A 60,037-nucleotide genomic window follows, 5' to 3' on the forward strand; every position below is an offset into this window, starting at 1 on the left:
CTCGACCTCACGTGCCAAGGCTCTGTCCAAGGTGCCGAAGGTCCGATTGTCCGACACGGACGATGTTCTCGTGAAGACCGTCCAGGTCGGAGCGGAGGCCTCCCAGACCACCCGCATTGGTGGCAATTTGGGAGAGAAATAGGAAAGCGCGCTCATCGCCTTCCTCCAGGCAAATGTTGACGTGTTCGCCTGGGAACCATCACAGATGCCCGGGATCCCTACGGAGATGATCGAGCACCATCTGAAGATCCACCCCGACACCAGGCCAGTCCGGCAAAAGCCACGCAAGCAGTCCATCGAGCGGCAAAACTTCATCCGTAAGGAGGTCCGCAAACTGCTGCAGGCTGGCTTCATTGAGGAGGTCTACCACCCAGTGTGGTTGGCCAACCCTGTCGTGGTCCCGAAGGCAAACGGGAATCTTCGGATGTGCATCGACTACACCAATCTTAATAAGGCATGTCCAAAAGACCCCTATCCACTTCCGCGTATAGATCAAATTGTAGACTCCACCTCCGGGTGTGATTTGCTGTCCTTCATAGATGCCTATTCTGGTTTTCACCAAATCAAAATGGCTAGTGATGATAGGAAGCACACAGCTTTTGTAACAGTGGATGGTCTTAATTGTTACATAGTAATGCCTTATGGATTGCTTAATGCTCTGCCCACCTTTGCTCGTGCAATGAACATCACTTTGGGTGATTTGGTTAGAGATATAGTTGAGGTGTATGTTGATGACATCGTTGTCAAGACCAGGGAGTCACTTTCCCTATTAGAAAATTTAGCTCAAGTCTTCGACAAGTTACGAGCGACCTCCACCAAGCTTAACCCTGAGAAATGCGTCTTCGGCGTATCAGCGGGGAAGCTCCTTGTTTTCCTCGTCTCCCACCGGGGGATCGAGGCCAACCCGGATAAGGTCCGGGCGATCGAGGCAATGAGGCCCCCTGTGCGCCTCAAGGACGTCCAGAGGTTGACGGGGTCCCTCGCAGCCCTCAGCCGTTTCATCTCGAGGCTGGCGGAGAGGGCACTCCCTTTCTTCAAACTAATGAGGGGGTCCGGTCCATTCACATGGACTGAAGAGGCAGAACGTGCCTTCCAGGAGATGAAGCAGTACCACACCTCCTTGCCGGTCCTGGTTGCACCGGATCCATTGGGGTTCCCGCTCTGGCGAAAGAAGACTTCCATGCCCTTTCCCAGCGGAAACAAGCTGTCCACCCGGCGCGGTGCTGGGATCTGGCCCCACCTGCGGGTTCGACCCTCTCCCGAGGTGGGCCCGGGGGCCTATGTCGGTACATACAGATAGGGGTACCTCCTGTTAGGGTGTCCAGGCCCTTGGCGTCTCGCAATTCGTGATCTCCTCTTTTTGCCTTCTGGGGGACGTGGCATACGGCCCGGGTCTGACAGCTGGGACTGTGGTCTCCGGACCCTCCCCGTGCTATTCCGGAACCGGGGCCCCCACGTCCCCAGGAAGGCTGGAGAGATCTCGGGTAGCCCCCGACCAGGGAGGTCCGGGGCCACCACGTGTGATGGCCGGACCATCACAGGCCAGACCGCTCCGACCAGCCCCGGGGGCCCGGACCCCCCTCCCCCCGGGAAGGGGTCCGGCGCCGCCGCGTGCCGTCCTGCGGTGGGAGCTTGGCTGGCCCTGCCACATGCCTGCGGCTAGAGGCCCTTCGCGGGTCTCCAGCCCACCTACCAGCATTTAATGCGGTAGCTGGGCCGGGCGCGTCCAAGTCAAAAAGAGCGGCCTGCCACTGACACACGGAGCAGGTAGGCTGACACCACGGTAAGCCCGCCTGTTTCCAAGGCGGCGCGTCGTATCACCGTGCACAGTGCGCGGACTGTGTACAGTCCCATCGCGGCGCTGCGTGCGTGATGATGGCCTGTAATAGGCGAGCCAAGGCGTGCGCTGCAACAGTGCGCACGCAACGGGTCAGCGCTGTTTCACCGCCTGGCTGAAGGTTACATCCCAATAGTGACAGGACGGCTTCGCTGTTGGGCAACACTGACACCGGACGCTGTGCAAGACAAGGCTGTGCACGGCCATATCCTGGCCATGGATACGCACATCAACTTCCCGACAGAGAAGACTACGGAGAGGATCTGGAGATGAAGATCTCCATATCTCACATAGAGTAGGCTCCTGTTGGCTGGGCCCACCTGTCGGGGCCCCGCACAGTGTAAGCACCTCCCTTGAGCTATAAAAGGGAGAGTGTACTCGTTAGAAGATAAGTTCTTAGACATACAAGCTGGGGCCAAGTTCCACCCAGGCTTACACAATCAATACAGCTCCCAAGTGGACGTAGGGTGTTATGCTCAGGCGGCCCGAACCACTCTAAATCTTCGTGTCCTTCCTATGTTTATCGGTCCGCCGATCGAGCGCTCCTAAGTCTCCTCCAAACCCATCCTTAACTAGGATTAGGCGGGTGCTTTCCGCCACCCGGCTGGATAATTCCTCCGACAAAGCCTTTACAAAGACACATAGAAAACTAAATAGTCCGCTAGAGTTTTAGTAGCGGTGTGGACCATAACCCTGCCTAGTGGTTCAGTATTTAGCAAAGGCTACTACCCTAAGAGGACCGGGCTATACCCCTACACCGACCCCCTCCTTGCCCTTTCGGTCGGTCTATCAGCTATCCACATGCCTAATTAATTTGCTAAGGTCAGAGCCATGTGATAATTGTGGTTGTACGGTTTTCTTGGGTGGTTCTCCATATTCCAATTAAACAAAAGTGATCTTGTAAATTATCCAGGTATAACACCAAAATAAAAACATGATTATCATTCTCAAAAGTTTATGATAACACAATTTCCAAAGTTAAGCAAATAAGCATTTCTACCCAAAAAGATAACTAAACCAGGTGCTCAAGGCTTGGGTAAAAAGACTAGGTCAATCCTTAACAGGTATTCCCATCAAGTTATGCAATTTGACGAATAAAGTAAAGTGAATTTTCATGCTATTATTGGGACATAAACAGAGTATGTAGGGGGAAAATTCTACTTGCCTTCCTCATCAAATTGCTGGTTCTTTTGCTCGTACTGCTCTTGTCCTTCCTCGAACGTCACGTCGTCTATACAATCACACAAGCAAAAATATACACAAAATAAAAAACAGAACAACACAACAAATAGTACAAACAGAGAAAGATAAGGTGATAAAGATATAGAGCATGCTGCAAGGATCGCGTGAGCGCAAGAATCGCTGAAAACGGAGTTGAAACAAAGAAGATATGGCTAAAACAAGATTTCATGGGCTTATTTGTGAGAGATTTGAACTTCCAGAGGCTAGATCTGAAGAAACCAGTGGCTAAAACCTAATTACATATATAAACAAACGGGCTAACACGCAAAAGAATGAAGACAGGACGGCGCGCGAAAAAACTAGAAAGTTCAGGGACCTAAATAGAAGTAAAAGGACCTTTTTGCAAAAACTTTTGAACTGCGCAGGACGGTGGGTTGATTTGTAGGAAACAGAGGGGCACTTTAGCAAAAGTAGCTAGGTTGACCGATATAGGGTTTTGTTGACTCGGGTTGATTTGGATATGATCTGTTGGATCAAGATCCAACGGCGGCAGGGGCTTGTCGGCTCGGCAAGGTGGCGCTAGGGCGCCGGCGGCCGGGTCTGCGTCGGTGAGCTCGCCGGAAATTTGCGAAAACGTGATTTCCGCCACGATTTGGCTCGCGAAAAGGACTGGGAGAGAGGGGAGCACAGGGAAGGTGATGGCGGGCTCGGGAAGGCAGCACGGTGGCCGCAGGGAGGTGGTCGACGGTGAGCGGTGGAGCGAGAGCTCCGGCGAGCAATTTCACCCACCGGAGAGAGGGAGAGAGGGGGGGGGGTAGAGAGGCACTACCTCGCTTACCTCAAGGCGGAGCTCCGACGACGGCTAGAGACGAGTAGGGAGTAGCGAGGTGGCAGCGCAAGGGTGAGCCGAGGGCTCGGGTGGCGGCGAGATTCAGGGGTGTGGCAGCACTGCGCAGAGGTGGTGGGTTGGAGCTCGAGAGCGGGAGGGGGGGAGTGAGGCAGGGCTCGGGTGTGGCTTTTATAGGGCAAGGGAGGGAGCGGAGCGGCTGGCAGGGGATGGGGCGGCACTTGGTGGTGGCCGGTCATCATGGCCATGATGGTGGCGGTGGTTTCCAGCGAGAGAGGAGGAGGCGTGAGGTGTGGTGATGGCGGGGATCATCACAAAGCCTTGAAGGCGGAGTAAAGGAGGGAGGGGCGTGCGGGTGCGGCTCAACGGTCGGCGCGAGGCGTGCACGCGGGGGAGGATGCCGGATGGCTGGAGGTGGGGGATGACAGGTGGGTTTAGGGAGAGGCGGGTTGGGTCGGCGTGGCGAGCTAGGCCAAGCGACGGGATTGGGCCGAGCGGGGAATGGAGAGGAGAAGAGAAGAAGGTGGGCTGGGCTGGTTGGGGAGAGAGGAGAAGAGAGATGGAGAGAGAGGGATGGAGAGATAGGCCGATGAAACATTTTATTTTGTTCTTTTTGGTGTTACTCAGGTCAGGTACTTAGGTGTGACATGACAAAATCTTTGGCAAACTTTCAAAATTTCAGAATATTAATAAATTTGAACTCCTGATGCTTGGCTAGTTGGCTTGAAAATTCCGAGGTCAAGCTTGCTTGATGTGTAGCCACACATTTTCGATTGGTGATAATTCTCTTTTTATTTTTTAACTCAACGTTGACTCACTTTATGTTAGTTAAGAATGAAATCAGTACCGGGGGTATCTAATACTATATTCTCCATCTGTTCTAATTACATTTCAATTTAACTTTATGCTAAGTCATATATCTAACTTTGACAAAATTTATAGAGTTCGATAGTGTAACACCCTAATGTAATTTTCCCTAATTTTAAGGAAATTATTTGGGCTCAAATAAAATTTCCAGAGTTTTCCCTAATTTATCTCGCATTTAAAGTAATTTTATAATGTAAGTAATTAAAATTTATTATAGGGTCAACTTGCTTGTGCATTCATGCTGGTGCATTGTTTTATTTGTGTTGGGTTTGAATTCAAATAAATTTGAATTCAAATGGAATAATTTGAATGGTTGAGGGTGGGAAAGGAAAAAGGAAAAGAAGAGGGAAAGAAACCAGCCCAAACCCTCTCAGCCCGGCCCACTCCCCTCTCCCTCTCTCTCTCTCTCTCTGGCCCCTTTCCCCTCCTCACTCCTGCATGGGCCACCCGAGGCCCAGCACCCTCCCCTCTTTCCCTTCCCCCGCGTGGGCCGCACCCCGGCCCAGTTCCCCCTCATTCCCGTGCCTCTCTCTTCTTTCCTCTCTCTGCCAACCGGGGCCCGCTAGTCAGCTTCGTCCCCTCCTCTCCGCAACGGCCGGGCAGCACCGCCGCCAGGACCTCCGCGCCACCCGCGCCTAAGCCCGCACGCCGAGGGTGCCGCCGCCCTATAAGTGGGCTCCCCGACCCCTGCGCCCTCATCTCTCCACTCCGCGGCCGCCGCCTTCAACCCTAGTGCCCCACCTCTGCCTCGCCGAGGCAGAGCTCCTGCGCCGCCCGCATTCCACCGCCTCAACGCCGCCCACCGCTCGCTAAGGGGGTCCGGAGTTCCGCCGCCTCACCACACTCACGACCACACCTCACCACCCTACCCTGGCCGTGGCAGGCCGGCCAATTTCACCGGAGTGCCTCCACGGTAAGCTTGCTGGCCGCCGAAATTTCTTCACCGACAGCGCGTCATCGGCCTCGCTGACCTCAGTCTACCCTTCGCAGCCCGAGTGCGCAGCTGCTCACGGTACCAGGGCGCCCAGGGCGCACCCCGACGCCCACCCTCGGGAGCACCGGCCGTCCCGCCGCCCGCTGTCGTGGACGACCGCCCTCCGCGCCGCCCTGACCAATCCAGACCCTAGGTGAGCAACCCCTCGATTCCCTCTTCCTCTTGCGCTGGTCGTCGTGCACTTTAGGGCCACCCCGAGGCGGGGACGCTACGCGCCGGCGAGGCGTCGCCGCGGAGACAGAGCTCCGGTGGCCACGCCGCCGCTCCAAGAGCCATGACCCGAGCCGTGATTTGAGCCGCCCGATCGGAAGAGAACGCTCCCGATTACATCTTAGCCCCATCTCATCCTGGCCCTTGAATCCCGATCCAGCGGATCAGATCCACCAATACCGTTTCGCTCCTCTTTTTAAATCCAAGCCGCACAGTTCGAATCCAACCGCCAGGATTAGATCCAGATCGTGATAGATCCAAACCGTCGGATCCAAATCCTTCGGCCCAGAACAGAAGATACCGTTTCAGCCGCCAGTTTTGCTAAAGAGTCCCTGCGCTTTTCAAGAATCAACCCGCGGTCCTCTTTAGTTAAAAAGTATTTACAGTTAGGCCCTGTTTTATTCGTTTAAGCCCCTGAGCTTTCCAGTTTTCATACCCGCAGTCCATGCCGCGTGTTTTCACATGCTAGCCCCTGAGTCTATGCTTTAATTACGTTTAGATCCTCAGTTTTCGCACAGAACCCCCTGGAAGTTTTGTTTTTCTCACAAATAGGTCCCTGGGTCTTGTTTCAAGCGTAGTTTTCGCGTCTTAGCTCCGTTTTAGGTGTTCTTTATATCCCCGCGATTGTTGTAACGCGTAGAATATTTCTAGCATAGTTTTGTATGCTGTTCTATTGTATTGGAGTACTGTTTTCTTATAGTTTGTTATTGCTTGTGCATGTGTGTATGTGTGGGCTATGCTTGACGATCGTGAGTAGACGCGGAGCCTTTGGACCAGTACCAGGAGCAGCCGTCTTCCGAGCAGTTCGAGCAGCAGCCGGGAGAGTACGAGGAAGGCAAGTATAACATGAACCTCCTATCACGTTTAAATACAATTTCATACTGCATTTTAATCCTATATGCCTATAAGGATTTCCTAACCACTATTATCCTGTATATTATACCTTGGGTTGCATTTTGGTTAGTTGTGCTAGGTTGCTGCGCTATAACACATCTGGGTCCTTTCTAATTAATTTGATTAATGGTCTTATGCAACTTAATTCTGGAGCCGACCTCTGTGCTGTGTGCTTGAGTGGTTTGTGCGTCCTTAAAAGATGTTTTTGTTAGAAACATGGTTTAGGGGGCCAGCACGGTGCTTAGTGCTTGGTTGGCCACTCTCCATAAGGACCGGTTCATAGAGCGACAACCTGAGACAACCGCGCAACCACAAGACTGGAATGGGACGATCTTGACTTACTAATTAGGTTATTTTGGTTCGGGAGTAACTTACCTGCGTGGGCAAGAGGGGTGGTAGGCTTCAATGGTCCCTGCTCCTCCGGCTTGGTCTGTGCTGTGTGCTTGTACCCCCGGAGGTGGGCCCCATCGTCGCTGATCCAGAATCCTTAGCGGTTACACCTTACCAACGTGTCCTTTGTAACGGTCTCGTAGTGCGCTTGCTAGCCATCTCATCTAAGGAAGTGTGATGAACAATTAGCGTAGCTCATGGCTTGTGGGTAAAGTTGTGCAACCTCTCGAGAGTGTAAAACTGATATATCAGCTGTGCTCACAGTCATGAGCGGCCCAGATCTTCCGTCTGATTAGTGGGGTTATCAACCTTTGATTAGGGAGATTCCCCTGGGTGGTTTTGGTTTGGATGGTTCTCAGTAGTTCTTAATTAATATTGATTAATTCTTATGGAATTTGGGTTAAGGTAATTCATCCACTTGTAGTAATTAGCTTTAATAAAATTTGCCGAGATTAAAAGCTAATGCAGTTGAGTCAGCTAACCTTAGAGCCTCAAACACGTGTTATATTTGTTGAGTACGAGTTTGTACTCACTCTTGCCTCTCTACTTTTCTGTTCTATTTCGGATATCTTCGACTGCTGCTCAGTGCCCGGCAACGTGGAGGATTACGTCAGCGGCTTCGACGACTTCTAGGCGTTTATCTCCCAGTCGATGTCCCTGTGGCGCCCAGCTCTTCATGTATTTCTTTTACGCTTCCGCAACTCTTGAACCGATTCTTGATTCGGTTGTAATAAAATAATTCATTTATGATTCATTTACGATTTATATTAATATTATTCGTGATATGTGTTGTGATATCCTGATGATTCTGTTGTATATATGCGTGACTTGATCCTGACGCATATATGATTGCTCGATTTATGTTCTTTATAAATCGGGTGTGACAGATAGGATAGTATGTAGCAACATAGTATTTGCAATCCGAATTGCATCGGAGGAAAAAAAAAAGGTGATGTGCAACACCAGGTTATAATTCATTGTGTGTTTGAGCCATCAACATTCAATCATAGAAGCACAAATAAAAGAAACTAAAAGATCACTACACCACAATAGCAACAGACCTCAGTCGGTAAAATAAAGTTTAGCATTATCAATGAACAATCAGTCGATAAAGCTTCCTAACTTGTGGTCAGTCGGTGATTCTTGTTTTGCAAATCAACCATCAGTCGATAAAGATATTTATATTTACCAATTAAAGATCAATCTATAATTGTATTTGCTAAACCGAACCATCAGTCGGTAAATAGGGCCTAGAGTTTTCACTTTTCTAGGGTTGTGATGTAGTGGATACGAACATATCTCAATCCATCATTTTTCTAAAAGAAACACATCGCAGAACACATCGCAGACCACCACATGTACACACCACAACTTGTATGAGCACAGTTACACCTATAAATATCTAAAGCAAATTGGGTGCCCAGATCTTGAGATAGAGCCTACATTTACCAAATTTTGTACACTCGTAGTGCTTCATATAATTTTTTTATTTTTTTACCAGATAGGACAAGCTCTCTTGAAGCTTCATGCCAGCATATTGAAACGAAGGGTGCTTCTTTTAACACGTGTTTCATGAGGCACATTGGGGCATATCATGCCTGGTTGAGCATTGCAACAGTCCCCCCTTTGTTCTTATGTATCCAGATTACTTTTCTTGATCTATCAAAAAGTCGAATTCATATTTTTCTTGTAAAATATAATTATAAAATAATACATGATAAGATATTTGCATACTTTATAGAGTGATAACAACCTTCTTTTGACTCATAAGGAGTCTAAAGAAAGCATCATTTCGTGGGTGTTGGGATAAAGTTAAAGAATTTTTATGGGCAATGCAATCAAACATCATTTGCATATACGCAAATGTTCTTCACCCCTTTTGATCTATCACAGATAGATTTTCCTTGACTCCATACTGAATTCTTGGATCAGACACGATACATGATCATCTATTGAATAATATACAAATTATGTATATATATGCAACCACTCCATAATGGGATGAGGAGGGTGCATTCCACGAGCTTCCTTTTTTAGTCCTCGTGCCCTTGATCGAGTTCCGAAGGATTTCATCCAACTTTGGAAGGAACCTTTGAAAACACTTGACATCTCCATCTCGAGGATACTTAATTCTTACTTTGAGCTCTTTCCAAGGTTTATAAAGTTCTACCTGACAATGAATTCACAAATAAAACTCATGAAGGGTTGTTGTAGGCGATAGTAAACGGATAACATAGACATCCGAAAATATATTTGTGAAAAATGCATGTAGGGTTACAATATACGTAGTAGCCTGAGCATGTTGCAGGAACTCCGGGAGCTCTCTGAACATCGCTGGAGTTAGCCAACGAAAACCATGGGTTGGTCAATTATTAGTCGTTATCCATATCATTTGGTTGGTAGATTCGTAAAAAAAGTCTGTTAAAGTTTCTGGTAACGGGGGAGGGTCATCTGTATCAAATCAACACAACAGCGTACACCTCATCTCCGAACAGGAAAAAAAAATTAAAGCAGCTTTGCGACCTTGAAACAAGCGGTACGGGACAAGAATCCGTAACAAAACCATCGAGACGGGTGACGCGCCGCCAACCACCAAGCTGAGAGCACCCCTCCGCTTGCGTTGCCGGTTGCCGGCCGCTCCAGCCCCCAGACCTCTGGTGCTCTCTACCAACTCCGCCGCTTGACTAGACTACTACAGCTGGCCCCACCCTCCAGATAAGCGCCCCCCGCCACGTCCCCACCCCGCACCCGACGGCGGTGACGCGGCGGGCACGCCACATCATTCGGGTGGGGCCCTCCCCCGCTGCCCTCTCGCGCCGCACAGTGCACCCCGCCGCCCGCGTGAAGTCAGCATCCTTCCCTTTCCTTTCTCTTTCTCCTCCTCCGCCGCTGCAATCTGAAACCCCCCCACCTCCCCTTGACGCTCCCTCCCGGCCCGTCGCCTCCGCTTCATCCGGCCGAGGCCCCCCGCCGCTCCGATCCGAACCCTAGCCGCTCCCGCACCCGGGCGCGCGCCGCCTCGCTTCGCCCCGGTCGCCGCCGCTCCCGTCGCCGCACCGGCACGGTTTTCTTCTGCTGCTGGAGCCGCGAATCCGGGCCCGCCCCCGTCCTCCCGCCCGCCGGTCAGTCCTTCTCCCAAGCCTCGATCGATTATTCATCGCCTCGCCTTCACGTGGGTTGGATTGGCCGCGCGCGCCCGGTAGCGGGATTGGTTGCTATTTGCTGTCTGCTGTTTGAATCGTGAGACAAATTTACCATTTCCGTAGCTCAGGGGGAGAGCTTCTCGGGTCCTCCGGGTTGCCCGATTGCTTCCCTGGGGGACCTAATAAATGTCTCGTGGGGAGTTTTTAAATTCGGGGCAGCGAGTAGGGTGCTCGGTGCGGTTTACTGACGAAATCTTCCGTGGGGAAGCTGAGGGAACACACTTCTCGCCTGTCGGTACGGTCAGTACCGGCGCGCTGGAATCTTAGTGGGTGTGCTTACAGGGGCTGTCTGATTTTCGCACTCGAACTCATGGGATAAATGGTATATAGTTGGTATCGAGTTGGTTTTGTCGACCAGTACCTTGTTACTTCACTATCGCGTTTTTTCTGTTGCGCCGTTCAGTTTAAGATAATCTTATCATAAAACGTCAACCAATCTGTGGGTAGAGCTGCTGCTAGTCATCAGCATATTCTCACTGACAACGTTTGTTCATGCTTCAGCTGCTGATACTTGGGGGAGCTTTAGAGCTTGCAAGTTTGTCGTGCTGAAGTAGTTTTTGGCTGAGTATTCTTTTGTCATCATTAACTTCACTGCAATTCATGCTCTACCAGAGTACTCTGTCTGCTGCCACACACAACACGGTGTTTGTTTGTGACCTGGACACTTAGACTGGTATTTATGTCTCATGATCCTTGTTAAGCATTATCCTTGTGTGCTTTTCTTTTGCTGTAGGTTGAACTGCTTTTACTAGGTGCTCTGTGCTCTCCAACTACTGGCACGCTTCGCTTTGCCAGATAAAAAAGGATAGAAGGAAATGTACTATTATCAGCAAAATGGATAGCATGGCAATGAACTGTGTATCCTGTTTCATCCATATACTTTAGCCAAGAAAGCTTGATGGAACCTAGAAAAGATGATGTTCGCTCTGCAGCCCAAGGTTCGGTGCATGGATCCTCAAGCTCAGCATGCACCAGTTATCCTGTTCCAGAATACCCTGTTGCAGGCAATGTTAAGCCTGTCCTTAATTACTCAATTCAGACTGGGGAGGAGTTTTCTCTTGAATTTATGAGAGCTATACCCAAGAAGCATCTTGTTCCTGGTATGCCTCATAATCAGAATGTCACTTCTGGTGCTGGTCACAAGGATTCTAGAGTAAGCCTTGGTACCAATCGAACAGGACCAGAGACTAGATTTGATGCATCAATATTTTTGACCTCAGATACTCATCAAACAAATGAGATTGAGAGAAAACCTTTTTCTGAAAATGAAAACAGAAGAAGGCACATGTCAGGTACGTCAGTTTCACGAGTTCTATCCGGTGGTGGCAGTAGTCAGGGATTGTCCCGTGGCTATGCTTCTTCTGAGGCCTCAGAAACTTCCAGAACAATTAAAATTCTCTGCAGCTTTGGGGGTAAAATATTACCCAGACCAAGTGATGGAAAGCTTAGATATGTCGGTGGTGAGACACATATAATTCGGATTAGTAGGAACGTTTCCTGGCAGGAGCTTAAACAGAAGACAACAGCCATCTATAATCAACCTCATGTTATCAAGTATCAGTTACCCGGTGAAGATCTTGATGCCTTGATCTCAGTTTCAAATGATGAAGATTTGAGAAACATGATGGAAGAATGTGGTTTCCTTGATAATGGGGATGGTTCCCAGAAGCTTAGGATATTCCTTGTTTCGTCTATTGAATACGATGATATGAGTTTCAGCCTGGGCAGTATGGATAGTGATTCTGGGATCCAGTATGTTGCTGCCATCAACGGGATGGATGGAATAGCTGCGAATTCATCAAGTGGGCAGGGTTTAGTAAATCAGTCCATCAATGAGTTTGATCAGTTCATTAATCTCAATATTGATAGTAGGCCGGTAAACTCAAGCAGAGATAGTTCAAATTTGCATGCAGTGAACACATCAACTTTTGTGCCTTCAGAGATGCTCTCAAGACCGATGCCATCTGCTGTATCCGGCGATAATAGTGCAAATTTGAATTCATACTATAGCCATGGGATGCAGAATTTGAAGGGTAATTATGCGAATACCGCTACCAGTGAAGGATTTTATGACATTGAGGGCCAGATATCTATTCCTTTATCTACACCTTCTGATTATAGATATACATCCCAGTATGCGCCTTTCTCAGGAACTGCTTCACAGCGATCTTTTGATCAACAGGCTTATCAGGATGCTGAGAAGGAAACATCAACGAAGGAGGAAAAACGGGTTTCTGGTAACATGCCTCATCAAAATAATGAGCTAGATTACTTTCAATCGCTTGAAAATCTGAGTGGTCATACAGCGCATAATGATTCATCTGCTTCAGGAGTGCCCCCTTCTGCTTCTGTTCAAGAAGGTGTAATATCTTCTCTTCAACCAAGTGACAGTGTGAAGAGCCTGGAGACTTGTACCGCACCAAGAGCTAGGTCGACAACACAGGGTTCAGATATCAGTGAAGATGATCGGCATTCTGGTGGAGCTTTTGCATCCGGCTGTTCTGACTTTCAGGTTGACATGATAGATCACAGCTATAAGAATCCGCCTCCTCACCCTGGGCGAGTCTTCCATTCTGAGCGGATTCCAAGGGAGCAAGCAGGATTTCTGAATCGGCTATCTAAATCTGAGGATTCACTTAATCCGGAATTTCTAATTCGTCAATCGCAGTCTGGTGTTGCAAGTGAATACATCGCAGAAAATACTAACTCTGCTTTTGAGGGGACTGAAAAACCAAATCTAGCTGCCCATGCTATAAATTTGAATGATCCAGCTGTAGATGATAGTCTGATACAGTTTGAGAAAGAATTTACCAATACTGTACAACAAACTTCTCCATTTAGTGAACAGCTGCTTGGTGAAGAGAGGTCCTCAGATGACACAAGTAGTAGAAATGTGGAGAAAGTTGCTCATGCAGCTGAACAGATTCTAGGAGGTAGACACAATGAGGAAACTTCTCAAGATGTAGAAGCACCTAATCAGCCAGGATCTCATTCTGCTATGCCTCATCATAATAGTAGGGATGCTCCAAAGCAAACACTCCCAACTGATGTTGAATGTGATCATGTTGTACCATCGACCAGCTCTGTGGATGTTTCTCACAAGGAACCTATTATCTCCAGCACACAGAATAGAGACGTTCCTGGTGGTACACAAAGGACCTCCCCTGACATTCTTTCTGATTTCTTTGCAAATGCTAACTCTGCAGCACAATCATCCAGTCCTTTCATTGATCCTGTCCATAGCTTAAACATGCCTAATTATGAACCCCAGCGGTGGTCATTCTTCAGAAATCTTGCACAAAATGAGTTTCCACAAAAAATGGAGACCCAAGATCTGGCAAAGATTGAGGAGGGAGCTTATCCCTTTGACCGCTTAGAGCATGATACAACTAATGTGAAGAATTTGGCTCCTCAGAATGATATTCATGTGGAAGTGCCTCCAGTAGCTTCCCGCACCAATGTTGATTCAAACATTTCACCAACAGGTTTTATCTCATCACAGATTGACAATCCAACGACAATGAAGAATGCTGAAGGGTTCCAAGTTGATAATCCTTTTACAAATATGCATGAAATGATGCCATCTCATCCTGCTTTTGAGGTATGCATGTCTGGAAAGAAGTCTGAAGTGTTCTTTATTCTGTGATGTTGAAAATCATTAACTTTGAGATTGTTTACTTGGTCTCAGGAACAGAAGACTGAAGAGGCTAAAGCTGTTGGACCAGTCATGGATGCTTCCTTTAAGGACACTGATTTTGAATACTTGCAGGTATAAGTGGTTTTTGATTGCAGAGAAGTTTATGCACTTTCCTGGTTGTGATGTTCTTTTACATATTAGGAGCGCTTGGTTGTATTCTAGAAGTACTATCTACCTTTGCTGATTCATGTTTGTGTTTGTATTCGGCATATATCTGTATGTGGGCAAACAAGCATGTTTTTTTTGGGCTTGAGTGAACTCCGAAACAAGTCAAAACATAGAAAGTAAGGCAGCAGAAAAGTTTGAAATTTTTTTCTAGAACAATGGATCTGGTGACCTGCCGCTTTATAATCTGTAATTTGCTAAATCCAACTATATAAATAGTAAAAAATTGATTGTCGTGAAGAGTAAATTCCTTCTTGTTTGTCCAATCATCTTTTATAGAACTCATTTCTATTCTTTTTTACTTTGTGATGATTTTGGTTATACATCTGACTCAATGTATGTCATTTCTGGCCCCTAAATTGGCTAATGATCTTCAGACTGGTCAAACCCGCTCTTGGCATATTCTTATCATTTCCTTTTGCAATTAATGTCCAAAACCAAAGTGGTTGGAACATTTATCCCAGTTCTATGACTCTAGTCCCTTGAAGCAGCATGCATTAACCTTAATGGTTTCTTTCCTCATAGAAGAACTTTTCAGAACAATTCTAGGACAAAAAGATTATAGGGATAATAGATGGTTTCTGAACAAATTTGGTGGTCCAACGTATTTGTTTTGTTAGATTCCCTACCATTTCATTAGATTAGGAAACAATGAAGTAAAGTCCTTTGATGGTTCATCACATTTGCTATGAGATCCAACACCATATCCTCTTTTGCCAAAGTAACCCCAGATATGTTGCTTGACAAGAGGAAGTTCATCATGGCAAACATGATGCTTTATTGAAAACGTTGAAATAAGCATGAAGTGTCGCTGTTTAGCTGCGGCGAAGGTGGCAATGCGATTGCACAATGCTTTTTTTCTCCTTTTTGCATCGCTGATGATGGCTTTGAGATCCATACCGTGGAGCACAAATGGTACCATACATTGGATCATGACTTTTTTGTGCCTAGCAAATGTGCGGCATGTCATGGGTGGAATATCTTATCTGCTCCTTTAGGATGGTTTCTTGTTCCAGTCAGTGATATTATCTTCGTCATCTTAAGATGCTAAGTAGGCATCATTTCCTGAGCCATGCACCATAACCTTGCTAGCCTCATCATGTAGGGTATGATATCCCCAATGCACAACTGTATAGCCATGCTACCTAGTGTTACCTCCCAGGACTTATTCATCCATGCTTTATCACGTTTGTAGAGCGAGCTTTCATGCAAAGAATAGAGAAGCGGTCATGTATAGATGTTGTAGACATTTATTGAAGAGTACTAGCGCAAGTGTTGGCCCAAGCTGGTTTCCACTGTAGCCATGACAACACCAGCCAAGCCAATTTCTTTGGCTTGAAACTAGAAGATCAAGGGGAGACAAATTTATTAAGTTAGAGATAAGGTATTAAGCATCATTGGCTTTCAAGTTAATTTTGTTAAACTTGGTAGGTCAATTAATGGCATCTAAACCTACAAAGATATCCAATCGTGTGCTTAGGGGGTAAAATAAGGTAGAACCCTCCTGATTTCACCAAATTTGGAAAAAAAAAACCATTTGGCACGATAGGAGACTAGTTTCGTTGGCTTTATGCTCTCACTTTCTTTTGTGACGTGAACCCAAAATTACTCCCGAGTTAGCAAATTTTTATGCTCTCATGCTGACTAGCTAGACCTAGAAATAATTATTCCGCGCGACAAGATGGTGATGGGAGAGTTGGCGAGGCCTGGGCCAACGCGTATGACATGCTGTTGCACAACCAAATGTTAATGCTGCATGTTTCAGAATTATCACTTTCTTTTATGCTACAAACCTAAAACTCCTCCTGACTTCGCCATCTTTGATGCTCAAATTGTTGTGGACCTCCTACCTACTCCCATCTTAGCTCCATTCCCTGCCATCATTGTGGTTGACTTTGGCTCCAGTGGCGGTGGGCTTCGAGCCACATAAGCACAACCCCATGCACTCCTCTCCCTCTTTCTCCATCTAGTTTTGGTGCTCCTCTTCCTCAATATCTAGCTGGCCGGAGAGCTGGACTCCACCATGGGCAGCAACTCAGCGCTTGCCTGCCTGGTACTGCTGCTAGCCACTGGATCTAGCTGCCTAGGTGCACGATCTGTCCCCTGGCTGCGGAATCCGTGCTCTTGAACCCCTCGCTTTCCCCTGTTCCTGACCATCTCTGCATGTCTCATGGCTCATGCGGCCATGCTGTGGTTGATGGGAGGGGACCGGCTCTTCCCTAGCTGGAGCCTCGAGTTGCCATCTGACCTCGAGCCCTTTGTGGTTGTGCCCTGGCTACTATTTTGGGCACTAGTCTGCTGCCCCTGCAGCACCCCTGGGGTCTGCCCCAATGGTGGTTATGAGTACACTCCGCACAACCACCCCTTGCTTAACCTCTGGCATTGGGGGCATTTTCCATGCAACGAGAGTGCCGTGCTCGGTTTGAGAAGGTGTTTCGCCTCTGTACAGCTCATCGCTCTTCTTCAGCATCCTTTACCCCGCCTTGGACCTTGGCCAGGTATTTGCCATTGCTAGCTCTCCCTTAGTTTTCGCCTTCTTTGCTTGGTTGTTGGTGTTGGAGCATCTCGGTGTGAGCTAAATTGGCTGGCTCCCTGAGAAGCTTGCATCTTGTTGCGGGCGACTGTGACCAACCATGGGTGCTAGGCGAGGTGTGCTTCAAGATCGAGTTTAATCCTTGCCCGTTGCCATCCTTGCCAGGAATTTGGTTATCTAGGTGCTTGGTGTCTGTTTGCGAAGAGGGTGTCTTTGTGCTCGGTGCACACTTGCATTTTCCTTCATTGCAAAAATAGCAAGCATGGTGGCTCAACCTGACTATTGACGGGGTTACTCGTCTAAGGAGCAAGATCTGCCCCCTTTATGTTCTTTGTACCTCTGATATGGTTGTTTATTTTGGTCTGGTGTGTGTTTGTGCTGCGATTGTAATCCCTTGTCGCTCCCTACTCCTTTGTTTCAACTTGTACCTTGATAACGTCCTCGACAACGAGGATGGTTGCCTTATCGTGTAATCCCACTTCAAAGATATGAAGTTGTTTAGGTGGGCTCTCTTAGCCACTCATTGACTCTTCAAAAAAAAAATGCTGCAGACCTTGAAATCATCATCGTGGGTTGGTGGGGCAGTAAGGCTGGGGCCAAGAGGGATGACGTTATGTTGGATAGCAATGAAATGTTTGTGCTGCATTTGCCCCATTGTGGTTATAAAATCATTGAAGCACATGATACCTGCCATTTATAATGGATTTTTCTAAAGGTTGGGGCATGATGTTTACTGACGTATGCCCAAATGTGCTTACTTTATCGCTTTGGTGCACCTCCAACATCACTAATTTGATTGCCCCTAATATCTTAAGCTACCATGTTCCATTTCATGTCTCCCATACTCCAGTGTGCGATTTTGACCCCGCGCTCGCAAACAACTTCACAGAGGGTCAAGAACTCATGATTCACATAAGCTCCTCTAGACAACTTCCAGGTCATCATGTGCACCATTTCCATGTGCTTTCGCCGATTGTGCGGATATCAGCCAAGGCATCAAACTATAGTGGCTTCAACGGGAGAACTCTTCTACAACTCTTCATTCCAAACTACTCTTCACATGATGCCATTCCAGGTTGTGTTTGGACAAGACCACTAGATTGTAGTACCCTATCAGCCCAAGCAAATGAGGCAGGCATATCAAGGGGGACAAGTTTGTTAAGCTCAGATTAATTGGAAAGTATGTGCCCATGGTGCCTCTTAAGCAAGCACATCAAGCAGAGAAGAGGTTTAGTTTGATTATTGTCATTTCCATATAAGTTTGTTAAGTTCTAGTAGGTCAATTAGTGGCACCTATAATGGCTGCCTATTATGCACATAGAACAAATCCAGACAAAAACTCCCCTTCCAAATAGGCATGTACCAGAGCATGCTGTCACAGTTAGGAGCAAGTCTAGATGTGGCTAGGACAGCGGTCAATTGCTTCACCCTATTCACGGATTGCTCCGTAGCCTTTTTACCCTTGAATCCATGTTATGCAGGGAGGTGGCCAGCTATAATTTAGTTTATTAACCCTATTTTGGTGATTCATTAGTAACTGTAGACAGTGTTTCTTTTGATTCCCATTTTATACATGTTGAATTTTTAGGTACACTATCTTGGAGGAGGTTGCGTAATTCAGACTAAGAGATAATTGAATCGAGTCTCCTCTTCTTTCTAAGCTTCATCACACTCAAATGTATTAAGATCAGAACATTTCTGTTATACAACAACTATCTTTTCTTTCTAAATATGCCATCTCTTTTAAAATGAAAATAATAAATAGACACCAATCTAAGAGAAGCATGGTGTAGTGTGGCGCTGTGTGGAGTTTTTTCTCTCTTTCTTCTATAATGCAATGATGCCAGCTCAGCTGCATGTTCAACGGAAAAATAATCATGTTGCCACGCAGTTGGCAGTAATATTGAAAAGGTGCTTTAGCAGAATCCATGAGAGCAAAGTGGTAAGATTGAAGGAGTTGTCTCGTAGCTGTTGAATATATGGGTTTTGGATGATTTTTTTTATTTTCCTAAATGTCGTTGAGCTAAAAGCCTGACACTAGCTTTTGTCTTTTGTACCCTAGCTGCAAATATAAGACTCATACTGGATACTATTTAACGGTCCAATTTCGACCCTATGGAAAATAAAATACTGATAGTGGATTTTATTTCAATCAAATGGCATCCATGACTAAGCACCCATTCCAATAGGGTGTTCAAAAAGCTGTAGGTTCGTGTTATTAGGCACACAAATAGTTGCTGTTTTTTCAAAATTACTAGCATCAACATTCTCTACTGTAGCGACAACAACATTAGAAGCTTTGTTTTTTTTGGTTGTAGTGTTGAGCTATAATAATGCTAAAGTTCGGCAATTGCACATTGCTTAAAGGACAAATAAAGTTCAACTGCAAAGGTAAAAGAAACAAAATATCACTATTGTTTTTCCAAGATATAATCTATGAATGTGAAGTTGTATCTGAAAAAATCAGATGGTACCTATGATTCATGTAAAATTTCTTTTTGTCTATTCAAATTTATTGTATTTATTTAGAGAATAATTATCTTTAATCTTCATTACATGTGTGGAAGTAAAATCACTATAAAGTACAGTATCTAGTGATAGTTTAATTTTATGCATTAGTTAGATAACCTGGCACAATGAGGTTACACATATGGGTTCCTTGATTTGATTCCAAATTAATGATCGTGGTCGCCTAATTCATAGCAGTTGCGCTAATGTAAAGTTCTTTCTGAGTGTATGTTGGGTGGGTTAGGGAGAGGGCTCTTTGGTATCTCTTAATAAAATGATACACGGTTCTCTTGTGTTGCTAGAGAAAATAAATTCATATTTTCTTAATTTGATATTACTGTTTTGATCTGCTTTGAAAAAAATCCATGTGACGAGTCGCGTTGCTGAAACATTTTCTTGGTTCCTCACACCAAACTGGTAATTTCAGTGGACTATAGTGAACATTTTTTTAGTAATCTTGATGAGTACTATCCCCTTTTGTTACTGTTCCAGGATTTATAGTGTAATCTTTTCTTCGTTTTCTGAATTTTTGTTTGTTAAATTAGTCGCAATGAATGGCATATTTTGTATTTGGAAGTCCTATGGTTGTGCCTGGTACATTGATGGTGCTGTACACTCATTTGATTAATTTCTTTATGAACTATCTTGTTAGAGTACTAAACATAGGAACTCTCCACAGATCATCAAGAATGAAGACCTTGAAGAGCTTAGGGAACTTGGTTCAGGTACATTTGGAACTGTGTACCACGGAAAATGGAGGGGAAGTGATGTAGCCATTAAGAGAATTAAAAAAAGCTGCTTCACAGGACGGTCTTCAGAGCTAGAAAGACTAGTAAGCTCTGAACCACCACTTCTTCACATCTGCAGTTTCAGATTTATAGCCATTATTTTGGGAGTAATGCAAAATGTGGCAGTAGGCCATTGGATGAAAGGTTGCAGCACTATTGCAGCATAACAACTCTTTGATCATATTAGGATCTTATTATGGATACTATTTAGCAATGTTATGTGTTAACAATTGCTACAAAACTAGACATGTTACCAAATGGCCAGATGCTGATTAATATGCTCCCACTTCCACCATAGCTCAAGCTAGCCCACTAACCTTTAGGCTTTAGCTGACGCCTGGTTCATCAAAATTTACTTTCCTTGCTTGGTTGTTTAGGCACATGAATTCTGGCGAGAAGCTGAAATTCTTTCAAAGCTTCATCATCCAAATGTTGTGGCGTTTTATGGTGTTGTGAAAGATGGGCCAGGTGGTACATTGGCGACTGTGACTGAGTTCATGGTTAATGGCTCACTTCGGCATGTTTTGCAGCGCAAGGACAAGTAATTGCTTCCTGTGATTATTTTTATTTCAATTATTCTACTGTGAGTAACAAAATGATTTCTTATTGGACAGATATCTTGATCGTCGTAAGAGGCTTATCATAGCAATGGATGCTGCATTTGGCCTGGAGTATTTGCACTCAAAAAATATTGTGCACTTTGATTTGAAGTGTGATAACTTGCTCGTAAATCTTAAAGATCAATCACGCCCCATATGTAAAGTGAGCATCACTTCCATCTGTAGTGTTATTGCATAACTGTTTTGTGCATATTTCTCCAATTACTTTGCATTCTACTTACACGGTGAATTTGTGGTTTCTGTACAGGTTGGTGACTTTGGCTTGTCCAAAATAAAAAGAAATACCCTGGTTTCGGGTGGTGTGAGAGGGACTCTCCCATGGATGGCTCCAGAATTACTCAATGGAAGCAGCAATAAGGTGTCGGAGAAGGTAAAAACATAGTTCTTGGGTCTTTCCATCCGTAGTTAAGGGGGTGTTTGGTTTGAGTAATGAGGTTATCTATCATCATCTCACTCAGCTTTTTGGTTGGTTTGAGGAATGGAATGGGTTTGATCTATCACCTCATTCATCATATTGCATATGCACATGGTTAATATAAACATGGGAAATGGAATCATAACACCAAAATTTAGGGTATCAATCAACTCATGATTGATCATCCAATCTAGGATGTGGTGATTCCTCAAACCAAACACCCCCTTATTTCAAAGTGGTTAATGAAATTTGCCATCCACATCTGGTGATCCTATCTTTCTATATTCATTTACTTGAGAGGCTATAATATCCATATCTGCTTCAGTTGTATATATGTATAGAAAAGTTACATTTAAGGTGCTGAGTTTGTTTCCACTGGTACAGGTTGATGTATTTTCCTTTGGTATTGTTATGTGGGAAATCCTCACTGGCGAAGAACCATATGCCAATATGCACTATGGCGCAATTATAGGTATACAGTTCATCACCTACATTTAGTCCATAAATTGTATCTTTAAACTTGAGAATGTTCCTGGTGGTTTCCTATGTTTTTCTGTTATGTTTGAGAAAATGGTCTTCCCTGAGTCATCAACCCTGCCTCATTTCACATTTTGGAAGTGAGTTTGGGCCTGGTACTTGATAGCTTGGGCCAGCTCAAATCGCATGTTGTATAGCCATTGCTGAAACTGTTTCCATGGCACTAGCCCTGTTTGGTAATTCGCATTTTTAGAGTGGTTGGCTATGGAATTAATGTGTTAGAAACTTCTATATTATTTTTCAGACAAGGAAAAAGAGTACAGATAAGAATACTTAACCATTAGGATCTTCATCGTTTTGCCTTCAGTATTTTTGTCCATTGCTCATTATGTACCTCTCTGCCATGCACCTCTGTCTCGCCACCTTCAGTCTTTAACCCTGGCTGCCCAGATTATTCTGATTTATCCTTACACGCCATCAGTGTCGTCTGATGAAGATTTAGTCTCTCCATGTGTGAATTTACCCCTTTTCCCAGATCCTAGCCTTTTTTGTTCCTTCGGGCAGTTAGCACAGGAATAACTTTTGGAATTCCTTTTGCAGGGGGCATCGTAAACAACACACTGAGGCCACCTGTGCCAGCGTCATGTGACCCGGAGTGGAGAAGGCTCATGGAGCAGTGTTGGGCCCCAGATCCAGCACAGCGCCCTGCTTTCACAGAGATTGCTGGCCGGCTTAGGGCCATGTCTGTTGCAGCGAATCAGGCGAAGGCAAACAAATAAGGTGCAGGTGGAGTACTTCCTTTCAGGCTCCAATATGTTGGGGGTTCTTTTTCTCTTTTTTTTTTGGCTGGAGAGTAATACATATACATGTATGTTATAGAGTGTTGTAAACATTAGTGCTTCATTTATACCATCTCATGGGCTGGGCTGTATCCGACAATATACTGGACTCGTTTTGAAGGTTGTGATGTGTAAAGCTTTAACTGGAATTCGTTGTGTGGTTATTGGCAGGTCCTCCTTCATAAACAGAAACCATGTGTTTGTTGTAACATAATTGAAACTGTGAATAACAAGATCCGTACAACACCTTTGGTCTGAATTAAGCTACATGTTTCTTTACAAGAGTGTATAGAAAGCTTCTCCATTAGACGATTGGTCTTGCTGTGGAGTCTTCCCAAAATCACCTCGTATATTCTTGAGGCTGTGAAAAGTCAATGCTGACCGGTTCTATTCGGAAGCCGAGGTGACTCGTAAATGAGAATCTTATCTTGATCTACCCATGCAGGCCCGTGCTTCTTGTACATGTGCTGCAGCTTGTACCCTTGCAGAAAATAGGTAAGTTGTGACCGTGCAGAATCATAATCTTTCTTTCATGTAAACTGAAGCATGCAATGGACTACAAGTTTAGCCTTTACTTGGGCACGGCATATGCGGGGTTGTTATTCATAGCACGTGTATGTGTTGGAGATAATAATATTTTAGAACAGAATAAAATAAAAGACTAGGGATAATAATGTTCTAAAATATTTTTATCTTGTTTTGGAACATATTTTTATTTTGTTTTGGAATGTTTTATTTCGTTTTGGAATATTGTTATTTTCAGCGGACATATGCAATAATACAACGGCTAGTCGCACGTGCTATAAATAATATCGCCGGCACATGCGCGCCGAACAATGGCTAGGTGCACGTGCGGTGTGTGAATCAGCTCATCTTTGTAGGGTTGGCCGTGCAGAAGAGGAAGAACAGGGCACCAAGTGACTAGTGTTCCGAGCTATGCGTCTGGGAAGAAGCAAGGAATGGTGAAACTTTCAGGTGGTCTCTTGGTTTAATTGAAATTAGGCGAACTAGTTGCCTAATATGTGATGTGGATCATGAAGAAGTTATTTGGAGTATCTATTTTACCTCTCTCAACAAAGAAAAAAGGTTTGCTCTCACATGTGCAATTGCTTTTATTGACACGATGCATTAGTTGTCACCCAACATTTAATTCTTGACGATAAATGCCGATGAAAGGTTATGGGATCATAATCTAGAAAACTTAGAGAACTTAATCTGAAATGTAAAGTTCACCTAATATCTGATGCATATATATCATGGTATCACTCTTAGTTGCCCAGTATATTTTTTACTCACATCTGCAATTCATGCCAGACTTTTGACCATCAGCAACTTCTAGAATAATTCCAGTTCATGTCATAAATTTATCAAATTTTGTAAAAGATATTTTAATACAGTAGAAAATTATGATGACGGCATACACTTACAGTTACGGATAAAACTTGTTCCAAACAATGTTTAGAGACTAATTAAAACTGAGAAAACGCACTAAGACTTTAAGAGTGACCAGGATTGCATCGGCCGGTTACCTGCTCCCGGTCTTATTATTGAAACCCTAGACAGCCCCTTTGTTTAAAAAAAAATAATTACAGAAATAGCACTGTAGTGCGTGGCTTCATCTCGGACAAAACGAGCGCCCGAACAAGACGCCGCGGTTATATAAGCGGCCACCGGCTCCCTCGCTCCCCTTCCCGCCACGCACAGCAAGAAACCAGCGCGTCCTCCCACTGCGCACGGCGCGCCATCGCCACCCCTGTCCATCTCCTCGCCGCCCCCTCCCCTCTCTCGATCGCCGGCTTGCCATGACGACGACGACGACGCGCCCGCGCGCCGCGGCGGCGGCCTTCCTGCTGGTCCTCCTCACCTCCGCCGCCGTGTCCCTGGCCACGGCCGCCGCCGCCGGGCACGGCCAGCAGCAGGCCAGCGTGTACATGGTGATGGTGAAGCCCCCCACCCAGGGCGTCGACTGCGAGGCCTACCAGATGGGCATCCTCGCCAGCGCGGTCGGCAGGTAAGGACCGCTGAGCTCCGTCGGCTTATTACGGCATCAAACCTAGCCTTCTTCTTGGTCGTGTTTTCTGCTTGTGGTTTTGATTGGTTTCCTTGCTGCGAATTGCAAGCGAGGCGAGAGCCAAAGCGGCGCTGGTCTACAGCTACAAGACGGTCGTCAGCGGGTTCGCCGCCAAGCTCACGCCGGCGCAGGCCGACGAGTTGCAGAGTGAGTTCCGCCATTCCTCATGCCGACCTTAATTTGCTTCGATCTGCCTGGTTTCTTGTGCGAATTCACGGCGCCGGCGACGATGCGAGCCTCGTCTTGTGTGCGCAACCGAATCTTCGGCAAATGGTTGCATTAATTTGTCTGGTCTTCTTAGTTGCTTTGCTAGAAATTAAAATCTCCCACATGGTCTGCACATGATCGTGCCAATCCATGTTTGACAGTTAACTAATGCGTAAAAGATGTTTCAATAAGCCCTGTTGACAGATCTTAGATAGTCAAGAGGAGGGAGGAATCCTCTTGGCGAATTCCGAGGTCAATGCAACGCGGCTGGAAGTGTAAACCATTTTCAGACACTTGTGGGTCTGTAGCTTACTTTTAACTCATGGAAGGGGTCTTCGTGGCAACTTACACTCGATATGCTGAAAGCGTTAGCTTGAGTAGTGAAAACTGAACCTGGTGAAACCTTCCTTGAAAGCTTCTCTTTTTCTTGCGCCTTTCTTGTCGAGAAGACAAGCATAGTTTCGGTTTCCAACTCTGCAAGTCTCTCGAAGTGAAAAGACGGAAAAGAAGAGGGGTAGAGGACCACCACTAAGCAAACAGCATAGTTAATAACGTTATCCTTAAATTCCCTATGGGTGCATGAACATGCTATTTTTTTTTCTTTGGGCGCACATGAACATGCTAATTGATAAGGCCTACAAACTTTTTTTTCTTGTGTTCCAACAAAATTCATGAAAATTTGTTTGCTAGTTTCCAAACAGGGCCTAAACGCTGGGAACTTATTTATGCTGACTTTCGTGCCTGTTTCTTGGCCAGAGCATCCTGACGTTCTCCAGGTGCTGCCTGACATGAAGTACACCCTTCAGAGCGACAGCAACCACCTCAACTGAGTGCATTTCAGCCCTTCAAAGAAGACAATTAAGATACTTAGTTCAGTTCAGTTCTGCGATCTGCTTCGTTCACCATGTATTACCACCTCATGTTTACGCGCGCGCACTCCCTAGGTGTCTGATAGTAGGGCAAGTGTTACACCACCAGAGAATTTGGTGTCGTTGTTATACGATCTTCACTATACATGCACGCCAAAGTATACGTCTTGTGTACTGCCTAGAGTAATTTAGTCGCCTCTTTATAATTGCTGAACGTCGTAACTGTAAGTCCAGTCATCAAGTGCCCTATGCATGTATACAATCTGGTGGCCAAGAAGCATAATTTGTCACGAAAAACTTGGCCATAGTGAATCATTGATTGGAAGGCATTCAGCACCAGATTTTCCTATCTGTGAATCTGTGATTACATTCCTGCTGTTTCATAACGTTAGCTGCGCGCGGATGCACGAGGCTGCGCATGAGAAGATTTCAGCACATGTGTGGTTTGTGTAGGACGAACCAACCAATTGCACATTTCAAGGCTTGCAAAACGTGCTACGTATTATTGACTGTCCTCCTATTTTCCCTTTCTGGAGACCAGTAGCTTGAGCTAGCATTGTTTTCCAGTGAGGAAAACGGTGTACATATATAGTAGTAAGATTTTGTATAGTTTCTGAAGAGGAAGAAAGTTTAGTCCGAGGCAGATCCCAAATGTGATCAAACCGTGCCTGAATACGCAGAGAGCAAGCACACCGGCAGACTGAACTTCTGCAGCCAGTAGAGTTCTTTAGTTATAGGCTTATAGCTGATGAATACTCACTGAAAGTTGACGTGAATTTTCACGAGCAGACGAGCTGAGTCCTTTATCATAAGTTTGCAACAGAGTGATAGATCTTTGTTTCTACGTACTTTTGGCGTAAAGATGTTGAGTTGTGATCCAAATTCATCTACACACGTAGAAAGGCCGACTTCGGACATAGCGAAGCGGAGGCCGAAGTGGCCTAGTGTGTTTGGCCTTCTGTACCCGGTGTGGATCATGTGCTGTTTAGGGTTACACCCTTATATTTACTTCTTATAAGCCGCCGTTCGGGATAAGAGAGTTAGGGTCAATTGTAAATCTCCAGCGTTTGTAACCGCACTCGATACAGTGAAGTTTTGCTGGCTGGCGCCCGTGGTTTTTCCCTTCTGTGTTAGAAGGATTTTTCACGTTAAATCCTCGTGTCCTCTGGGTTTGTCCTCTGGGTTTGATCTGTGTTTCTTAATCGTTTATTTGTCATCCGTTTGTAACAAAAGATACATCATCGCCTTCGTGGAAAAATTGTCTTCCACCCCGCTGAGCTACATGCACTCTGCTGATCGCATAGCACAGAAAGCTGCTGCCGGTTTCACTCCACTTCGCAGCATGCAGACTTGCAGAGTGAGTGAGAAAGAGAGGAGATTTTGCAGTGTCTATAGGCCGCAGCTGCTGTCACAAGTCATCCATCACATTGCCCAACCCTATAGAGTGTAGGGCTTCAACTGCCCACATGCAGATTCAGATAAACCATTGTCCATCGGTCGCTCGCCATTCGTCAACTTTTTATATTTCAGATTTCAGAACCATCATCAAGAGCAACATGGTTAATCTAAGACGAGGCATCGTGTTTGTCTAATCGGGCGGGCGCATCGGTTGAACCGTCCCACTACATGTCCTGCCCAGGCACCGACCAAGGCGTCTCCAAATCGACTATACAACCTGAACGAGCCCCTGTCGTTATGCTTGCCTGATGAACTGCTCTCTTCTTGCCATGACTGAACCTGAACAAGTCGTGAGAACGCTAGGTTGGTGCGGGAGATAACGTATTCCATTCAGGCTTGGGGTTGGGAGCAGAGGGCCTGACCTAATTCAGTGGCGATTTCTAAACGAAATCCAGTAGCCGTCTCTACTCCTTTCGGCACGCCGAGGGCATCAGCGGTACGGAAAAAAGGGGCTAAACGCTAAAGGTGGCGGCACAATAAAAAAGTGACATGCCACTTAATTAGGAACACAAGGGAGTGTAGAGGAGTTCCGTAGGAATTTGAATTCTGCCTATGTCCATTTTGTTTATATGTATGTGGTCCTTTGGGACAAACAAAGGGACTATGAGCCATAAGCATCTAAGAACACTAATAAAGTCCCCATACAATGCCTAGAAATTCGAAGGAAACCTAACATGAGCTCCTCATAAAAAAATTTCTGCACTTGCACTCCCAAATAACTCAGGTATACTCCCTTGGTTCAAAATATAGATCATTTTAGGAATCCTGCCGATCAAACTTTTTAAATTTTATTCTTTTATACAAATAATGGTAATACAGGATACATGTTACTAGAATCACGAAGAAAAGTTCACTCAGTATATTTTCGTAGAAACTTTTGGTCAAACTTCACCTAGTAGATAGTGCCAGTATCCTGTACAACCAATACTTTGAATCGGGGAGAGTACATATTTTCCTATAGTCCAGCGAAATGATATTCATATGTAACTTTTATTGTTGTGCCATTCTCAAGTGCTGCACTTGTATGGTTCCTTCTTAAACCCTTTGTTTTTCTTGTTCCTAGATCCTTTTCCAAAACTAACCTTCATATTTGGTCTGTAACTGCAATAATATGCAGCTCTCCTGCGTATTCTTGAAAATTTCAAAATATTTAGTCCGTAACTAATTTGGCCATGCTACCCCTAACCACACTCCAAAATGGAAAAACTCCTCTGAAGTTCTCCTTTTAGCGATTGCATGGCCTGCTGCCCTGCTCCTTTTCGCACCATCCTGGCCTTACTACCGCAGCCCCACGGTCGTTCTGAACCATTCACATCCAATCAAATGCATGCCAATTCATATGGAGAGAGCTCAGTTGGTTTGAGGAGGATTTTAGGAACAAATGAAAAACAACATCGTTGCATGCTATCAAATGTATTTATTCCCATACCAGTTAACAAGATCTATGGATTACACAAACCAAAAATGGCATGCAAAGGATATAAATTAGAGGCAGCGCAAAAATAGGGCGAGCAGGTCTCCATTGGCAAGGCAAGTAAATGGAAAATGCACAAAATCAAGAGAAAAATGCTATCAAACTTTAAAGTGGATCCTATGTCTATCGAGCGTAATATTTGAAATTGGGGAACAAGTGACCGGGTTGGTCATAATTCCAATCTAATGCCGCCCTTCCATTTATTTGTTTCTTGCACTCAGGTCCATCTTATTTGATGGTTTTTCTTCGAAACCACTTTTGGAGCCCCCATGCGTCGCTTCATGCGCATATGAAGTTAGATTTTTACGACCGATCACTACTGCTTGGAACGTGGAGCATATGCCACGTGGACCGCCGCAGCAGCACAACTAATGTTCTTAGATCTTAGAGCATATATCAATGGTTACATAGCTTGACATAAGCAGTAAGATAGCAATCAACGACATTCATTATTTAGGTGGAGACTACTGTACATTGCGTTAGGATGTAGCTGAATGAAGACTAGATAAATGGGAAAAAAACAAGGGATCTGACCCTCTAATTTTGGTGCAATTGTGAGCTGTTATTTCAACTTTGCAAGGTTGCTATGAAAAAAAATTACAAATAGCACTATAACTGTAATCTGAGTGGTAGCCTTGCAAAAAAATAAAAAATAAATAAAAACTACTGTCAGTTTTGCTAATGCTCCCTTCGGACGATGATAAATAGGAATTCTCAAAATGAAACTGCTCCACATATTTATACAAAATCTACTGCATATAAGTGGAAATTACATTTAACTGGTTGGAAAAAAGAAAATCCCCATCATTCGCATTAGTTAGCATGTGTTTGGTTTGGAGATGGGCCGGGTCTATCTCTAATTTTTTGTTTGGATTCAACCTGGGTTCGACCCATCTAGTGTTTGGTTAGAGGGATGAATCCAATCCCATTTTTTGTTTGGTTGTAAAAGTTGGAAGGGATGGGTTCGATGCTGTTTTGACTATGTTAGCAGCAATCATCCACAAGATCCACGTGTCATTTGTGGGTCCAATTGTCATTCTCGCACTATATTTCTTTTTCTTTCTTATCTTCTTCCTCCATCTGGATGCATCTGCTCGCGGTCGTCCTCCATACGGCTCTGCTCTACCTCTTGCCCAGCCACTGGACCTCGCCCACTGTTGCCCTTATGCCGGCCTCCGCCCGGCACGGGCTCCCGTCGCGCCGGGCACCGCCGCTTGCTCCCGCGGGAGGGGCTGCCGCCGCGGGCTGTCGCGGACTCCCCACGCCACTGCGTGCCCCCCTCACGCTGCTCCGCCACAGCACCTGTGGGCCCTTCTTCTCCTCCTCCTCGCAGGGTGCGACAACGCTGCCTCCTCCTCGCCGGTCGCCTCCTGCCGACGTTCGCCGCTGCCTCCTTCGCCCGTCCCGCGCCGGTGTTGGCCTCATCCGCCGGTCACGCGCCGGCGCTCGACTTCGCCCGCCGCACATCGGCCACTTCCGGCCGCCCCGTGCTGCCTACTTCCGTGCCCTCTTACGGTGCCGCCCTGCATCGGCTATTGGTGTCAGCTCTCCACGCCCCTGCTACAACTCACCGCCGTCCAGCTTCGCGCCGCCCTTGCCCGCCTCGCTGGCAGCACGTGCGCTGCCCGTGCCTATGCCTCTGCCCACGCTAAGCTAATGTAGGAGCCGACGAGGGGATGGAGATGAAGTGGTTTCGATTCATCCCCTGGATTCGAAGGAATGGAACCAATCGCATTTAGTACTTTTTAACCAAACACCGCTGCACCAGTAAAAGTGGGTTCGATCTAACCCGACAACAACCAAACATATTGACTGGTGGGGTCGCTCGTGGCATCAATCGCTGACGCTGACCTCAGCTCTCCCGTTCAAGATGCACGCGCTTGGACGGCCGCTGACCGCTCTCGCGTCTCCCCGACCGCGCCGCCCCACCCCGCCCGCAGGTGCCGTGCCGTGTGAACCGCGTGCGGTCGTGGCGACTGCCGGTTCGGCGCCAGGCCTAACTTGCTCCACGGGTGCGGCGTGCGCCAGCGACCCAAGCTTGAAACTCCTTCCGCCCCTTCCTTCCTTCCTTTTGCCTCGTCCTCGCGCCGCCCTCGCTCGCGCGGTCGCTTGTTGCCCTCCGTCCACGAGCCGCGTCTCGCGGAAAGGTGGGCGGCCGTGACTCGTGGGGCGGGGCGAGGCGAGGCGATGCTCGCGTGGAAGGAGAAGGTGGCGGACCGCCTCTCACGCCTCCTCGCCGACTCCCCCGTCTCCCCTTCCCCGGGCCCCGCCGCCGTCCAGCCGCCGCAGGTGAGATCTGCATCTCTCCCGCGCTCCGGCCTCCGGGCAATCGCATTGCGCCGGTGCCATGCGTTTCTTTTTTTCTGTGGGTTGGTGCGGTGGTTGGTGCGGCGGAGTTGGGATCTCGCGGAAGGTGGGATCTTGGAGGACCGTGCTGTCGAATCAGGGCCAAAGAATCGATTTTTTCGTCTTCCCTCGTCACGAATTGCGGGCATTGCGGATGACTTAGCTCGGAAGCTGCTACTAGATTCGGATTTGGGGGTTGGGTTTCCTGGGCGAAATGAGGCACCTTGGAATGGCGTCCTGTGAAGATAAGCTAAGATAAAGCATGTGGTTTTGCTGCTGCCTCCGCCGCCTGCATGTGCAGATTTGGATGTGCATTTGCATAATGCTGCAACGCGAGCGGTGCAGAGCGATTGCCTCTTTTACTATTGCATTGTTGTGCAATGTCTTGTATTCACTCCGATGCTTGAAAGTTCACCGAGCAGGGTAACCATGCTAACGTTTTTCTCAATAATTCATGTGTGATCTCTAAGTCCTCACCCTATGGACGATGATGGGATCTTTGTGGCCCACGGCAGTTTGGGCCTAACCTCACCTGAAAAGTCTTGGAAGGGTTAGCTCAGATACTTCACTTATCAGATTTTAAAGGTTTGATCCATTCGAATAAGTTTGTGTTCAGTGAGCAAACATATGAACCATGCATTGATTTGAAATCAGGCCCCTTCAACTTTAAATGTATAACTCAAACGCCTGAAAGTCTTCTTTGGCAAAATTGCACAGGTCCGTTAAATGTATGAACCCCACGTTGGCCGTCCTGTCCATGTTGATATCCCAGTTTGTTTTCTATTTATGTTATTTGAAGTAGTTAATAGATCTAGTATCTTTATCACCTATTGTTTCTCAGCAATATGTCTACAACATTGCATTCCATGCTACATCAAATGATTTGTCAATATTTGTTGAGAGATCGAAATTAACCTGAATGTATAGCTTATAGGGATCATCTGTAGTTTTGATACTTTTAGTTTGCAGATGTCGATGAATTCTTCATTAAGCAGTGATCTGCTTTAGTTTCAATAACACATCTTTTGCTTTTTGCCTTTTGGACATTGTAATAACCTGAAATTTTTCCAGGCAGTATCTCTCCCAGCAGAACATTTTACTTCCCCCAAGAAGTCGTCATTATCTTCTTATGTATTGTCCCTTCTACCTACCTCAAACTCGGGGCCTGAGCAGAATTCACCTTGTTCAGGGACTTTGAGACCATTACCTCCTGAGTCACTTCCTAAGAGATGGAGAGGGAGTGAATTCACATGGCAAGATCTGCCGCTGGAATTGAGTGAGGAGTCTGGGTCTGAAAGTGAGAGAGATGAAAGGAATGGAGATTTTAGTAAGAACCAGGTCCATCAGTCATACAGATCCGTGGGAAACTCTAATGGAAATGAGGAAACATCGACTTCAGACTGTTCAGGCACTCTTCATTATCTAACTGAAAAGTCTATGTTTGTATCTCCAAAACTGTTTGCCTTCTTTGATTCTTCTCTCCCTGGGACCTTAAAGGGGTGCCACTGGGTATTACTATATAGGTAAAATAGTAATCAGCCTTTCATGCTTACAGCTTTCTCTCGGAAAATACCTTTTTTAATGTCTATCTGCGCACTTTGTAATTCTTTCTTGTTTTTTAAAAAATGAAGTGCAGCACCTGGAAGCATGGGATATCTCTAAGAACACTTCTTCGTAGAAGTGAGAATATTCAGGGTCCATGCCTATTGGTATGTCCAACTATCTACTTGCATTTACCATTTCAAGGGTTTGTTACTCGTGCCATACTTTTTTGTGGAATCCATGTTTCTTCTTTAAAGATGTTTCTCTTGTTTCCTCTTTCATTAGATTGTTGGAGATATGAAAGGGGCTGTGTTTGGTGGCTTATTGAACAGTCCTTTGCGGCCTACAGAGAAAAGGAAATACCAGGTCAGCCATAAAGAAATTGCACATTGTACTCATGCATAAGTCATGCTGCATGTGCATGAAGATTGCTAAGTTTTATCCATCCTGTATAGTAACTATTGTTACTTGTCTTCTGGACCAGGGAACAAACCAGACATTTGTGTTCACAACAATACATGGTGAACCTAGACTTTTCAGACCAACTGGTAAGAATAATTTATGGAAAAAAACATGCGAACGATTAGCTTGTGTTGAGTATCCAGAAAAAGCGTTGAGTTGTTTCATAGGCCAGTAGCCATTTCCTGTTATATCTAGTCTCTGTCAACATTACTTTCATCATAGTCACTCCCTAGACATCTTGGACAATGCCAGTTTGTTTGAGTTACTGGTTAGTGGGACAGAAAGATTAAAATATGCATGCTACCATAGTTTTGAAGATAACGATGCAATCTGATAACACAACTTTATGCGTTTCAAAATAACTTGACATTTACTATTTATTGAACTGTCAACTTTGTATATGCCTCTACCCTTTTTCAGATTTTTTTTCTACACTAGAATAATATATAAAAATATTTTTTATTGGTTCAAAGAGCTTATTTGAAAGCATATCCAGGTGCAAACAGATTCTACTATTTGTGCTTGAATGATGCTTTGGCATTTGGAGGTGGTGGAAGCTTCGCATTGCGTGTTGATGAAGATTTGTAAGTTGTCTTATGTTGGCATACTTTTGCTCGATTAGTGGAGAATAGTATCTCTATGGTATCTAAATCCTGTTTGAATAGGTTACATGGAAGCAGTGGATCATGCGATACATTTGGAAACTCATGCTTGGCATATACTCCAGAGTTTGAACTAAAGAATGTTGAGGTAAGGTATTTTTTTAGTTTGAGTTACACCAATAAGGTTTGTATGGGATAGTCATACTGTTTGGTACTCATTAATATGATTAATATGACACGTAAGAAATGCTGCAGAAATTAAGTGGTGTTTTACTAAAATGCTTGAGTTCAAAGTTCATACTTTGGCCATACGTTTATTATTGTAAGTGTGTACATCCTTTTAGTAAAATACAATCAAACTATAAATGTTTGTACATCATTAGATGTGACCAATATATATATTTGAAGATGTTACTGGTCAGAAATGGAATTTATATGCACGTTTTTCATGGTGGTATCTTTATTTTTTTTTGTGGACTAGGTAGAGATGTAAAGTCGTGAGAAGTAGTACTCTTGATGCTTTGTTTAGATAGTTTTCACCCACAAGTATGCTGGATGATATTGGTCATTCGCATTTGCAGTATCGCAACTGAACTCATAAGATTAATTTGAGGTCAGTAGTTCTCTGTTTTGGTTGAGGACATGATGAATAACGACGATTGCACGGGTGTGGGGAGGAAAAAGAAAAAGCACCATCTTCACATTTCTCTTGCATGTAGTTTGAATTAGTGAACTATTAGAAAACCACTATTCAGATGGAACATTCCACATGCTTGATTTCCATTTTGCAGCCGCTGTTACACATTTTCGTTTCTGTACTTGATTTCGCACGTCCTTCACTGACATTTCTTTTGTGCAGCTGTGGGGATTCACGCATTCGTGGAGCCGTTCGAAGTAGCTGATGCTAGTTGTCCCCATACCACCGTCAGCTGTGGTCATTCCAGTGTACTTGTTGTCGACAAAGAAAAAGAAAAAGAAAGAAAGATACAGTGTACTTGTTTAGCTGATGCTAGTTGTCCCCACACGATCGTCAGCTGTGGTCAATCCAGTGTATTTGTCTAAAAAAAGAAAAAGAAAGAAAGAAAGAAAGATACAGTGTACTTGTTCGTTGTGATGTCAGTATTCTTTCCCGCATTTAACATCGTTTCGCTTCTTTCACATTTATCAGAAAAAAGTGCTTTCCTGCTCAGAATAGCAAAGCTGGATCGAGAAAACATCGCTACGGGTTGCTTAATCTTTTGTCTCAGGTCACGCGCGTGGAAGCTGTGATGAAATGTGGTCAGCCCAAACAGGCATCACGGCGCTGGCTTGAATTGATGATTGGAACAGCTCCAATCGCTGGCGTCTCTCCTGCCTTACCTGCTGCCGTCCTCCTGTTCCTTGCGCCAGGCACCATGCATCCCTACGTCTCTCCTCGTCCTTGCCCCCTGGAGCCTAGCGAAGGAACAGAGGAGGGGCAGGAGCTCGATCCATTTGCACTGCGGTTGCGGCGACGGGCCGCCATTATTGCACATGACGATGGTGGTGCTGAGGATGACGACATGGCCGCAGTTGCATTCTAACAATAGAGTAGTGACAGAAGCTACATAATTATTCAGCCTGCATTCTAATAATAGAGTAGTGACCCAGTTGATAGTTAGATGGGTTACTCAATCTGCATGCAGGTGTCATATATACTTTTTGTTGATTCGCCGGTTGGGGCTGGGTTCTCCTTCTTTAGATACTACAGGAAAATAGTGTAATTTCATCAGCCAGAAACCGACGAAAATAGGCCTAAAGCCGTCGAAAATAGCTATTTTCGTCGGTAGGCTGACGGAATAAAATAGACGAAAATAGGCGCTTTTTCGTCGGCTGCCGATAAAAATAATGCTATTTTCGTCGGCCAACACGACCGATGAAAATATGTTCACGTTTTCGTCGGCTTTAACGGCCGACGAAAATACGACAATTATTTTTGTCAGCCAAGTATTTTCGTCAGCTCGGAGACGACGAAAATACTGGGATCCTGCTAAAAAACAGCTGTATATAATAGCAGTTATGAAACGCAATCATCCATAAACAATTACTTAACATATCCATAAGCAGAATTATGAAATACATCATCACACAATCATCAAATATATCCAATAAGTACAATCATGAAATCCATAGTCTAAATGACATATATATATGTCAACGAAACGCGAAAACACAAATCAAGGAGAGGTAATATTATGTCTGCTGCAGCAGTCATCTCCAGAGATGTTACGCGCTGTCGATGGTGGCATGGACGGGCTGGCAGAAACTCCTCGAGGATGAGTACTCGTCGAACCCTGATTATAGAAAAAGTTAAATCTATTTAGTATGTATATATAAGAAAATTTGAGTATCGCTAGTTGTATGATATAATTACCACTTGTGGAGACGGTAGACGCACATATGGTACAAAAGTCGGCGGTGGAGGAGGAGGCGAAGGAAGAGGTGGCAAATTAAATTGTAAGTCAAGGGTAGCCGCTAGCATTTCCAAAAAACCGATAGTAGATCAAGTATCTTATAGCAATGAAAAGTGCACAAGGACTTCAAAAAATATCAAACTTGCATAGTACCTGAATCTGTCGTTGCTGAGCGAAAAAACCTTGTATGTACTTGTGTTGTTGCCTTGCCCACTCCTCTTGCCTCTGCATCACCTCTCTATGCTGCCTTATCTCCTCCTGCAGTCAACTTTCCCTTTCACTTTCCCGTTGGTAGCCCCGAGAATTCTGAGTGGACTGGGAACACCTTGCCTCACTCAAAACACCACTTGTATTAATAACGCCATTCAACATGCTAAACCTGCCATGTTTCTTCCTTCCCCGCTTGAGTATAAGACACCGACATCCACATCACTCCTCCAATCGTACTCCTCCCATGACGTGCCACCATTTCATCACTATATCTCACCTACCATTCAAACAACCAATAATAAGATTATATTCGAATCATCGCTTAATTGAAATCAAATTTTTTTACTAACCAGAGTATGTGTGCCATTCTCACTGCAAAGCAACTCTAGCTGTGTAGGATCTGCGCCGTAGTGGCCTCGAATGTATGTCTCAATATAGCTTGGGGCCACCCCACTTTGTGCCTCCTGGCAAAGAAGAAATTGTGATATTGCAAGTAAGTACATAATAATCAAATTGAAATAATAAATACCTACCATTCGATGAGTCAAACGAAGGTGTCCATCAGCTCCATATCTTTGTGTAACCCGTGGTCCTGCTTGACGATTAGTTCTCTTCATCCTGAATTTTTCCACAAAGCTAGGTAAAGCTCAGTAAGCACAAAGTGCTCGCCAAGCATCCGGACACTTTCTCAACCAAGGCAAACCGCTAATATCAACTTCAAGGTACTTATCCTCTCGGAGATATATCTCAGAAGCATCCAGTTTCTTGTTCATATCTTGCAGCTTTATTTTCTTATAGTATAAACAAATGCACTGTATACGAGCATTGGACATCATGTCCCTACCACCTTCATCGCTGCCTTATCGAACATAGAACGAGCCCTATCTTGTAGGCACTGCTCCTCCCCCTCCGGCAAACGATACCTCTCCTAAAAAGAAAAATAAATTTGTTAGACAACTTATAAATGAATCAAATAGATAGTAGTTATACAAGTTAGACAAGTTATGATAAAAAAGTACCCAGAACTCATTCCAAACTCTCGCTGCAGTTGTGACTCGCTGATCATCCGATTGCAGCTTATAGTGCTCCCACTTCAATGCAGACTGAAGCACACCTCCAATTGTGACCATTCCTGGGTAGTGAAACCGACAAAGTGTTCCCAATATTGCATTCACAGGTCTTAACCTATTTCTTCCCTCCCAACAAATGTCGCCCCACTGCCTGCAATTAGAACATGATATCCATCATATTTCTTACTTGAACTCTATAATATATTAAATAAAACAATCACAATAATAAAATATATTACTTACCAATCCCCATGTGGCTTAATCTGTCGATGATTTGCTGGATTGGTTGCTGCAGGAGTCATCACATTGTTGCCTCTAAATCTAAATGTATTGTATTAGTTACTTAGCTCATATAAAATTTTTCATAAAATGATCATAAGTACCTGAACACAGGTTGTGCAGCAGTATCCTTCTCTTCATCCTTGTCTTCCTCCTCCTCTGCATCTCTATCTCTATCCTCGCACTCTTCTCTGTCCTCGCACCCATCTCCCTCTCCACTACCTCCATCTACATCGCCATCCACATTCGCGATATATTCTTCCTCATCCGCACCCCTACCTTCCTCTTCTTGCTGTTCAAAGACAAGTATATATTTATTGTTATTAAAGAAATTAAATTACACATGCAAACTACATTTCGGGGGTCACTTGCAAAACTTGGATCATAATGGTCGAGGCCTTCCAAGCCGTACTATCAGATGGATGGCTGATGCATTCTGTATTATTAGAAATTCCCTCTTTGTGCCATCTCATATGTTTTGCAGTCTTCTGAGATAGGTACAGCCGTTGAATCCTTGGTTTCAATGGTAGGTACCGTAACACCTTAACGGGCACACTTGTTATCTGCACACTTTCATCTTTTTTCACCACCTTCTTGTATCTGCACTTCTTACAAAATGAACAATACTTGAGATTTTCATTGTTCTTCCAAAATAACATGCAATTGTTCTCACACACATGAATTTTTTGATACGGCATCCCTAAACCAGCTAACAGCTTCTTTGAGTAGTAAAAGTCTTTCGGGAACTTGTGAGGTTTTGGAAGCATGTTCGAAATTAAGTTAACAAGATCATTGTAACAACTTACTGAAAAGTTATACTTGGACTTTATAGCCATTAACCGTGTCACAGCAGCAAGCTGTGATAAAGTAGTGGCCCCATGTAATGGTTCTTTTGATGACGCAAGCAGACCAAAATATTCCGGTACCTCAGCAACATTCTCAACCTGTTGGACAAAATCATCCATCATTGCATCCATCCTATCTTTATTTTCCTCAAAGCTATCAACTATGTTGTATGGCTCCTGCTCTTGTGACTCCCCATGCTCATACCACATCTCATAATTCGGCATGAAACCAAACTTGCATAGGTGATGCTCCATATCAATCTTGACTTGATGAGAATAATTCTGACACTTGTTACATGGACACTTTGCCAAACCACCGCCAGGAGACAAGAAAAATACATGATCAACAAAAGCTTGTGTGTTGACCATCCACTCTTGCGTATGCATTCCGTTACTTGTCCAACCATCATACATCCAACTTCGATCGTCTCTCATTTTCTCAAACTAGCTACTTCATAACGAAAGTGAGAAATGTTACTTCATTAATGATACTAAGCAAACAATAATTATCAAAAAAATATAACACAAATATTTTAAGAGTAATACAGTTTCTGACCTTAGAGTAATGGACAACAATGCATCACTAAGTTTAATAGTTATTCGGTCAGTTCGAAACTAGCAGGAAAGAGAACGGGCAAGCATACCTGTGGGTGGCGGTGGGCCGCGGGGGCACCGCGTGGGGCCTCGAGGGCGGCGGTTGCCTGCGGGGCGGCAGCGGGCCGCGGGGGCATGGCGTGGGGCCTCGGGGGCGGTGGCGGGCCGCGGGGGCACAGCGTGGAGCCTCGGGGCGGGGGCGGGGGCGGGGGCCTGCGGGGCGGCACGGCGTGATTAACTCTGAACAATTATAGTAGAAACAATGAAATGATCTTTTTATTTTCACATCATGTGTTGTGATTGATTAAAAGAGAGGCTTAGCTTCAATATATATGACCTCCAAAACAATATACCCTTTTCTCAACTTTAACAGGAGATAGTGCTAATCAAGTTCCTCAGTGATAAATATTGTTCCAAGAAGCATTTTCTTGTTCCTGACTCCTAACTAATTAGGAAGTGTATAGCTACTTGTTAATATATGCATATCAGGGTAGAATTGACTCTAAATTCCCTGTAAGGAAGGCAACACAAAGAAGCACATGCATATTGGGAGAAAATGCATTATGGCTGCCTCCCATGGTGTGTTATATTATGCTCCCTTGACCCTCACTTCCCACCTTGCTCGCTACAATTTGTGTGAAACGTCTAAAGCACAAAAAGAGAAACAATATCAGATCATTTTCTTATAGAGCAGAGTAGCTGCTTGCACAAGAACTATTTGTTAAATTTTAAAACTAAAACATGCTACATCAGAAACCACCATCCATCCAGTTGACAAGTACCGGGGGCCCGCGAGGCAGAGGCAGATCCGCGTGGGGGCCCGCGGGGCGGTGGCGGCGGACCCAGGGGCGGTGGCGGCGGTGGGGGGGGGGCTTAGGCGCGGGGGCGGAGAAGTGTGCGTGCGGGCCTCGAACGACATCCAAATCACGCTATTAGGGTACCTATATTTTCATCGGCCTAGGGCAGGCCAACGAAAATGTACTGTTTGTTCCGTCGGCCAGGGCCTAGCCGACGAAAATATGAACCTTTTTTCGTCGGCCTGCGCTGGGCCGACGAAAATTTCGTAGGCTTGTGTTGGCCGACGAAATAAACAAGTTATTTTCGTCGGCTTGTTTGTGGCCGATGAAATTACATCTGGCCGACGAAATTGAACGACTTTGGTGCAGCGAGAGAACCCAAAGGCTATGATGTTGGAGATATCTCGTCCTCATTACAGTTGCATGAGTTTCTCTACAAGGTATCATATATACAAACCCTGCTACATATATATTGTGGCGCAACCAATAGTTATGCATACTAAATATGTATTCTTAATGACTATGTTGTATATTTGCTGGGAAAATTGTTCCTTTCCTTTCGCAGATTATTTTAGAAGGTACTGATTGCACCTATTGCTACCTATGATAGACAACTTGGTCAGGAATTGCTCATACATCCGCAACAATTGACAAACCTCTTTGCGAGAAATATTGATGTACTGATTAGCTAGGCCCTCTTCAGGTATTGACGCAGGAATGAACTTCATTCCTAATCTCAAGGTATTCATCATAATTTGCTCTTGAATCAATGAGCCTCTACCTATACATAATTTAAGTGTGTCATCGAGAACTTGAGTACAACGACTATATGTTCGGTAATTCTGCTCATTCACATGGCCTTATATATGTCAGTTTGTTCTGTCTCCTCTTAGGGGTATCTTGTGGGCAACCCAATGACAGGGGAAAGTTTTGATTTTAGCTCTAAAGTGCCTTTTGCCCATGGATTTGGTATAATATCAGATCAATTATATGAGGTAATTAATAATATCCATCTAATAATACAGTGACCATCTCACTTCTGTTGTCCTAGTTTCAGTGGCGTTTCTCTCTGACTGTATAATTTCATTTTTCTAATGGTATGTTTTTTTTATATGTATATGTAGACGATATCGAAGCATTGCCAAGGAGAAGACTACACTAACCCTGCAAATGCGCTGTGTGCTCAGGCTATGGATACTTTCAATAATGTAGTGAACACCTCTTCAAATGAATGTTTAGTACATGCATATGTGAATTTCCGTGAGATGTAATGATCATTTATACATGCTTTCAGTTGATTTGGTTGTCAATTCTTGATGGTTCCAGAGATGGCTTCCTGCACTGCCTTACATGTAGCTCATCTCGGAAGTTGAGAAGGGCCAAGTTCTGTTGGACAAGTGTGTTTTCGCGTCTCCTGCACCAAATGCAAACAGAAGCAGGATGGACGGCTCTGACGGTAGAAAGATCTTACGGGAGGAAACCAGCTGAGTGGGGCAGCTAAACTATCCACCAGCTCGTCCTGCATTTGGTTGCTTTGTAAGTCAACTTTGGTGAAAAAACATCTCTGCTCAGTGCAGTGAGGGACACCTATTTTTACATCTTTCTGCTATGTGAGATTCTTACATGTGCAGACTTACCACTACTACCTGTCCTATTACTGGGCAAACGATAGACGCTCTGGGGATCAAGGAGGTGAGCTACCATAGCTAGTCACTCCAAGGTGGCATTCCCATTAGCTATTTCATTCGATGTTTCCGCTTGAAGCAGCAACAATAAGAATTCGAGCTACATCAAATTGATCAGGGAACTGTCGATGCAGTCAGATGCCACGATGAGGGGAGAGCTGCCATACTCGGCGGCCATCAAGAGTGCCATCAAGTACCACCGGAACCTCACGTCCAGAGGTTACCGTGCGTTGGTATATAGGTAGGCTTCCTCCATTTGCAATAAGGATTGTTTCCCACGGCATGGAAGGGCATGAGATGTGTGATTTTTTTTTACCATGGCTGCAGCGGCGACCATGACTTGGTGGTGCCACACCTGGGCACGCAGGCCTGGGTCAGATCTCTCAACTTCTTCTCCATCGTTGATGACTGGAGGGCCTGGCATCTTGATGGGCAGTCAGCTGGGTGGGTCTCTCTAGCTACTTCCTTCGTCCCTTACTTTTGCTAAGACATTCGTCTTACTAACTGAGTTCACTGATGACAGTTATCTTGCTCTCACCACCAGCGCAGTACCTCAGTTCATTCATTCCTTTTGTTAAATTGCCGGCTCACGATAAGTTACTCAAACAACATGACATTTGCAACTACCAAGGTACGATGAGCGTGCACCCTCGATCAATTGATCCCGTCTTTATTATGTTACGTTCATCAGACTAGCTTACTATTGCTAACTGTTGCACTGGAATGGATCGGAATGGGGATTGGAATTGCAGGGTGCTGGGCATACGGCACCTGAGTACGAGCCTGAGAGGTGTTTCGCCATGTTCAGCCGCTGGATACTCAATCGACCACTCTAATGCCTCGTTTGAAACCTTGAGTAGCAAATAACAAATTTTACGTTTCAATTCCATTCGTGATGGGAAGGATCGATAGACAAATTAGTTCAATTTCCTCTCCAATCCTCATGTATTCCAACAGGAATGGTGTTATGCAAATCATGGCGTGTGTGATCTATGCTGGTGGGATGTAATGGCTGATTGTTATGCATGATTTGTGTGTAATCTGCATGAACACTATATATCAAAGTTGACCAAAAAAACCTGCTATGAACCCTGATTGCGATGGTACTGCATCAGGGCTGAAACTAGAACATTTGATTCATGCCTCCACTCTATCTCAAGGCACATTGCAACAAATAGAAATGCGCCCAACAATACTTGCCATTATATTAAGGTAGTTCAAAGCAATATGAGCGTGGATATTTCAAATTCAGCAATTGCAGGAAAATGGTGTAACATGGCGCTTCGTTGCTTGTGTGTAAAAGACTATACGTGATGTTCCACTGCTTGTCATCGAATGTACTTGTCATAAATAACCTTTCCTTACGGTCTATTATCACATACGGTTCCTGTTAGGTATTGTTACAGCAAGATTAATAATATAGCCGGCTGCTGGCTTTAAAGATCTTTGCAGTCTACCTCTCAGCCCACTCTTACAATAGTTAGCTCTTCACCATGGCACACTTGTCTCTCTCACAAAATTTCTTGGTTCTTGTGTCGAAACCTGTAAGTTTACAATCCCTTCTCCTCTCTCTCCTCTCCTCTCTCCTGCACCTCAGCATTTAGCCTACTTACAGCCTGTTATAATACTTGCTCTTAATAATACATGAATAACTTTATCACTGATAAAGAGGTGAGTACTAATATATCATGATGGTGTATCTAAGATTGCCACATCACACAAACATCATTAAATTGTTTGTAGAGAAAATGCCTTCATTGGTTAATATTATTTTGTTGTTTCTTAATTAGGAACTCTCAAAACGATTAATTGATGTAGTGTTATGTCTATGGGGTGGTCCCATAACATTAGAGTTTGTGCCTAAGCATAATATATTGTGCCAAATTATATCTTCCGATGCACAAGATACAACTTTCCACTCTCTTTTACTCCCTCTGTTTTTATTTACATGTCATATTAGGTTTGTTCTAAATTAAATTTGACCAACTTTGACCAAATTTACAGAAAAAATAGTAACATTTACAATACCAAATTTGTTTCATTGAATCCACAAAGTATACGTTGATAGTGTATATGTTGGATAGTATAGTTGTTACTATATTTTTTTATATACTTGGTCAAAGTTAGCTAACTTTGACTTAGCACAAACATAATAGGACATGTAAATGAAAACAGAGGGAGTATTTAATTCTTTTCCACATAAGCAAATATTTATATGACACCTAATTAATTTTTATGATACTACCCACTGAGACTAGCGTAATAATTCATCATAACCAATCACGTCATATAAGGACCACACACCCTAAGAGGGGGAGGTGGGGGCTAAATCTAGGGCCCTAACACATAACCTACACAACTTGTACATGATATGCATTAAGATCTTTCTGTGTATTCATACCCTCTACTGCACAAAGTGTTTGCACCATAGTTTCTGATCCTGAAAGTCATAGAAAAGGCAAAAATGTTGATTCTAATATGCACTGCGAAATTTCAATGTAAAAGGGTGTAGAGATTGAAACCCTAGTAGTATGGCAATTTTTTACAGAGATAGCGAAAACCTCACGATTTCAACCAATTGCCCCTTACAATGTTAAGGACTTAAGTTCCCGGTTGGGTCACTTTCTGAATAGCCAAAGTTACTTCCCGAAACACAAATATGTCACCAGTTTAGCCTTTCTTGGAAGTTTCTTGCCGTGAACAAGCATTGTGGCTACTTCGCAACCTCTAGGGTCTCACATGACTTCCACACGCTAATAGAGCAGAAAATGGTGCGACCAAAGCACTAATTATACAACGAGATTTCTTCTCCTCACCTAACTGTAGGCTAGACACCTACTAAGATGTATTCAAGGCCTAATCTAGGACTAATCATGTTTGTATCCTTGTGCTAATTTGTCTTAATCATCAATGGGCTGAACTTAGTGGTGGAAGCACTATCAAGTTTATGTGGCAACATTTTCCTCAAGCTTCAACTACACTCAAATGGCCAGTGTCGCTACACCAATATCCAGTAACTTCTCACTAAAGCATCCAGCCAGTGGCCTGATTGCCCTAAAATACTGTTATTTAGCAAACTTGTTTGTTGAAACATATACAGTTTGTGATTTGTTTTTCCTGTCTTACTTAGAGCCTAGATAGACCTATGCAATGCAATGCAGGATCAATGTGTTTAGTTTCCTAACTTTTCCTTGTAAGCCATGCTAGCCAGACTGCCAGAGTAATGAAAAATGGTTGCATATGCTTGGCGCGGTATTCCTATCTACCTTCCGGAAGAAAATTGCACACATCTTCTACTTTAAGATTCGCACACAGTTAATAGGATGGAGCATATAAGCGCATTGCATTGGGAGTAGACCTGATCATGGACCGCCCGATCCAACCCGACGCGACGAATGTATGGGCGGGGCTCGAGCCAAAATTTTCAACCCGCCATAAAAGTCGGGCCGGGTCTGGTCCAAAATTTTTGACCTAAAACCTGAAGAAACCTGGCCCAACCCAGAAATTACACATAAAAAGTCAGGTTTTACCCGATCCAAACCCAACTCGATCTTGTGCCGGGCCGGGCTCGGGCTGAAAAATCCGGCTCAATGGTCGGGTCGGGTCTGGCACGGGCCGATGGAAAAAACCAACGAACAGAACCGGACCCAACCCGACCCGACCCGACGGATGATCAGGTCTAATTAGGAGGTGGGCAGGGTAGGTGCCTGCGACCGTGCTTGCATGCTGCGACCGTGCGTGCATGCTAGTACCCGGGACTGGGGAGGTGGGCAGGGACGGTGGGACGTTTGATTCCCAAATTTCAAGCTTTATTTTCTCCTAAATATTGCATCCAATTTTAATTCGGTTTGAACTATAGTGTTCTTTAGAACTATTTAACAAAATTGAATCCAATCTGACTATATTTTTCCAATTGCTTTTCAACATTTTAAACATGGTAGCTCAACATTTCACTTATACTACTTCAACGTTACCATATGAAATGTCAAACTAATTTATTCGAAATGCTGAACTAGGTTTGAATAAATGTTGAACAAAATATTTCGAAAAGTTGACTGTACTGGCTCAAAATCTACCTTTTTCCAAAAGAAGAAATGTATAAATACCACCAGCTTTGATAAGAATACAACGAGAGCGAGAAAATTCCTGCCGTGCCCACGTGTTCATGGGCTCATTGTACTATTTATTAACCTCTGCGCAGGTCACGGTTTCGCAGGGTCCATCTCTGTTGTCCTGCATCGTGGGCTTCGCAGAAGCAAAAAAGGGAGTTTTTTTTAAAAAAGGGTTTAAAAAAAATAAAATTCGAAAAAGGGTGGCAGCCGGAAGAAATTTGAAAAATGGGTGCCGTTGAGAGGGCGGGAGGCGTGGGGTCGGGGACATCCCGCCCAATCAGAGGGCGGAATGTCCCAAAAGTTTTTGCAGGCCCCTCCCGAGGGCCCCTTCGCGAATAAGAAACTTTCTTATTCGCGAAGAGGTCCCTGAGGCCGGCATCCCGTCCGGCCAGAGGGCGGGAGGCATCCCGCCCGGCCAGTGGGCGGGATGTTTTTTGTTTTTTTTTGTTATTTTCTGTTGCAATTTATGATTTACAATTTATTTGAAATCCAGACTATTTTCAAATACAATATACTGTTAGTTAACCATAGACATATTTTAGTTAATGGTCGTATAGTTGATATACCAAGTTTTCGTTGCAAACCCCGAGATATTATTACTACGAAGGATAACCAACGATCAAAACGTCTGGTTCAAAATTCTATTGCTTCATCCGATCCGGGCAAATTGCCAAAGCATTTGACGGTTGCCACATTGCAATATAAAGGACTAGTAAAAAAAATTCTAGATAGGAAGTGGGTCGGTCTCAAAGTAAATGAGTTGTTAGTTGTAGAATATTACTCTCGTCAGACTTGAACTTAACGAAAAAAGGAAAGGTTCATAGAATTTTTCCCCTTCCCCTTTCCCCGAACTAAATTGACCTAAGGCTCTTAATTCGTATTGTATACATATAAAATTTTAAATCAATTTTACGAAGAAGATTGCTCTATCTAAAACTCATATGAAGATGGTTAAACGATAACGTTTTGCAACGTAGAATCCAAATATTACGATAGTACGATAGATCAACCAATTAAAACGAAAATAGTATCATACAAAAACAGTTTAAATATAAAAGGCCACCGAATCAATAGTATCTACCCCGTATGTGGTCCTCCGAGTACGTAAATGCATCTGGAGCACGGTGAGAACGAGGCGGAGGAGGTGCAGGCGTGAACGGGTCATCCTGGGACTGTGCACCTGGAGCGTCATACGTCTGGGATGGACCAATGATGTCAGGCTCGGCGCCGCCGCCCACCAGCTCGGACCAAGTGGCGGAGCCGCCCTCCCAGTCGTCCCAGTCCGGCACACCGAGTGGACCACCGTATGTAGGAGCTCCCGTCGACCATGCATGCTGAGCATAGCCCTGAGAGTACGGTGCAGCTGGCCTCGAACCTGACGGGAGAGACGTTCGTGGAGCATAGGCGCCAAACGTCTGAGGCTCCATTCTTGCAGGAGGATGTCCCATTGCCGTCGAGTGCATGACTACAAAAAGAAACGAAATTAGTCATGTAAACCAAAGGTGATCCAAATGGCAATTATGAAGGACTTACAGCTTGAACTAGCGGCAGTACCGCTGGACGCTGCGTGCGGTGCTGCAGAGGTCGACGGGCCAGCTGTGTACACGTGGGCGGACGCATGAGATGAGCTGGAGGTCCCCACGTCGTCTCTGCCGCGACACGTCAGTGCACGTAACGCTCGCGTCAAGGAGTCTTGAATCTTACGGAAGCTGTCCTTGTACTGTGCCTCCGGTACACGCACTCCACGTTCAAGCAACGTGATCTGAGATGTAGCTTCGACCTCCGCGAAGTTGATCAGATCGATCTGCATACGTAATGGGATGCAGAGTAATATTGTTATCGATCCGCCAACGCTGCAAGTAGAGAGCGGTCCAGCTGCATCCGCTTCTTGGCGCCACCGTCTTGGCCGTCGCCGGCCTGAAGCATACGTGCGAGTGGCAGCAAACCAGCCTCACGTAACCTGTATATTTTGCATTGTGGTTACATGAAGCGTCCCCCCCATCAGGGAAGACTTAAAAGTGTGAATTTATCAGTCCCAGGAGGCTGATAACACTTTTATTACAACAGATGGTACATCACCGTACAACTCTTCGCGGTAATGGGCAGTGAAACGCCACTATCGCGAGGATTACAACTAAAACCCACACTACTACACTAGTTACGAAAAGAGGATCGTCAGAGTCTTGCGCCATGCGGAATCCAACGGTGGCCTCAACCACAGGCAAGACTGGGTGCAGGACGAGACCCTACTCGTTGTCTTCGGGGACGTAGTCTGGGTCTTCCACTGTAAAAGTAAGAATGGGGTGAGCACAAACGTACTCAGCAAGTCCAATCACACCCACGGAGGGGTATAACAGAGATTAATGCAAAGGACAATCCAAGGGTACGGTTAGGGTTTGTTTGCGGAAATCTCGGTTATATGCAAAGGTTCGTTTATAAATATTTTCAAAACTAGTTTTCAAACGCCAAGAAGCACGTAGTGTTGATCCACACAGGATCCAAGTTTTAAACTGCTACCGGACTCCCCGTCCGCCGTAGCACACGGCACAACTGCCGGACACTTTCCAAACAACTCACACCAGCCCAATCTTTCCCAAGAGAAACACTAGTTATGTGACCACACCATAACTTGCCCAATACCGTGGGCACGGCTATTCGAATAGATTTTCAACTCTGCAGAGGTGTGCAACTTTACCCACAGGCGGGGTACCACAGCACGAACACCTTAGTGCCGGTGCGGATCCCATCGAGGCCCTTACCCACCTTAGCTAGACCTGGCTAGCCACCACGGGATCTATCAAGGGGTCATTCGACCTATCACCGAGGTTTAACCGGGGCATAAGTCACACAGAGCTTATCCCGTCTCCTTGATCACCCGTTGCTCCCAGCCCTCCTGATGGCTATCAGACCAACTAGTGGGGTTAGGCCAAGCCGTTGCCCATACAACGGTCAAGTGGTTTGCACGACAGGAAGCTAGGTGAGACGACACATCAACTCGGTCCTTAGGGGTGACAAGATGGATATCTCCCATCCACGCTCAACCACACAGGTTCGAGCACACCAACGGCAATTCACACAGAAATGCCATCCATCCCGTCTAACTCGCTTTTCAAAACCACACCTTATCCCTTCCCACACACACACACTTTCTTTGCAAAATCAAATGGTCAAGGTATGGTTATCATAAATAAGGTGGCTATCCTACCATGTTTTCGGCACGCAAAACCATGCGATTTTATAAAACAGGCCTCTGGGTTGTGTTTATGAAAACTAGGACAGAAACATGCGTCAAAGGGTGGAGTTGAACTTGCCATTGTCAAGTCCTTGCGGAAAGTCCTGATCGAAGCACTGTCCTTCGGATTCGGGGTCGCAGAACTGGTCCTCAGTTGCTCGGTCGCAGTCGGGGACCTCGCCGTTCACTCCGTGTCCTACGACGCAAACAAACAGACACACAATCAAGCACAAGAACTGAAAGCTTTTATCGTTGAGCTCGAATCGGAAATTATTTAGTTACGGAGGTAGGGTTAATATTTTCGGGTGGTTTCTGTATAGCGTGCTTAGAACTATGCTAGAAAGGGTGTGGTAAAATTTCGGGTCGATCGGAGGTCGTTTCGCACATAAAATGACGAGGTAAAGGAAGGTCTATGGGTTAAACAGGGTTACCGGGGGCTCATTTGCAAGTTTCTGTAAAGAGGGAGGGCTTATTTGTAAATCCTAGAAATATTAGGGGGCAGTGAAAAGTGTGAGGGGTCTATTTGGAAATAATAATATAGGGTGGAGAGATTAGATTTGAAAAGAAATAGTAACCAGGGGCTTTTCTGCAAGTTTTACAAAGGTGGGAGGGCTCTTAACAAAATGGGAAAAAGGGGAGGGGCTAGGGGGCAAAATGCCCCTTTCTTCTTCGTCCTGCCCGCAAGAACAGAGGAGGGAGGGGGAGGGCTCGGCGCCGGCTCGATCCGGGCGGCCGGGGCTCGGGCGGCTCGGGCGCGTGGGGGGAAAGGGAGAGGGAGGCAAGGGGGTTCGATTCCCGGCCTTACCTCGGGCCGGGGCGGCGTGAGGCGGCGGGCCGGCGGTGGCAAGCGGCGGCGGCTCGGGAGCTCGGCGGGGGCAGCGGTGGAGCGCGGGGGAGAGGCAGGGGCGGCGGTGGAGGCTTGTGGGGGGTGAGAGGCCACGGCCGGCCTACTTATAGGCGGCCGAGCGGCACGGGGAGGCGGTGGCCGGCGGGGCGGCTCCACGGGCGGCCATTAATGGCGCCCGTGGCTTGCGGCGGGGGCGCGGCCGTGCACAGCCGTGCACGTGGGGGGCGGGCGGCGGTGTGCGGGCACAGGGGCGGCACGGCGGGCGAGGCGGCACAGCGGCGGGGGCGCGGCGAGTGCGGGCGGGGCAGGGCGGCGGCGTGTGCGCCACGGCGGCCGTGCGGCCACGCGCGTGCGCCAGCGACGGGCGGCACGGCGGGCGGCGCGGCACGTGGTGCACGCGCGGGTACGGGCGGCCGGGCACAGGCGCGCGCGACGGGAGGGGGGGCCGGTGGCCGGCGCGGCGGGTGCGGCCAGGCACGCGCGCGGGAGCAGGGGCTCGGGAGCGGGGAACAGGGAGGAAGAAAGAAGGAGGGAGAAGGGAGAAAAGGGGAAAAAGAAGAGAAAAGAAAAGGGGAAAAAGGTGGGGAAGGAAAAAGGGAAAATAGGAAAAAGGAGAAAGGAGAAAAAAAAGAAAAGAAAAGGGAAAGGAAATAATGAAAAAGGGAGGGATTGACGCGCGCCGGCGGGATTCGCGGCGGCGACCGCGCGGCGGAACTCGCGGCGGTGACCGCGGCTGGTCGGCCACGCTCGCGCGGCGTTCGCGTGCGGAACGAGGGAAAAGATGGCGTGACTACGGTTGGATTCGGTTGCCGGTTTCGGGTCTCGGAAAAAATTAGGGTTTCAGGGGGGTTTTAGGGTTTTGGCGAAACGAAGATTTAGCGCGTAAACCCTGGGTTAGATTTTCGGGATGTCACAAACCTACCCCACTTAAAATGAATCTCGTCCTCGAGATTCGGCTGGCTTCTAAACAGGTGGGGAAACTCCTTCTTCAGGGCATCTTCGAGTTCCCAAGTTGCTTCTTCCACTCCATGCCTGCTCCACTGAACTCTGCAAATCCGCACTTCGGAGTTCCTTGTCCTTCTGGTGACAGTGTCCAAAATTTTTACCGGTATTTCCTGGTATCGCAGATCCGGCTGTAGGTCTATTGCTTCTATTGGCACGTGTTCCTCCTCGGGTACTCTCAAACACCTTCTTAATTGCGAGACATGAAATACCGGGTGCACGTCCGACATCTCTTCCGGCAGTTGCAACCGATATGCTACGGCTCCGACTTTCTTTAGGACTTGGTATGGCCCGATGTATCGAGGGGCTAATTTTCCTTGCACTTGAAATCTTCGCGTCCCTCGAATAGGCGAGACCTTGAGATAAACAAACTCGCCTGGGTTAAAACTTATTTCTCGCCTTTTCTTGTCCGCGTAGTTCTTTTGCCGGGACTGAGCTGCTTTCAGTTTCTCGCGGATCTCCGCTACTTTTTCTTCTGCCTCTTTTATAAAGTCGGGTCCTTCTAGGGCACGTTCTCCTACTTTCGACCACATTAGGGGAGTTTTGCACTTTCTACCATAGAGGGCTTCGAACGGGGACATGCCTAGGCTGGCTTGGTAACTGTTGTTATACGAGAATTCCGCATACGGCAGACTTTGTTCCCAATCTTTTCCGTAGGTTAGAACACATGCTCTCAGCATGTCTTCTAGAATCTGATTCACCCTCTCGGTTTGACCATCCGTCTGCGGGTGATAAGCCGAGCTGAAGTCCAGCTTTGTACCCATGGATCGGTGCAAGCTTTTCCAAAACCTAGAGGTGAATTGGGTCCCTCTGTCTGAGACAATCCTACTAGGCACTCCATGTAGCTTTACTATGTTTTCTATATAGAGTTTTGCCAGCTTCTCTCCACCGTAATTGGTTCGTACTGGTATGAAATGAGCCGATTTAGTGAGTCGATCCACAATTACCCATATGGAATCGTGTCCCTTCTGTGTTCGGGGTAATCCCACTACAAAGTCCATCCCTATCTCATCCCACTTCCATACCGGAATAGGCAAGGGTTGCAATAATCCTGCCGGCTTTTGATGCTCGGCCTTTATCCTTTGACAAATGTCACAATGAGCCACGAATCTTGCAATATCCGCCTTCATTCCGTTCCACCAATATTTTTGCTTTATGTCCATATACATTTTGGTGGATCCTGGGTGGATAGAGTAGGCCGAGTTATGGGCTTCGTCCATGATCAATTGCCGGAAATCTCCATTCTGGGGTACACAAATTCTATCCTCGTACCATAATGTTCCCTTATCGTCTACTCGGAAGCCCGGCGCTTTGTTTTCTCCAGTTTGTTTACGGACCTTCATTAACTCCTGATCCGAGCTTTGGGCTTCTCTAATCTTATCCTCTAATGTCGATTGGACGTTTAGCACCTGGCTGGAACCTCGAGGAACGATGTGCACATTTAATCGTGCTATTTCCTCGCATAGGTGGTCATCCTTGGGTCCATAGGTTTTTCGGCTTAAGGCATCGGCTACCACGTTCGCCTTTCCGGGGTGATACTGAATTTCCAAATTATAGTCCTTGACCAACTCCAACCATCTTCTCTGCCTTAAATTTAAATCCGGCTGGGTAAAGATATACTTCAGACTCTTGTGGTCGGTGTAAACCTCACACTTATTTCCGATCAGGTAATGTCTCCAAATCTTAAGGGCATGCACTACGGCTGCTAGTTCCAAATCGTGGGTCGGATAATTCTGCTCATGAGTCCTGAGTTGGCGGGACGCATATGCAACAACCTTTCCGTCTTGCATCAGTACACACCCTAATCCTTGTCGGGATGCATCACAATAAATGACAAAGTCCCGATGAATGTCCGGTAGGGTCAGCACTGGGGCGGTTGTCAGTCTTCGCTTCAATTCTTGAAAACTTCTTTCACAGGATTCTGTCCAAGCGAACTTTTTCTCCTTCTTAAGAAGTTCCGTCATGGGTCGGGCTATCTTAGAGAATCCCTCAATAAATCTCCCATAGTATCCGGCTAATCCAAGGAAACTTCTGATTTCACTTACGTTAGTCGGTTGCTGCCAATTGGATACGGCTTCAACCTTCTCTGGGTCCACTGCCACGCCTTCCGCAGTCAGGATGTGACCGAGGAAAGCTACCTTTTCCAGCCAGAATTCACACTTGCTAAATTTGGCATATAGTTTATGTATCCTTAGTTTTTCCAGCACTACCCGCAAATGTTGCTCATGTTCCTGAACACTTTTGGAGTAGATAAGTATGTCGTCGATAAAGACTACGACAAACTTATCTAGCTCGTCCATAAATACCTTGTTCATGAGATTCATAAAATAGGCAGGGGCATTGGTTAGTCCAAAGGACATTACGGTGAACTCAAACTGCCCGTAGCGGGTGACGAAAGCTGTCTTAGGGATGTCACTTTCCTTAATCTTAAGCTGAAAATATCCTGACCTTAGATCGATCTTGGAAAAGTACTTGGCTCCTTTTAGCTGATCGAAAAGGTCATCAATCCTGGGGAGGGGGTACTTGTTCTTGATGGTAACCTCGTTCAGTGCTCGGTAGTCCACGCACAACCTCATACTCCCATCTTTCTTCTTGACAAACAGCACTGGGGCTCCCCATGGCGACGAGCTTGGTCTGATGAAGCCAATCCTCTGCAGTTCTTCTAGTTGTTTCTTTAATTCTGTCAATTCAGAGGCCGCCATCCTATAGGGTCTCTTGGCTATCGGAGAGGTTCCGGGAATAAGGTTTATGACGAATTCTATATCCCTGTCCGGCGGCATACCGGGAAGCTCTTCGGGAAATACATCTGGGTATTCGTTTACTACCGGGACTCCTTCTAAGGGCTTGGCTTCCATGCTAAATACCATTGGGTCATACTTACTATCTCGGGTACGGCAGATCACTTGTACTCCTTCGTGGTTGGTTAGGTGTACCACTTTATCAGTGCAGCCTATGAGACCATTGTGTCGGCTTAACCAATCCATCCCAAGGATCACGTCTATTCCCCCATGCTTAAGTACTACCAAATCTGCTAGAAAGTTTACCCCACTTAAATTGATCCTTACCCGTGGACAACCCAACTGACAATTAATGTCGCCTCCAGGCGTCCGGGTTAATAGGGGTGTTTTTAGTAATACTGTAGGTATTTTGTGTTTCTCCACATAGCTCGAGGATATAAACGAGTGCGATGCTCCAGAATCAAATAGTACTGTTGCCAGGGCTGAGTTGACTAAGTACTCACCGAGCACTACGCCCTGAGCTTCTTGAGCCTCCTGCGCGTCGATGTGGTTGACGCGGGCTCGTCCAAATGATTGCTGCTTCACCTGCTGGCTGCCGTCGTCGTTGCGGACGGGCACTCGGTTGGCACCGGTCAGGGCCGGTCTAGGCCCATTCACCGTGTTGGAGAAGGCCGACGTGGCCGACTTATTCTTGGCGTAGGGGCAATTGGCGATGAAGTGCCCCGTCTCACGGCAGTTGAAACAGGCCCTAACATTGTTGTTGTCGGAGGCGGCCAGACTTGTGTTGCTCTGCGGGGCCCTCATGGTATTCTGACTCTTGGGCTGTGCTTCAGAGGCGCGTGATCCAGTCACTTGGGACTGAGTCCTATACTGCATTGGGGCCTGGGATCTTGGTGTAGTGTAGTTGGAGTTACTCGACTTTTGGAAGCGGTCCTGCTGGCGAGCCTTATTTTCCAAGAATTTGCGTTTATTGTCCTTTCTTTCTTCGGCCTTGGCCCTTTCTGTGAGGATGGCCTTGTTCATCAGGGTATTGAAGTCCGGATAGATCTGGGGAGTAAGCAAGGTCCGGAGCTCTGGGCTTAACCCTTTCTTGAACATGTCTTGCTTTTTATCGTCGTCGTTCACCTCTTCCGGCGCATATCGGGCCAATTCTATGAACCGGTGGGTGTATTCTTCCACCGTCATATTCCCTTGTTGTAGTGCGCGGAATTCATCCGCCTTGCACTTCATAGTGGCCGAAGGGATGTGGTAGCGGCGGAACTCCCTTACAAATTCTCCCCAGGTGATGGTAGAGGCATCTTCGGCTGCAGCACAATAGTTTTCCCACCAGGATAATGCCGTTCCGGTGAGCTGGTGGGCTGCCAGAAGGACTTTATCTCGGTCCTGGCATTCGAATGGTTCGAGCTTCCTCTGAATTACTCGCAACCAGTCGTCAGCATCCAACGGGTTGCAGGATCCGGCGAAGGTTGGTGGCTTGGTCCTTAGAAAGGCCGTCAGCTTGTCGTTCATATTCTGCCCTCGCGGCTGCCGGTTAATGAGGGCATTCGCCAGAGTTTCCAGTATGAGGGTTTGGTTATGGATGATCTGCGCCAGGTCTCCGAGGGGTGGGGGTGGCGGTAGTTGTTCTCCTTCTTGACTTCCCCCTCGGTTCTGGCTTACTTCTTGCTCTCCTTGGGGAAGATCTTGTTCAACGGGATGTGCTCCGACACTAGCGGCTACGGGGTTCCGGCCACGGGAGGCCCTCGCGACGTTCCGGGGGGTCACCTGTTGATTGGGTAAATCGGGGTTACAATTATGTGATGTTTAAGTTGGTTAACTCGTGTATAAGGCAGAATCTACCCTCTGCCGGTATCTACATAAATAGGCAGCACACAACACGCCAGCACACGATGTCACAAGCAACAAGCACCAACTATTTTATTAAGCAGGGAGGGTACAACTCAGGGGTACGACCAAGTCTCGTGCTACTCGGCCAGGGTCTTGCAAAAGGGCACGTCTTAAACAGAAAGGCTGGGGCATCACTGGGATGGCGTCGATCATTCTACTTGCGTGGTGTGCCTTCTTCCGGGGCGGACAGGGTGAGGGGTTCTCGCTCGCCGTCTTCTGGGTTCCCATCGGTCAGGGGTTGCATTGCCGCATCCCCTTCGTCGGTGGCAGCAGAACTTCCAGGATTCTCGGGTGGGGCTCGTGTGCTCCCAAAGAGCGATCCCCACCCTATGACGGGTGTCCCGAGTAAAACATGGTCTTCCCCTATCGCCGGGACGGGTGTTCCACTTTGGGTCCAATCTTGCATACGCCGGTCTCGGGCCTGCCTGAGGCTTTCTTGGGCGACTGCCTCGCTACTGACCGCGGCTGCGGCTCTCGCCTCGGCATGGGCGGCTCGGATCTGCTGTATCCTCACCGCGAGCTCTGCCTGCTCGGCTCGGTGAGTCTGCTCCCTCAGAAGGTTGGCTTGCTCGTCAAAGAGTTGGTCCAGGGCGGCTAGGTAAGTAGCCACTTGGTACAGGGGGCCTTCTTCATGGCGACGTCGCTCCAGGTTTCTCATGCGTGCTTCCCAGACTGGGGTTCTGATGGCCGGCGGAAAGAACTTCGCTGGTGCAGGGGCGAGGTGTTCTTCAAAAATCCGGCACAAATAACGGAGTGCTTTTCTGATGGCCAAGGGGTAGGTGTCTTGGTGTCTAAACCCTGTGGCGGTCGCCCGCTAGGGCTGGATGTCGGGGTAGCGGTTGCTCCTGGCGATGACCAGGATCACCCTGCAGCGGAGGGTACCATGGTGCTCGTACTCTCGGCTGTAGTACCTTGGGCGCTCTGTAACGCCAAGGCCTTCCAGGGTGTCGATCAAGAGGCTGGAGAATCCAGGTGCAGCTTGGCAATCGCCCTGGGTCCATCCTTCCTCAGCCATCTGAAACAGAAATAGGGTAAACAACCTGGTGTAGGTGCAAACGGGAGTAGATGATATTTATTATTACAACAAGGGTGGTACAGTTTTCATGGATACGTGGTCATTAGGGTAGGGTTTTTGCTAGGGGTGCTAATCCTATCATGGGGATTCTTCCTCGGTCCTGATAGAGCGCTTCTTTATTGGAAGAAACCGATCCATCTCGTTTTCTGTCTGAGTACCCTTATCCCAATGGGTTTCCATGGGTTCTTCTTCTTCTTCCTCGATCCATCCACCTATCCCGTTGCGGTCCTCGTATTCTTGCATCTGGGCTTGGAGGGCGGCTAAGGAATACTCGGCGCTTGCGGCTCTTGTCCGTTGTTCCTCCAGTTCCTGGGTTAACTTTTCAATCCCATGGATTAGCTGCTTCAATTGTGCCGCCTGTTCGCGGTAGAGTGCATCCAAGCCAGTGAGGTAGATGGACAGGTGGGAAACCGTGTCTTCCAGGTCTTCTTCTTCTCGTCCAAGGCCTCGCATCCGGTCAATCCAAGTGCGTCCTCTTCTCTCAGTAGGTGGGAAAAATCCCATAGGAGTCCGCTGAAGGTGGTGCCTGTAGAGCATACGCAGTCGTCGCAGGGCTTTACGAGCGGCCTTCCGATAGGTGTCGGGGAAGCGGAAACCAGTGGTGGAGATGAACCAAGGGTCCACATCAGGGTAGCGGGTGGTTTTCTCCACAAAGACCATTATGTCGCACCGAAGGGTGCCTCCGGCGATGTACTCACGGTAGGCATACTCTGGTGGTTCCATAACCCCGACGCGTTCCAGGCTGAGCAATAGCAACTTGGGGAGGCCGGGCTCTGCGTGGCAGATTCCGCTAACCCATCCATTGCCAGCCATCTGGAACAAGGCAAAGACCAATGGTGAGTGTTTGTGCAGGAAATTTCTAAATCGGGACAAGTTCTAGGGCTTGAAAAAGGGTCTCGCTCCTAGGGTCACGTCCTACGGCCAGCCTACGGCTCTGATACCACCTGAAGCGTCCCCCCCATCAGGGAAGACTTAAAAGTGTGAATTTATCAGTCTCAGGAGGCTGATAACACTTTTATTACAACAGATGGTACATCACCGTACAACTCTTCGCGGTAATGGGCAGTGAAACGCCACTATCGCGAGGATTACAACTAAAACCCACACTACTACACTAGTTACGAAAAGAGGATCGTCAGAGTCTTGCGCCATGCGGAATCCAACGGTGGCCTCAACCACAGGCAAGACTGGGTGCAGACGAGACCCTACTCGTTGTCTTCGGGGACGTAGTCTGGGTCTTCCACTGTAAAAGTAAGAATGGGGTGAGCACAAACGTACTCAGCAAGTCCAATCACACCCACGGAGGGGTATAACAGAGATTAATGCAAAGGACAATCCAAGGGTACGGTTAGGGTTTGTTTGCGGAAATCTCGGTTATATGCAAAGGTTCGTTTATAAATATTTTCAAAACTAGTTTTCAAACGCCAAGAAGACGTAGTGTTGATCCACACAGGATCCAAGTTTTAAACTGCTACCGGACTCCCCGTCCGCCGTAGCACACGGCACAACTGCCGGACACTTTCCAAACAACTCACACCAGCCCAATCTTTCCCAAGAGAAACACTAGTTATGGTGACCACACCATAACTTGCCCAATACCGTGGGCACGGCTATTCGAATAGATTTTCAACTCTGCAGAGGTGTGCAACTTTACCCACAGGCGGGGTACCACAGCACGAACACCTTAGTGCCGGTGCGGATCCCATCGAGGCCCCTTACCCACCTTAGCTAGACCCTGGCTAGCCACCACGGGATCTATCAAGGGGTCATTCGACCTATCACCGAGGTTTAACCGGGGCATAAGTCACACAGAGCTTATCCCGTCTCCTTGATCACCCGTTGCTCCCAGCCCTCCTGATGGCTATCAGACCAACTAGTGGGGTTAGGCCAAGCCGTTGCCCATACAACGGTCAAGTGGTTTGCACGACAGGAAGCTAGGTGAGACGACACATCAACTCGGTCCTTAGGGGTGACAGATGGATATCTCCCATCCACGCTCAACCACACAGGTTCGAGCACACCAACGGCAATTCACACAGAAAATGCCATCCATCCCGTCTAACTCACTTTTCAAAACCACACCTTATCCCTTCCCACACACACACACTTTCTTTGCAAAATCAAATGGTCAAGGTATGGTTATCATAAGTAAGGTGGCTATCCTACCATGTTTTAGGCACGCAAAACCATGCGATTTTATAAACAGGCCCTCTGGGTTGTGTTTATGAAAACTAGGACAAAACATGCATCAAAGGGTGGAGTTGAACTTGCCATCGTCAAGTCCTTGCGGAAAGTCCTGATCGAAGCACTGTCCTTCGGGTTCGGGGTCGCAGAACTGGTCCTCAGTTGCTCGGTCGCAGTCGGGGACCTCGCCGTTCACTCCGTGTCCTACGACGCAAACAAACAGACACACAATCAAGCACAAGAACTGAAAGCTTTTATCGTTGAGCTGAATCGGAAATAATTTAGTACGGAGGTAGGGTTAATATTTTCGGGTGGTTTCTGTATAGCGTGCTTAGAACTATGCTAGAAAGGGTGTGGTAAAATTTCGGGTCGATCGGAGGTCGTTTCGCACATAAAATGACGAGGTAAAGGAAGGTCTATGGGTTAAACAGGGTTACCGGGGGCTCATTTGCAAGTTTCTGTAAAGAGGGAGGGCTTATTTGTAAATCCTAGAAATATTAGGGGGCAGTGAAAAGTGTGAGGGGTCTATTTGGAATAATAATATAGGGTGGAGGGATTAGATTTGAAAAAATAGTAACCAGGGGCTTTTCTGCAAGTTTTACAAAGGTGGGAGGGCTCTTAACAAAATGGGAAAAAGGGAGGGGCTAGGGGGCAAAATGCCCCTTTCTTCTTCCTCCTGCCCGCAAGAACAGAGGAGGGAGGGGGAGGGCTCGGCGCCGGCTCGATCCGGGCGGCCGGGGCTCGGGCGGCTCGGGCGCGTGGGGGGAAAGGGAGAGGGAGGCAAGGGGGTTCGATTCCCGGCCTTACCTCGGGCCGGGGCAGCGTGAGGGCGGCGGGCCGGCGGTGGCAAGCGGCGGCGGCTCGGGAGCTCGGCGGGGCAGCGGTGGAGCGCGGGGGAGAGGCAGGGGCGGCGGTGGAGGCTTGTGGGGGGTGAGAGGCCGCGGCCGGCCTACTTATAGGCGGCCGAGCGGCACGGGGAGGCGGTGGCCGGCGGGGCGGCTCCACGGGCGGCCATTAATGGCGCCCGTGGCTTGCGGCGGGGGCGCGGCACAGCCGTGCACGTGGGGGGCGGGCGGCGGTGTGCGGGCACAGGGGCGGCACGGCGGGCGAGGCGGCACAGCGGCGGGGGCGCGGCGAGTGCGGGCGGGGCAGGGCGGCGGCGTGTGCGCCACGGCGGCCGTGCGGCCCGCGCGTGCGCCAGCGACGGGCGGCACGGCGGGCGGCGCGGCACGTGGTGCACGCGCGGGTACGGGCGGCCGGGCACAGGCGCGCGAGGGGAGGGGGGCCGGTGGCCGGCGCGGCGGGTGCGGCAGGCACGCGCGCGGGAGCAGGGGCTCGGGAGCGGGGAACAGGGAGGAAGAAAGAAGGAGGGAGAAGGGAGAAAAGGGGAAAAAGAAGAGAAAAGAAAAGGGGAAAAAGGTGGGGAAGGAAAAGGGAAAATAGGAAAAAGGAGAAAGAAAAAAAAAAAGAAAAGAAAAGGGGAAGGAAATAATGAAAAAGGGAGGGATTGACGCGCCGGCGGGAATTCGCGGCGGCGACCGCGCGGCGGAA

General features: G+C 46.7%; 3 protein-coding genes and 1 pseudogene across 6 annotated transcripts; all 4 read left to right on the plus strand.

Annotated features, from left to right (window-relative positions):
• The first annotated feature begins 10,113 nt into the window (after positions 1 to 10,113).
• LOC112882535 lies at positions 10,114 to 22,729 on the plus strand. 2 transcript variants are annotated; one of them, XM_025947613.1, is made up of 10 exons: positions 10,114 to 10,343; positions 11,158 to 12,661; positions 12,755 to 14,025; positions 14,113 to 14,193; positions 20,007 to 20,159; positions 20,493 to 20,656; positions 20,730 to 20,877; positions 20,983 to 21,105; positions 21,535 to 21,622; positions 22,228 to 22,729. In XM_025947613.1, exons 2-10 carry the CDS (start codon positions 11,323 to 11,325, stop codon positions 22,404 to 22,406), a joined length of 3,546 nt encoding a protein of 1,181 aa, XP_025803398.1. In that variant the 5' UTR covers positions 10,114 to 10,343; positions 11,158 to 11,322; the 3' UTR covers positions 22,407 to 22,729. The 2 variants fall into 2 exon arrangements, with proteins under 2 accessions (XP_025803398.1, XP_025803397.1); XM_025947612.1 differs by having other exon boundaries at positions 11,158 to 14,025.
• Positions 22,730 to 23,422: 693 nt separating this feature from the next.
• LOC112882536 (subtilisin-like protease SBT3.3) lies at positions 23,423 to 25,781 on the plus strand. Of its 2 annotated transcripts, XM_025947615.1 has the most exons (4): positions 23,423 to 23,441; positions 24,073 to 24,477; positions 24,587 to 24,684; positions 25,501 to 25,781. In XM_025947615.1, the coding sequence occupies exons 2-4, from the start codon at positions 24,269 to 24,271 to the stop codon at positions 25,572 to 25,574; spliced, it is 381 nt and encodes a 126-aa protein (XP_025803400.1). In that variant the 5' UTR covers positions 23,423 to 23,441; positions 24,073 to 24,268; the 3' UTR covers positions 25,575 to 25,781. The 2 variants fall into 2 exon arrangements, with proteins under 2 accessions (XP_025803400.1, XP_025803399.1); XM_025947614.1 differs by lacking the exon at positions 23,423 to 23,441 and having other exon boundaries at positions 24,021 to 24,477.
• A 4,516-nt stretch (positions 25,782 to 30,297) lies between these two features.
• On the plus strand, positions 30,298 to 34,466 carry LOC112883302 (TLD domain-containing protein 2). Of its 2 annotated transcripts, none has more exons than XM_025948587.1 (8): positions 30,298 to 30,834; positions 31,963 to 32,414; positions 32,528 to 32,600; positions 32,719 to 32,799; positions 32,918 to 32,981; positions 33,392 to 33,479; positions 33,576 to 33,645; positions 34,357 to 34,460. In XM_025948587.1, exons 1-8 carry the CDS (start codon positions 30,733 to 30,735, stop codon positions 34,393 to 34,395), a joined length of 969 nt encoding a protein of 322 aa, XP_025804372.1. In that variant the 5' UTR covers positions 30,298 to 30,732; the 3' UTR covers positions 34,396 to 34,460. The 2 variants fall into 2 exon arrangements, with proteins under 2 accessions (XP_025804372.1, XP_025804371.1); XM_025948586.1 differs by having other exon boundaries at positions 30,302 to 30,834; positions 33,561 to 33,645; positions 34,357 to 34,466.
• A 425-nt stretch (positions 34,467 to 34,891) lies between these two features.
• LOC112880865 lies at positions 34,892 to 42,459 on the plus strand (annotated as a pseudogene).
• Positions 42,460 to 60,037: the final 17,578 nt, after the last annotated feature.

This window comes from Panicum hallii, chromosome 2, assembly GCF_002211085.1.
Source record: "Panicum hallii strain FIL2 chromosome 2, PHallii_v3.1, whole genome shotgun sequence".
Classification (NCBI taxonomy): Eukaryota; Viridiplantae; Streptophyta; class Magnoliopsida; order Poales; family Poaceae; genus Panicum; species Panicum hallii.

Excerpts from the sequence above, each read along its gene's own strand:
- LOC112882535 (XM_025947612.1), top strand. The coding sequence starts at position 11,323 with ATGGAACCTAGAAAAGATGATGTTCGCTCTGCAGCCCAAGGTTCGGTG. Across the intron at positions 14,026-14,112 it reads CATCTCATCCTGCTTTTGAG|GAACAGAAGACTGAAGAGGC; the intron begins GTATGCATGTCT and ends ACTTGGTCTCAG. Across the intron at positions 20,878-20,982 it reads AATCACGCCCCATATGTAAA|GTTGGTGACTTTGGCTTGTC; the intron begins GTGAGCATCACT and ends GTTTCTGTACAG.
- LOC112882536 (XM_025947615.1), top strand. The coding sequence starts at position 24,269 with ATGACGACGACGACGACGCGCCCGCGCGCCGCGGCGGCGGCCTTCCTG. Across the intron at positions 24,478-24,586 it reads CTCGCCAGCGCGGTCGGCAG|CGAGGCGAGAGCCAAAGCGG; the intron begins GTAAGGACCGCT and ends GCGAATTGCAAG. Across the intron at positions 24,685-25,500 it reads GCAGGCCGACGAGTTGCAGA|AGCATCCTGACGTTCTCCAG; the intron begins GTGAGTTCCGCC and ends TTTCTTGGCCAG.
- LOC112883302 (XM_025948586.1), top strand. The coding sequence starts at position 30,733 with ATGCTCGCGTGGAAGGAGAAGGTGGCGGACCGCCTCTCACGCCTCCTC. Across the intron at positions 32,415-32,527 it reads CACTGGGTATTACTATATAG|CACCTGGAAGCATGGGATAT; the intron begins GTAAAATAGTAA and ends AATGAAGTGCAG. Across the intron at positions 33,646-34,356 it reads TTGAACTAAAGAATGTTGAG|CTGTGGGGATTCACGCATTC; the intron begins GTAAGGTATTTT and ends TCTTTTGTGCAG.